The sequence below is a fragment of the Pyrgilauda ruficollis genome, unplaced genomic scaffold (genome assembly GCF_017590135.1).
Source record: "Pyrgilauda ruficollis isolate IOZ18807 unplaced genomic scaffold, ASM1759013v1 scaffold1, whole genome shotgun sequence".
In the NCBI taxonomy this organism is placed as follows: Eukaryota; Metazoa; Chordata; class Aves; order Passeriformes; family Passeridae; genus Pyrgilauda; species Pyrgilauda ruficollis.
The window spans coordinates 1,719,333-1,780,280 of record NW_024508100.1 but is presented as its reverse complement, the minus strand read 5'-3'; the positions used below and the strand labels follow the sequence as shown (position 1 = coordinate 1,780,280).

Below are 60,948 nucleotides of genomic sequence, written 5' to 3'. Positions count from 1 at the left end.
TCTGGAAAATAACTGGGTTTGTTTGGGTCTTTTCCCATATGCTACACCATCATGTTAGAGATCTGGGGAAGTACTTAAGTGACATTCCTCACAATTTCTAAAGAAAACTCTATTTTTCATGGTTCACTGTAAAATTTTCAGTTGCTGATTAGCCACAATAGCATTTGTTAACATTACAGGTTTGGCACAAAGCCCTCTGTTTTCCCTTAGTTGAAAGGTGGTTGGGAAAATAAAATAAAGATTAAACATTCTTTTTTAATTGGGTCGCTCTATAATGCTTATTTTTTCTTAAACAATTTAAAAGTTTTTAGTGATGTAGGTATATGTACTGTACTATAGAGGATGTATGATTTAACTGTAATAATGATATTTTCATTTGGGGTTTTTTACTCTGAAGACAGCTAAGAAAAATCTCCGAGCTTCCCAAAACCACTCTTTCCAAAGAAACCACAATGTTACAGAGCCCTTTCATCATCCAGCATACAGTACTGTACACACAAAAACATACACTGTACTACTTTAATTCATATTTGCAGGAGACACAGTCTGTGTGAGTATGTGCAATTATGAAATGTAACTTTTTTTTCCTCTTGACATTTTTAGCTGCCTCACCCCTTTTATTTGAACACATACATATGGTGTGTGAGAGTGAGCAAGCTCTCTGTAAATGTTTGGAAGGAGCATCTGTCAGACAATAAAACTTACAAGAAAACATGTTTCTCATTTAAAGAGTATTCACTAGAACTATTTCAGTGTTGGAATCAGTTCATTTGTATAGCTTGGAGGCATTAATAAGAGCAAAGAACTGCAAAGGCACCAGAAAACTCAAACTGTTACTAAGAATCCAAGGTATTTTTAAAAAGCATTTTGTCTTTTCGGCATCTCAGTCTTCTGATAAGGAATCCGAACCAGCTGACAGACAGGAAACCTCTGCTAGTCCATCCAGAGGGATTGCAAACAAGAAGATGGCACGATTTTTGCAAACCTGGAAAGTCTAAAGATTGCAATAATTGTTGGACCAAAGGGACCCTCTTCAGGCATAAATAGCAAGACTCCTACTGTCTTCTCTTGCAGACCAACTCAGCTGCCAGCAAAAGCAGGTGCTCTCCCCCTACCAGTGCTCCAGAGGAATATTTAGTGAGTATTCATAGCTATTTTTACAAACTAATGTATTATCAGTGATTTACTTAAGATTGTATAGTTTTCTCAAAGGACAAAGACATTTAAAAATCAGCTTTATGGCTGCTATTTGAAACAATTGGTGGAGTTCAACAGTCTGAGGCAATTACCGTGTTAATTTAAAAACAAAATTTGCACAACCTATGACAGTAACTGCAAAAAAAAAAAAAACCTGATTTTTTAAACTGTGTTTAAACTATCTAAAGGAATTACAATGTTTTGAATTCACATTATGACAGCAAAGTAATTTATATAAATATGAAATCTATTTGACTTTAAATGTTATGCTATAAAACAGCCTTTGTAGAACACAAATTTAAAATAAATCATTTCTTTTGGCAAAGTAACCTGCAATTTAATCTTTAGAAGAATAAATATACCACTAATGTTTTCCACAGAAACAGTTGCTACTCTAATTAAATCAAGATGTGACTCTAATCAGATTTCAAAAGAAAATCAGAAACAGATTTTTCTCTGAGGTAGTACTATGGACAAGGATAAGATATTTTTATTTTCATTTTTATTAGAAACACTTGTCCCAGGTAAAGTTACAGGTTTGTAGTATATACCATGGAAATAACAAATCTGAAAGCATTATAGTAATGTTTTCAGAAGCATAGCAATTTTTATTGTTTCAGATATCTGCTTTCTCTTTGGCTATAACTTATGCCACATTACATTTTATTAGGTAACTGCTATTAATTTTTGAGTTTAGAGGGACTAATATGGCCAACACTTTTTTTCTTTCTTTTCGTGTGGAAGGGAATGGAAAACCTGATGTTTGTCTACTGGTCCTGTAAAGTTATCTGGACAGTTCTTGTAACAATACTGGGTTATGCCAGCAGCCTGCCTGTGGGGGAGGATGCTCTTTGCACAGCAGAGGAACTTGCTAAGTACAGGATAATCTTCACAGGGAAATGGAGTCAGACTGCTTTCCCCAAGCAGTATCCACTCTACAGGCCCCCAGCACAGTGGTCATCCTTGCTAGGTAAGTGAAGTATGCACAGCACTAAGAGCAGATAAGCCTCTTGACCTCTGCGGTCTTTTTTTCCTTAATAGTTATGTAAGATAAGTAATGAAAAAGGAAAAAAAAAAAGCCAAAGTTATTAAGAATGAAATGCAGATATTGAAGTATCCACAATGTTCTCAAAAATCTCCAACTGTTTTCAATTGACTTCTGTTTTCAATTGGCTGCAGCTGAAAGAAGCAGTGATAAGCCAAATGTTTTAGTGTTCACTCAATTTTATACACATTTTTTAACCTCAGAAATAAAACAGACAAAATGAAGAAATAGGGACATTCTAAATCAGACTTTTATGTCATGCCATGTATTCACTCAAATAGGTGTTACTCATAGTTCTGACTACAGCATGTGGAAAAAAAATGAATATGCCAGCAATGGTGTACGTGATTTTGCTGAAAAGGGTGAAGCATGGGCATTAATGAAAGAAATAGAAGAAGCTGGAGAGAAAATTCAGAGTGTACATGGAATCTTCTCTGCTCCTGCAATTTCCAGTGGTACAGGACAAACCTCAACTGAATTAGAAGTGCATCCAAGACACCCCTTAGTAAGTAAATGTACATACTAATTTCAAAAGTTTATTTTATGTTACCAGCAACCAAAATTAAATATTTGAGTTCTCACTTGTAGAAACAACATAATGAAAAAGAATTACTGAAAAGCATATCACATTGCAGGGAGCACTGTACAGCTTCTATAAAGTAGAAGAGCAAAATGACATTATTTCAAGAACTTTGAGTGAAAATTACTAAAAGCAGGACTGAAGCATTGCAAAGCAAGTGATGCAATCCTGATGGATCATTTTGTTTCATTAGGTTTCGTTTGTTGTACGAATTGTTCCAAGCCCCGACTGGTTTGTGGGTATTGACAGCCTAAATCTCTGTGAAGGAGACCACTGGATGGATGAAGTATCAGTAGATCTATTTCCATATGATGCTGGAACTGACAGTGGATTCACATTTTCTTCCCCAAACTTTGCCACTATTCCACAGGACACAGTTACAGAGGTAGGTGCATGGACATAGTTTAGCATTTCATATCGATATGTTTTGAGTCTTCCCTTTAAAAGATAACTAGTCTAAAATAGTGAAACTGATTTCAGTATTCGAGAGTGTTGATGCTCTCAGTATATGCATTATTACACAGCTGATTAAACTACTGCTTTTGTTTAACTTCTGTATCTTTGAAATTTATTAGGTAAATGTAAATCATTCATGAGAATTTGTCTCTACATTTTCTGGAAAAGCTGACAGTTTTTGTAGATGATATTTAACAATCCTTAAAGTGCCAGGAAAACAAAAATACAAAAGTCCTGACATCACCAAATGTGAATCTAACCAGGAAAATTATTAGTAGTGAATACTGCTGTGAGGAGGAGTTTTCAGTTGAAAGCACTGCTGAAACCTGAAACTGTTACATTTGAGGGAAAGGACCTAAAGGAAAGCAGAGAACTTCATGTGATGACATTACTTTCAATCTTTTTTGCTCATTTCATCCTCTCTATGCCCCATATTTTGCTTTTGCCATTTAAGAGAGGTGGTAAATGAAGGATTTTGATTCAAATATTTTGAATACTATAAATATTCACTTAATCCTTTCTTAAAGGTGAGTTTTTCTGGCGACAAATCCTGTGCTAATGAGTAATGAGGAAAGGAAGAGAGAAGCCTCTCATATCCATATGACAGCTCCTATAGTATACCTAATATTGTTTAATACTCATGTATTCTTCTTGTAATAACATCCTGTTCCTTCTTTTCAAATCTTTTCATACATTACTGTGTTTGCAGGACCTTCTACCACAGTCCTGTATCCAGTCAAGTATCCTGCATTAAATATTCTGGGATGACCAGCATAGTTATGTGAACTATGTGTTCATAGAAACTGGTTGTATGCAAATTATTTGCCAAAAAGTATTAGCATGATTTACAAATATGATTTTATATTTCCTTTCCTAGTTTTTTAATATTCCCCTTTTTATTTCACAGATCACGTGTTCCTCTCCAAGTCACCCAGCAAACTCATTTTATTATCCCAAACTCAAAATTTTGCCACCAATTGCTCAAGTAACAATGGTGAAATTAAAGAAAAGCCAGCTAGGTCTTTCTGCACCTTTTATTAATCTTCCAGCTAAAAGCAATGAAATAATAGACACTGTCTCAGGTAAGTGATTAGTAGATGTTCTCAATTCTGTTATTTCCATTCACTCAGAAGTATGTGGAAATCTGGCAGGTGATGTGGATGAAACAGGTGATCAGGCAGAATATTCTCCTATCAGCATAAGGAATAGTTCCAGACTCACAAATAGGAAATAAAACAAGCCAGTTGACATAAAAGAGAATTCCTGAAAGAATAAGTCAGGGATTGCATATTTCAGCTCTGGTTCAAAGGACTGGGCTATATCCAGAGCAAGAGCTACCCAAGCCTTTGTATCAGTGTAGCTCAGTGAATTTTATAAGAAACAAATGACACTCAATCAGAATCAGCATTCCAAACTCTTTGCAACTTTGAAGTAAATATTCATCCTTAAGATTCATTAATCTTGAATAGATAGAAAGACATGCAAACCACTGACGCAAGTCAATCAGAAGGGTGATTTTCAAATCTCTGAATTAAAATACATATATTGTTAACAAAATATTTGCTCCAAGGGACCCATGTATTCCCAAAAGAATTGCCATGTTCCAGGAGCTTCTCCAGAATGTCTGGATGTGGCATGTCTCTAGCACTGTGCTGTCACCTTACAACTATTAAAATACAACTCATTCTCTGCTCAGTTAATGTTCTATTTATAATTTAATACATGTACTTATCAATTTATAGTGGTTTAATATATTTCTATTAGTAAACAATACATATACAAAGTCAATGTTACACACCTCATTTACAGTTATATGCTCTTAAGATTTGAAAAGAACATTTGGCACTGTTCATGATATAAATTTAAAACTGCATTTGAAGTATAGTATTTCGAAAATAATTTTTAATCACAAATCCCCACTTTCCTACACATGAACCAGTAAATCAGTCTGTTTAAAAACTCATTCCAGAATCAAAAGGGCAGATTTAATTACCAGAGGTCAAGCAGTGTCCCCCACTCCCTCTAGAAACATAGGAATGAGTGATGACAGCAGAAGTGGTGAGTTCACTGTAATACCAGAAATTTATACCAGGTGTCACACGTTTAGTGTGGCATTTAAAGCTGGACTTGTGCACACCTCTTTTACCCACAAATGCTGTAACAGGCAGTTTTGATGCCACTTCCTGTGACAAGCAGTATTTTAATTTAACCTGCTAAGGAATATTCACCTACTTTTTATGATTTTTACTTTAGATAGAAGTGTACATTATGGATAGTACTTCAGAGTTTCTAACTTCTTCTCTTGCACTGAATGAAAACTACATTGAAATCCTTTCAGCATTAGAAAGCTTCTAGTGACAGAATATCCCTACTGGCAAAGAGAAAAGTAGTGTACACACCAGAAAACAGCAAGATGATAAAAATTATAAAAAATGATAATTGATAAAAATGATAGCAAAATGATAAAAAATGAGACTTTATATCCAAAGCAAATTGGAACAAAAGTAAAATGGAGTTCAATATGAACAACTCTAGGAACAATAGCTGCCTGCAAAGAAATATAAATATACCTAAATAAACCAGAGAAAAGCTTCAATCTCAGTGTTTTAGTTAGTCATAAAAAGGAAAATGAGTTATAAAAATTGGCAGTAAACGTTTTTTAATTCAATCTTTTGAGTACAATAATTTTAAGCATAGTTTTCTTTTAAGGAACTCTGTATTTTCATTCAAGACATAATATGCTTGAGAACTGATATAATACCTCAGACAGGCTCTAGACTGCAATAACAATAATACCAATAAGTTTAGGAGCTGAAACCAGACTTTTTTTAAAATTTATGAGACAACACACTGATTTGATGGCTATTACATGTATTTTGTATAAGAAAGGATGCTGTTTTATGATCATTCCTTAATGCTTTTCCAGCTGTGTATTTGACTCAAGTACAACTTGAAGTAAAGTTACCTCTTTGGTGTGTGCATTGCAGAAACACCCCTGGACTGCGAGGTTTCACAATGGTCTTCCTGGGGGCTCTGCAGAGGGGTTTGCAGAGAAACAGGGACCAAGATCAGAACTCGTTTTGTACTTCTTCAGCCTGCCAATAATGGAATGCCTTGTCCAAACCTGGATGAAGAAACAGCATGTGAACCAGAAAATTGTGTCTGAAATAAAGAAAAGATAATAATTACGATAATTTAAAAGTAGGATAAGTTTAAATCTAAACTACATGTCAATCAATGTTCTTTATAATTTGGATACACTGCACTATTTTGCTGAAAAGTTGCATTAGAGTGGTTTTGAAAGTTTTTATTTAATATCAAGATTTTGGGGGGTTTAATTCCTAAGATTTAGTAGGACAACAGTACTGGATAATTTAAAGAACAAAAACCCCCAAACAAATCCTTCCTCCAAATACACTGTAAGTTCTTGGAGTACCCTCTAGTGGCAGAAAAGAAGACATTTGGAAAGACTGTACTTCACATTTTTACTTCACGTAAAAATATTTCAATCACAAAGTCTAAACTAATAACCTCCTTAAATATTGTAATTTGTTTATCTACACCTATTTATACCTAGAAAATAGTTTTTTTCCTCTAAATTATGTTTTTATAATTTATTGGCATTTTTGTCGTCTTTCTAACCTTGCTTAATGTGCATTTCTTCAGAAACTACTTACAAAAGTCAGAGTGATCAGATGTTTGCAGTGTGGTTAAGACAATAATGGAACTGAGTAAATTTGTCTTGAGACTTTTGAATATATGAAAATGTTTTTTTATTTTTCTCTCTCAAAAGTGAGAAGAATAACTGCCATGAGGACACTCAGCCAACAAAATTACTAGAAAAAAAATCTGAAGTGTGGATAGTAGTAGAAAACATCTGAGCTGAATTAAAAGTGTTAGCTGGGATTCAAAAACTGATTTTTGGTGTATGTCCCTCATGAGACAATTTTAATCTCAAAGTTAACACTGTTGACTATAACATAAATTATATCATTAACCTTATATATGCAGTAAATGTGTCCATGTTTCTTTATATGTGTTTGCTGCCGTTTGTGTATATATTACCTAAAATTAAGGTATGCACAATCCTAACAAAACACATGTCCAAAACTGTTCCTGACTGCAAGTTTTATGCTCAAATAACTTATAAAATGAATGTAACATCTGGCTTATGAAGAGCTGTGGCTACCAACTAGGAAAATAATTTTGGAATAATACTTAATCAATAGAATAAGTTTGAAGTCAGCTCAAAACTTTTACAGTACACTACAATTTTACAAATATACAGCACAAGTATTGAACAGGAAAGTTGATTTGTTAGGTTCTTTCTGGAATATGCCAAATACAAGATAATTTCTCTTGTTTTTAAAGGAGCACACTGTATTCTCCAGAGGGCTGAAACATTTAAACATTTCTATGTATTTCTTTTCCCAGGAAAGACATCTTGCAAAGACACAAATAAATTCAAAACTTTACCAGACTAGACTTCACTGGTCCTGCAAATGCTGATAAATACACAGCTGTTAGAACTAAGTGTAGGAATTTCTGTTCTTCTCTCATTCTTCAGATTCCCACTGTTGTTTCTTGTTCAAAATTGTTCCACTTATTCCTGTTATCATATCTATTTTTTTAAGTTCCCCCTATTTCCACTCTATAATGGGAATAGTGTTACTATACTCTTCTATGTTTAGTTAATTGTTAATATTTTTCATTCTTCTTTTTTATATTAGTTTTAACCATTCTGTGTTTTCTGTTACACTTATTTAATACCTGTTTAAACATTTATCATCATATCAGAAAACATAAGCATATATTGTAGCATATATTTAAATATTCTCAGAGGGTAGGAGCTAATTTCAAATTGATTGTCAAGAGACAAATTAAGCTCAATAAAGTCTTTGGGCAGATATCACATGCAATTCTAAATTATGCCTTAGGAAAAACAAACTCAAAATCCACAAGATATCCTTGGAGGTACATTCCTGGAAGTTCTCTATACACTACAGTTTTTCTTCACATGCCCAGAATAAATAAAGGCCCAGGCCCAGTAAAAGAATACCTATATTTGCAATAGCATACATGACCTGAAACTGAGATTTCAGTCCTACAAGATTTAATGAGTGGAGGAGTCCCAGTGTTTGCTCAAACTCCTGGAGACAAAAGTTTTCCAAAGGACACTGAAGGAGAAAGGATGAGATAAAGACAAGGAGTAGAAAGAAAATATGTAACCAACACACCTCAGAAAACTCCAGTCAGTGATACATAACTTTACTATTTAAGGGTGTTTACTTAATATTTTACTTAATATATTGTTTAATTAATATTTTGCCTTCAAAAACAGAAGTCTCATATCCAGCCAGTTCATGAATATTTTGCCTTCAAAAACAGAAGTCTCATATCCAGCCAGTTACCTGGATATGTTTTTTTTTTTTTTGTAAGCTGCAAATTCAGGAGACCTTGGTAAATATATTCTTTAAGGATGCCCGTGTGCCAGTGTATTACTTGGCCATAAATATAATTCCAGTTATTCCCTTTGAAAGCACAGGGATGGAGCCATTACTTGGCAAGACTGTGGATGCAGTGAATGAAATGCATTCTAGTGATGGAGCACATTTCTCATTGTATTTATCTATTAAACTGATTAGTGCGGTACATTATCTCTGCACAGACACTGCTAGGAATTTGTAGCTCCAGCAGCCTTGGAATTGCCTTAAAAATTTTGGGACCAAGAACAAACACAGAGAAGCTCTTCCTTCCTTTTCCCTTGTATCTTATGTCACATATGGTTGGCAGCCAAGATGCTGAGATCCTAAATACATGAAATTTAGCGAAGGAAATAGGCCAATTAATTCCTGGGTTAAGCTAATCTCAGAAAGCACTATGGAAAGAAGACTGAAATGGATTTGTAAAGACAATTCCTTTCAAGAATATCTTATAGAAAGAATCAGTTCTGATGCCTTGGCAGATGTACTTGCAGATTGAAAGATGTGGTTAATGGTAAAGTGTAGCAGCAAAAAAGTCACCACAGAATTAAACTGTGGTCCTACAAAAATAATCAACATGAAATCAAATTCCTATAATGGAATAAGTGTGAAAACAAAAGATCTGAGAGTATCTGATGTTATTCAAGGCAAAAAGCTTCATTTAATTATATTCCCAGTCCCAGGTAATTGAAGTACATTGGGAATAACTGATCTGTCATGAATGATCCAAAATAATAAAGTAACTCACACTATTTATTCCATGACAATATTTAACACTCCCAAGAAATAAATCTAACACTCGATACAGCAATTCTGATAGCAGCCAGATGTTGTTCAATGGGATTTTTGCAGTATGCAGAAGTTGGATTTTTTACAGAACTCTGAATTGAAAATTGACTGAGACAAAAGCTCTCAGTATGCTGCACAAAGACCTGATTACTTGGAGACTGAATTATTTTTGTTTGCTTGAAGTACAGCAGCCCTACTATACCAGTGTTTGACAGCCAAAAGTACAGAAGAAATGCGTCTCTTCCAATGGGTGTGGGCAGAGTGAAGGATAAAGTGGTGTCATCTTGTATATCTTGTGTTCTACCACTGAAACTAGGAACTTTGGAAGCCACAAGAACTCAACAAAAAGCTAAAAAGATGATGGGTTAAGTAGCTCACAACCTAAAGACAAACTTATATTTCCTGCAGGTATGAGTATGCCATGGGAATTTGTGCAGGTGCGTGACAGTCAACATCTCCTGTGGTAGAGAGGCAAAAGTCCAGTATTATCATGAGATCCTGTATAATCTAAAATTATTTCTGATGGATAAGTGCTGAAGTAGTAAAGGAGTCGTAACATCCCCTTTGACATTCCTAAGGATCCAACAGCCATGAGATGCATTTTTTTCCCTCTATCTTTTGCCATATGGAGTCAAAGAAGTAATGTGTAAGGAATCAGTTCTCTTCGTCTGACTGCCTTTCAATATGGGGATGCTGATGGGTGATTTTTGGAGGTGAACTAATACTTGTGCTACAACTTCCATGAAGATATTTCATGCTATGAAATGGAGTGAACTAAGTGAACTGTGTAGTGTTACACAGACATTCCTTTATTGAGACAACTCCATAGATGGCAGGTGCAGTGAAGGGCAACAAACACAAATCAGTCCTCCTTTTGCAGATGTGAAATAATCCAATAGGAGTTATCATCCCCAAAATTTAATTAAGGTTACAGATATTGAAGATGAAGGGCTGTGCACCCTTCTTCCTTGACACAAGAAAAATATGTGCTCTTGTGCAATTGGGGTAACATACATTTTTTTTGTGGAAAGATGGATCCTCCCAACTGGAAATGATCCCACAGGTGGGTCCTCCCTGCTGGAAAATGACCATTCAGGCCCACCTTTCAGGCAGAGTGATCTCCATTTATAGGACAAGGAGCATTTGAGTGACAAATGAGTTTGTCATCAAACATACCTATTGGTCTATATGAGTACAAAGAATGAAAATAAGAACCTCAATCATTGATTTGTACTATAACTTTCTTCACAGAATGTATTAGGAAATATCTAAGTCATTCCTATATAAAAAATCTTATTCTGAAAGTGTTCATGTTGTTATTTTTCCCTGCAATATCACATTCACTAATGTTGTTTGATTATTTAATGGATTATTTGATTATTCAAGTTCTTTTGACTTCTTTATAGGTTTTTTATGTAGAGCCTGTGGGTTTTAATCAGGTGCCTACATTTACAATGTACAATGATTTAGGATGGAAATGAAAAGTTTGCTTAATAAAGGAGAGGTGAAGCTCTGGAATAATCACCCAGAATTAAAGGGAAATAATAACTTCATTTAAGTTGAAAATTGAGCAGTTTATGGAAAGTGGTAGCCAATGTAACTGCCTACAGTAATCTAGGGAACTGATCTCAAGCACCTGAGAGTCCCTTTCAGTTTCATGCTCTTCTAAGTGTATAAAATAAATTTTAATCTAGATTCTGGGAAAGAAGAAAGTATTTAAAAGGTGTCTTTTCTGTGTTATCTCATTCTCCAGAACATGCTGTAGTTATTTATAAATGTGTAACCACCAGCTGCCTTTTCTCACAGGTTTTTTTTTTTTTTTTTCTCTCAAAAATACTCTGATAAGCAGCAAACAAGGAACAACCACAGGACTACAGGCATTTGTATGTAACTATCTTCAAAAGCACTACAGCAGGGATATATAAAAACCATGAAAAGCAAATTAATAGGATTCCTTATGAACTTTTGGATTTCTTTTTCATTCGCTTTGTATTTTCACGCGGGAGAAAGAGAAGAGAAATGCATAATTGAAGATATTCCCAGTGACACCTTGGTAGTTGGTAGGTACCTGTCAATGCTTTATGATGATCTAATCCATGCAATAACAAAAATAACTGGAATGTAATGGCAATTTCTGTGATTGATGTACATGGTAAAAAAACAGAAAAGGGCACTCTGAAAATAACTCCCTGCAGCAAGGATTAGGTTTAAAGTCCTCAGACATTGAGAAATGCAGGTTTTCAGAGTGCTTTACTGAGTAAGGAGAGAAAAAGAATGTTTTTTAATTCTACACTGTGGAACTGCTGCTTCCATGTGTGCTTCTGCACGTTCTGACTGATGTACTCATTCACATCAGAATTTCTGTAACACTGTTTTCCCCAGAGTTTATTTTGATAAGTGCTGGTCTGAAAAGAGACCATTCACGATGTACTAAAGTTTCATTTCTCCTCTGATAAGAGAAGCACATTAAATTAATCTACAAGACTGTAAATGTAAGATTTCAAGGGGATAGTAAAAAATAATACAAATTAATCTTTTTTTAAAAATAATATGATAAGTGTGAAAGACAATGACTAAAATGTAATTTGAGTACAGCACATTATGCTTTTGGAGGTCTCAGTGTGCCTTCTAGAGGCTAATCTTCCCAAAGCATTAGGAGTAATTAAAAAGTTTTTCTTGTTAATTAACCCTTTTTTGTAGTACTTTAGAACACCTTCTAATGTAGTAAAACTTTATTGCATTTTACTCTGTTATGAAGTACCCATGAAAAATATTCATCATAAACACATTAAATATATACATATTTCTATTTTTCCTGAAAAATCATCAAAGATGTTTAACATTAAGCTGTGCTTTAACAAATTTATCTCTGGTTTTATTCAGGGAATTACAAAGTACAACGCTGGGATATACATACACATGACTTTCTTGAATCTGCTCCTGGTTTGGGAATGTTTGTGACTGTCACAATACCTACTGGTGAGGTAAAAATGCTTTATGAATGTTTCTCTATGACTTATGACTTGACTTCTGACACTGGCAGGCAGCACTATCCAGAAATAAAAGATACTTCTGAGGAAGAAGTAAATCTACAGTCTACACACTAGTTCAGCATTTAGATGCTGAAAGATAAAAGTAAAAAGAAATTATTATATTTGATAATTATGTGTATGGACAATTTTTGCATTACTACCAGATTTGGGAAACAGTATCAATAAGAAGAATTAGTGACAACTGAGAAAATAAGTTAAATGAAAAATAAAACCCCAAAATTCACTAATGAAGTAAAATGGTACAGAATCTTCTTGGGCAGCAGTGCTGATGATAAACAAAACCCAAAGTCAAGGTCACCAGGAGGCTGCTCATAGCCCTCATGCAGAGCAGCTGCCTGAGGTCAGAGCTTTTCCAGCAATGGACAACTTATTTCCCTGCCCAGGCAAGGTGTCAGTTTTCAGACTTCGAATGCTTTAGAAAGCATTGGCTTTTGTACATTGCAAAATTCTGTAATGTTTTCATGTTCACTTTGAGCTAAGATTGCTTTGTTTTCTCTAAATGTGTTCTGAAATTTGGATAAATTTAATGATGTCAGCAGCTTAACTGATTCCTTTTTGCATCCAATTCACAGTATTGCTTTTTGATTTTTTTTTATTGGTAGTTATAAATTATAAACCCAATGCATATATCTAAATTGCAGATACTGTTGTCAAAACTGTATGGGCCACAAGGGACTTTTACTTTTACATCCTACATCTCTGGGGAGCATATCATCTGTTTCCAGTCTAACTCCACAAGATTTGCAGTGATTGCAGGAAGTAAACTGGTAGGTGTATTTCCTAAATAGTCTTTGTTGTAACAATATAAATCATTACCAACAGCAGAGATTTCAAACTGGATTAGAAGTTGGTCTAACTTTTAGCAGATAATTCAGTGTTTTTTAGCAATTAAAGAACACAAACATAGAATTACGTAGAAAAAAAAAGATAAAAATACTATTCTCATATTTAAAAAGTCAGCATTCAAGAGGCAGGACTAATGATAGAGAGATTTAATGTTTGTATTGTGCTTTGAATGTGAAAGATTCTGATCAATAAGAACAACTATTTTGGATCAAAAAGACAAATATGTAAGATTGACTAACGCAAGCATTTGACATAAAGATATTCCATGCATTCACTAACTTAGATTGGGTTGCCAATGAAAATGCAACAATTTAGTTTTTGAAAGATATTTAAATGAAGAATATGTCAGCATACTTGTTATTGTCTACTACCAGAAAAGTTAGTTTTAATGGAGCTTTAAAAAAAAAGCCATCAGAGGTGATATCATGGCTCTACTGATGATTGCAGCAAAAAATTTATAAATACTGTTTTGAAATTTTATCTATTTGCTGCTTCCAAAAAACAGGAGAGAATTACTTCCTAAAGTGGTTTGGGATTTTTTTCTTCTTAGCTGATGGCAAAACAGTTAAATAACCAGCAAAATATAAACATTTCTAAATGAGTTAAGGCAAGCTAAATCTCATCCTAACTGTGCACTTCAGAAACATGTAGATAACACAGAAATAACAATACTGGAGTAGGATTATTATACTGGAATAACAAAGTGTTCTTACATGCTAATTGACAGAAATTAATGGAAATTTAATCATATACATTGCAAAAGCAATTAGCTCTAATCATTTAAAAAAAATTGTGGAGCTTATAAACTAGGGAGAGAAAGGGGGATAAAGCTTTGGTTGGTCACAGTTAACTATGCACCATGAATGTGATTCTGAGGACGTGCAGGTGATTTTTATCTGGTATAGATGGGCATATATTAATATTATTTTACATGATACATGCACCATGTTGAGTTCTGACCATCCTATATAAAAGAAGCCAAGAGATGCAGGGAAGGAGTACATAAAAATCCCAAATACTAAATAATGTTGTTTGTTTGAGAACACAGAAATAAAAAAGGAAAATATTGTCCTTTTAAATTATATCTGGAGGAATAAAGACCAAAAAAGGAAAAACACTCTTTAGTGAAGGTAAATCTTTAACTGTTCTTTGTAAGAACCATATCGTTATCTGAACTCTTTCAAACAAAAACAAATAAATGAATGGACCACAAGGTTGTGAGATGGATTTCTACCCATACAGTTAGGTAACTTCAAGACAACTGCAAGAAAATACACTTCATTTGTGGCTGATCTCTGAGCAGACCTAGCTTCTATTATGGTAATATCAATTTCTAGGGTTTTGAAGTTTATTTGTTTGGCTAAAACCTTTTTGCTTTCTCTTAGGTACTAATTGGCTTCTAGGAGAAGTTTCTCCTACTAGTTTTAGTAGAATTTTTCATGCATGCCAAAATAAGTTGCATAACATTGCAAGTTCCAGTCTTCTCTCTTCTTTCTATGGTTGTATTGCTTGGCTGGCTTGAGGCATTTTTGCTATAGATCATACAATAGCCTGGAGGATATTGGGAGATATCCCAATATCCAACTTGGATAAATAATGTGAAGAAAACAGTTATGTGAGGGAATCTAGAAGAGTATTTGTAAAAAACCTCCAACAGTACTGTTAAAGATAGTTATTTCTGCAATATCAGGATGAAATGTGAATTATAATGAGCAGTCTTTTTTTTTTTTTTTTAAACTATTTTGGACAAAGGCAACATTTTAATGGCAGTTGAATCAATACCAGCATAAAATAATGCCCTAACATTAGTGAAGATCGTAAATTTGTATAACTAATTTAAAAATAAAATTAAGAAACCTTTCAAATTTTCCAGCTTATTTTAATTTTAGGAGGGATTTTTACAAGCAATTAAGACTATTTTCCTGCAATGCTCTTAAAGGGAAATTATCAATAGTTTCATTTTTATTCTAAGATATTTGAAAAAGCAGAAGACACAGTAATGAGAACATTTTTTTTCTTTTTGCAGCGTATCCACTTGGACATCAGAGTTGGAGAGCATTTTTTGGATGAATCTGCTATTCAAGCTAAGGACAAAGTAAATGAAGTTAGTATCAGGCTAGAGCATCTAGTGGAGCAAATTCACCACGTAACCAGAGAACAAGACTATGAAAGAGTATGTATGTCCCCTAATGTAAATGCTAAAAATATTGTACATAAGCTTATTGATTTATAAAGTATTATGAGGTTTATTATCCAATTTCAGGGGTGTTTTTAACTAACTCATAAAAATGTATAGATATTTAACCAAAATAGTCTCCATTACCTTGCAAAATATTTTTAAGTGGTTACATAAAACTAATTAATCACTGTGGGCTCGGGCTTGTAGCAACAGGTGTTATCTTAAAGCAGGATTTTCCAAGCAGAGTTTTCTTGGTCAGACTCAGCCACAGCAGCCCAGCAGGTAGCAGGTGCCATTGTAGGTGATGCTGTTGTTTCCATGCTGCCCTGTGTGCACAAACTCCATTGAGTGGGGAAGGAAATGACTGAATGTATATTTATATATCCCCATGAATGTATATTTATATATCCCTTCTTCAAACAAGTGTACACCCCGTCACTTTTCTATATGCACGCAGATAGACAGTGTTTGAAGTGTTAGTAACTCAAAACCAGAAATTTGGAAGCAAAAGGGCTCTTGACAGCAAATTATATAAACCTAAACAGGTTAAAATCTGTACTGATTGAATATGTTTGGCACAATATATCTGTCAGCAAGGGAAGCTCTGCCTTCCTGCTTCAGGATGCAGTGTGCCTGCTTCTCAGTTTTGATTTGTGAAGATATCTACCATACAGATAAGTACAAACCTTCATTTTTATCCACATGGAAAAATGCTTTTGTTCACCACTATGCAGAAGAGGGATGCCTTTCTAGTTACCACGAAACATACAGATGCCAAAAGGTAATAATGATGCTTTTCCTTTATTCTCTAGGAGCGTGAAGAAAAATTTCGGAAAACAAGCGAAGAAACCAACAGCAATATTTTGTGGTGGGCTATAGTACAAACACTAATCCTCATCTCTGTTGGAATCTGGCAAATCAAATCTCTCAGAGATTTCTTTATATCTAAGAAGCTTGTTTAAGTTCTATAAAGTCAATGCACAGATTCAAAAATTGCACACCATGTGACACTGAACATCCAAAGAAACCCTGCACCTATGAGAAAATTGCTTGTATGGAGCTCTCAGCTTTATCTCATCTTCTGTTCTAACTGGTGTCTCCAGCTAGGTCACAACCTCTGCCATCCCTCACGTTTTGCTCCTTGAATCCCATCTTTTTACTATTTCCCCCCATCTATAGATATAAAGCTAAATATAGAAGAAGTCAGTGACAAAGGCAGCATTTAATTTCAGTACTTAATGAAGAATGTTTATTTTAGGTTAAATCTAAAATAAAAATCTAAAATAAAGTTTCCTAAGATTTTAAATTACTCTGCTTGCTGAGTAATCTTTTTTGGCACTACCATGAACAGTTCAGCACTTCAGACTGACTAGAATTCAGATAGTAAACAGAGAAATAATTACATCCCCTGCAGTGTTTAATTGGGTGCGAGTGTCTTGAACTCAATCTATATACGTGTAACACCTAAATATAATTGTGAATGCTTTCTTGTAAAATATTCAGAGTTTGAACTGATCAGTGGTGGCAGCAATTATCATAGAAGACAAAGACCCAGACAAGCAATTTGGAATTAAACTTACTTTTTCTTCCAGAAAAGCCCTTAACATTAGGCTATAGAAGTGATGATGATCTGGTGCCTCCCACAGTTAAGTAAATGATAGTCTTTATGAAGTATAACAAAGTAACTGAAATTATTGGGTTTCTTGGTAAACAATGCCAATTTTATTTTAATTCATTCCTGCACTAAATGTTTCTGTGTTTTTTCATGATTTTAATTATTTAGCAACTTTAATATGACTGCCTACAGAAACTACCTGTTTTTTACTTAATTTTCCATTTTACTTATTGCAGCTTGGTTGCATATATCTTTATGCCCTAATTTACCTAATTTGTGTACAAATAGCAGTGTAACTACAGTATCCTACAAGACAAAGGCTGTGGTTAAAAATCCAGGTAATCAGCTTGACAAAGCAGCAGTAGTAGAAGGAAGGAGTTAGAGGTGATTACATACAAAGACATGGAAGTTGAAGTTTCTAGAGCACTGTGACAGCAGAATATTGTGGTTTGTTTTCCTACAGATCTTTTCAGACACTTTGCGGGTTTAAAAGGTAGTGAAAGGTGAAATATCTGTAGACCAATTATTGTTCTAAAGCCCCTGCTTTCTTTCTTTTTTCTATCTTCCCACCTGTTGTTTTCTTTAGCAAGGAAATGACATTTTCCTTTAAGTCTACTTATATTTCCAGCATGGGAATTAAAAGACAGCTGGTAGTACGTGAGAATCAATAAAATTGATAAAAAGTAGAGACAAAAAGCAATGTTCCAGGGACAAAATCAATCCAAATAAAATCTCATAAAGCTACTCACTGCACTGTGTCCTATATTTAAAAATTTGGATACTTCAGAGTGCCACTTGGAATGACCAGTAAGTGTTATTAAATTAACTTCTGTAGAGCACTCACAACATGCCTTGTAATAACATCGCTGGTGGTGGGTAAGAAGGAAATATGTGTTAAAACCATATGGTATATGAAGTCCAAGAAGAAAGTAATAAAGTGCTGTGACAAGGTTGTGGTTCAGACTTTAGCTGATATTTAGTGTAAGGCTCCTAATCACATCCCAATAACATAACTCATTTCACTTACAATACACTCCAGCTGGTAATCCAGGACAAGCAACATTTCAGAATTCATCAAAGAGCTGATCATGTTTCACCATATTAATTAGGTCTATACTCAAAGAGTACAGACTCAGCACTGAGACTTGGGCGTCTTGAATGTAACTTGTGATTGCTTAATTCTTTACTACTACTAATGGTACTATTATTATTAATCATCATCATCATCATATCAACATAATCATCTTTGCTTTTAGGAAATGTTTTCAGTCTTCTTAAAGATTTTTAATTAATTCCATAAAGCAGAAGCTGACTCACAGCTCTTTTGGGAAGCACTTTGGGGGCAGAAGTCTTTGTGAAGTTAAAAGCTTCCTCTGCAGTGTGTGGCTCTGTCATACCCAGAGCTACAGCCTGCACTGCAACTAAGTCTGTAAGGGACTTTCTGCCTAAAATTTTCATCACGGGGTACTAGCAAGTGATGGGGTCTTTTTTTTGTGTTTTTTTGTTTTTTTTTTTTTTTTGTCTAAGCAATGAACATCAAATCTCCTTGCTTTGCTTTTTTTTCCACAACAGAAAATGCCATAGCAAACCTGTGATAGCGAATTAACAAACTTCCTGGATTCTTGCATTTAAAAGAGTGAAATTCACAATTATTTTCTCTGGGATTTTTTTTTTTTTTTTAATCTGCCGACCCGGGAGGAGCGAGCAGGGCGGGGCTGCTGCTGAAGGCCCTGCCTGAAGGCCTGTGCGTGTCGTAGCGTTTCCCACGTTCGAGGCCGGGAGGGCCAATCTCTCAGAGCACCGTCTGCGTCGGCACCGCTCCACTTGGGTAGTGAGAGGCCACAAAAAAACAAATTTTATTGGGGCGTGTGTGAAGACCAAGCTCTGCCGCCTTGAGGCCCCGCGGCGGGAGGGCCGCGGGCCTCGCTACCCTCAGGGCCGCCGCAGCGGGCGGGACATGGCGGGGACGTACCCGCGGGGCTCGGCCTGAGGACGAGCGGCTGTGCCCCAGCCCCGGGCCGCCGCCGGGCCGTCCTGCCCCGCTGCGCCATGGCCGTGCTCGTCTTCTGCAACTCCTGCCTGAGCGAGCCCCGCACCCCCGCGCCGCGGTTCTACCTCACCAGCTGCGGCCACGTTTTCTGCGATGTTTGCCTGAAGAAAGGTAATGGCTGTGCTGCGTGCACGCATTCACCTCAGACGTTGGTGTTTCTCACCCGCTGTGGAAAAAAATCAAAGCCTTGAGCACTTCTTCGAATGTTACTGATCAGGCTTTCCAGTCCTTGCTGTTGATACGCTTTGAACAGTACTTGCGTGTGTCCACCTCCGGGTGGATGTGGGTTTGAGAGCAAGCCTTGGGCACACGCAGTGGAGGCTTTCATAAAACTGGATTCTGGATGCTTATGATCCATAATTTTGTAAAAACCAACAACAACAAAAAAAAAACCCAAAAAAAACCCGAACAACAACCAAAAAACCAAAACAAAAAAAAACCACAACCAAACAAACAAAAAATCCCCACCAAAAAAACACGAAAAAAACCCCCCACCACAAATAGATGGCATTCTGTTCTGACAAATTTGGGGAAGATAATGATTTTTCCTTAGTGAAAGAGCAATTGAAAAAATGGAGGATTTAGGGTAGGTTTTGGAAGTAGTTTTAATAGGTTTTGAGGCTCAGTATTGCTCCTGAAGACTTTCAGCAGCATGAGTTAAGATTGGAGGTGATGTTTGAAGTTCTTGTGTTATGTACAGTTCCAGAGTCATATTCTGGCTCTCATGTGATGCTCTTGGACAAAGATATGTGGGAAAGGCAGAGGAATAATGGAGTTGTTTTACAAAAGGAAAAAAAAATGCAGTGAACAAATATTCAAATATCAATATTTCACATCATGCTAAATGTCCTGGTTTCTGTAAGGGCACACAGAAGAAATGATCAATCTGGATTTCAGATCTAAAAACTTTTGACTAGATGTTTTCACAGGGCTGCTATTGAGGGTAGAGGATCACAAAATGCAGCCTCTGCAGCTTGCAGGCCCCTAGAACATGAACAACATCTTTCCTTTTGGCTCTTAATATTGTTTGGCAGAAAAACATGTGAGATTATCTATCTTTTTGTGGTGAATTCAGTAGTAATGAGGTTTAAAATGTGTTTAAAAATGTTTATAGACACTGATCCTTAGAATCTTCAGAATGGCAGTAGCTAGTAGAATTGTCAGTTATAAATATTGAAATAATGTGCAGTTGCTATAGATATTTTTAATATGTTTGTAGATAAAGAGTTTTAAAGTCATAAAGTTTTTAAAAACGGTTTTATTGTTTTCTCCTGGAGGAATTCAAAAGGTAAAATTATTAATTCCTTGACATTTGAGTTTCATATATTTTGTTGGGACAACGCGATTGTGCCCCAGTCTAAAAAGCCATATATCAGATTGGCTGCAAGTCATTAGTGCATTTAAGCATACATCTAATTAAACCAGGCAAGTAGTCCCATTTAAATCAAGGGAACTAAAAGTCACCTGCACTCTGTGACACTAATGATATTCATAAAATCATTTACATGAATGCTTATTTACAGCAGTAAGACCTGATGACATTCACATACATTTTACCTGCACAACTCAGGGTAATGGTTATGGCATCAAATTCTTTATTCATGTTTATTCATATTTCTTGTGTAACCTGCAGATTTCTTCCACAAGCTCCAGAGGTTTAGGCATCACATTATATTTACAATGTATTCAATATATATTCAGTTTGATTTATATTTTAAATGTGTCTTTACCTTACAGGCAAAAAAGATGAATGTTTGGTCTGCAGGAGGGCTTGTCGTACTGTAGTCCTTTCAAAAGAGGTAAATCAAGCTTTAGTTTGGTTGCATTACATTAATCTGTGGTTTGCTTAACAGCTAAACTATTTGCATTAGAAAATGCTTCCTTTTTTGTTTTTGCCAACTGTGACATGAATATTTACTGATAATAGGTTGCTAAACTACGGTACTTAGGCACAGACAGCTCTGCTTTTTCTTGTAAATATTTATTTAAATTAAAGCCTATGGAAATCTTTTAGGTTTTCAAGTACTGCTAGACTGTAAATCATTCTAAACTTTTCAAGAAATACGGTTGGTTACTGTGTAACATCAGTGACTAATTTCAAAATGTGGAAAAATGTTTATTGATTTTGGCATTTGTACATCACAGAAAATGAACTGTAATGAGTTATTTCATGTGATGGACTGAATTGAAAACCTGCATGATAGCTCAGCAGTGTTTTCAAGTGGATTAGGTTTTTTTTCCTCTGTTTTCTCTTAAGCTTTACTATTTTCCTTGTGGCTGTGTGATTAAGAAAGGGTTTGAAATATTTTTGGGAATTTTTCTTATTCACTGGAGAATTAAGAGCTTTTAATTCCCTTTCTTGATTAATCATTAGGAATCTTTAATTTTGCATTTCTCCCAGGAGCAATCTTCTCTTTAGCTGATTCCATAAATAGGTTCCATAAACATTCATATTTTTGTAGGCTGATGCCTACCTAAGAGACAGTGCCTTATAAGGATAAACGAGAAACACTAAAAACATTTAATAAAATTCAATACAGCTGAACATGAAGGCCTCCTAGGAATCTTGCACATTGAAGAAGATAATGTTACTAAAAAAAGTTGCAACAAAACAACAAAATGCAATTATAATATAAAGGAACAATGCACACAGTAATCAAATATGAAAAAAAAATCAGAAAGCCCTTCATAAAAATTCTAAAGGGCATATTTTAATATGCTTTCAATATCATTGTATTGTTGCTGCTGTTATTAATTTCAGTCAAAGAATAATTTAAGTTGTCGAGGACCTCTGGAGGTCATCTTGTTCAACACCTTGCTCCAAACAATGTTAATTTCTAAGTTACATCAGTCTTAAACTGCACCATTTCAGCAGAACTTGATAATTTACTTCGAAAGCACGGAAGGAATTTAAAAATGCAATGATTGGGATCCTAACAAAAATATTAGGTGTTTCATTAGAACCTGCCACTGCTCTGGAGGTCTGCAAGGAAGCAAATTATCATATTCTTTAAAAAAGACATTAATGATGATTGCTTATCCTTGATTAAGAACAGATAAAATGATTGGAATGATAATTAAAGATGCATATAAAAAAGTCATCGCTCTATAATTCAGGAACCTGAGTGGAAATATACCTGATAAGCTTTATGAGCTTGATGCTATGGAAGAATTCCCAATGAGAGGAGGTCCTATAAATGTGTTAGAAGTCCTAATTAAATTGTATGTTGGGGTAATCAACATGTACACATTAAATATTCTCATCTTTACAGTAATGCATTCTTGTCACCTTTATGTCTTCCTTCTCTGTCTCATGATCCCCACTTGCTTTTCCCCAGAGGATGGTTAAGTGTTATGATAAATCAGAATCTGGCTGTTCAGTATTTCAGAATAGCAAAGGAACATCTGCTACTCCTCCATGCAGCAGAGAAAATATAAATGGTGTTACACAAATCTTTATTTGAAAGAGTTTTTATATCACCATGAAGCTGGTTGGGTTTTATTTTTTTTCAGATCTGATAGGTACATTGCTTTGATAGAACCCTAAACAGATTGCAAACAGCTTGGTTCCTATCAATGCCTCTCATTTAAAGAAGCTGAATATATTTTTATAAATATCTTAAGTTTTCAAGATGGAATATTATTGTATTGTTTTTATTTTCTTTACTGAAATGCCATAGGTAGGTTGACTGTGCTGTCTGTCTGCGTTTCTCCATCTGTCAGCTGGAAATTTTTGAATTTTTGGCTGATGTCAACCAAATTCAAAATTGCAGAGGAAGTCTCAAATACAATTGCTTACCTTCTGTGAGTTCTGTAAGAATTAGTAGCTGGGGAAAGCAAGGAAAAACAGTTTTCCTAAAGCATGCACAGCTTTGATTAAAAGACACAAGTCATAAAATACTTTAAAAATTCAACAATTACTTTAAGGCTCTTTCCTTATTCTAGGATAATATTCTGCTGCCCAATGGGCAGGGAAAGACAAAGGGATCCCAGTCAGCATTGGAACTATGCTGAAAAAGGACTTTGAAACAAAACTGATTGTAGGATGCATTCCATTTGACTGGGAATGGTGAGAACCAAAAAGCCTGGACAGGGGCTGCCAGAAACCTGGCTGTTGGTGTGAGTGCAATGCCTCTCCAGGCATCCTCCTTGAAAGTCCTCTGGACACTGGTACTGTCTTAATCATAAAAGTGTATATGTGGGTAATATATTTAAATAAAAGCCCAGTGCTTTCCAGATGGTTGATAAGGCTATTAAAGAAAACTAGGCTTATTTTCACTTTCAGCATTATCCTTTCCTAATCTGTCTTTTTTTTTTCTTAATTTATATTCATCAGTCAAGTTAAAAAAACATTTTGCAAAAGACTTTATTTTATATGACTTGCTAATAAAAATGCTAACCTTGGTATATTTTCCTTTCTTCATAGACAAGTCCTGATATTCAATCACTGTTCATGCCAATAGAAGTGTTGGGCAAGAAATATTCAAAAGAAATATCACAGGTGAATCTGCCTTAAAACTGTTTAACACTATAAATAATCAGCAACTCCTGCTGATTTTTATGTGAATGGGAAAAGTGTATGAGCGAATGCTTGAAAATGAATGTATGCCCATTACCATCTTTACTTCCTTAATTCTACAGTTTCTGAGTTCTTAAGGAGACATAAATTATTCATTATGGTCACTGCTTACATTTTCAAACTCTCTCTAAGGACCACTAGTCTGGTTATTTTAATAGTGTAAAATCACTTTCAATGCCATGCAGTGAAAAATTAGATCTTCCAGAAGCTTAAACGTGCCCAGATAGTGTGCCTTAATTACAGCAATAAAAAGTTGCACAGTGAAAACCTGAGCTGGACACAGTCCTGAGCTGACTGTGCTCTCTCTCCCTTCTAATTGTTTTTTTTTTTTTTTTTTTTTTTTTTTAAAATAAACCCCCCCTTTTTTTTTTTTTTTTTTTTTCCCCCAGATAGATGCAGTAAATGATTCCAAGGTCATTTTCCTCCTGCTTTCTGTGAATTCCAGATAGGATTCATTTTGTCAGGCTTAGTTTCCAGTCAAGAACTTCAGTAGCTCTCTGGGTTAAATGAGTGCATACAAACTCCCTTTTCCTCCTCATTTTCTGCATCTCTTCAGCTTGGCTTTGGGACTCTGTGTCCTTGTCCCTCTTCCTGTGCATTTGAGCAGCAGTTTCCACCACTCCAGCAGTACATTGTCCCTGGGCCTGGCTGCAGCCTTCGTTGATTGTTCTCATCTCCTTGGGCTGGGACTTGCTGATCTTTGGGTGAGCTTCCTGATCCCGCAGAGCAGTAACCCAGGGGGTATCACCTGTGTTCTCCAGCAATGGTCATGGATTCACATTTGCTCTGCCCCAGGCCTCAAGACTTTTCCAAAGCTGACCTTGGCCCCTTTCCTGAGCAGTGCTCCTCTTCAGATGCAGAAGGGACACAAGGTAAATGTGAGCCCTTCCTCTGTCCTTCCATACCCACTTTTTAACAACAGGATCAGCAGTTACTCCATAAACTGAATAAATGCAGGGAACCTGCACACCTCCAATCACGTGGGGATACAGACTTCCATAATGTGCCAAAGGCAGGAAAAAAGAGGGCTTAATCTCTCCAAGCTGAGATAGGTTTACTGTAGCCTGAGATAACCTGTTGGGAACATATTGAAGTGTAGTGAAGGCATTGAGGTTTGTTCAGGACTTTTCCATCATCAAAAGTTGTAAGAGCAATTTATCTAATCTCTTATCTAATCTAATATCTTGTCACTTCTGTGGGTGTTTAGGAAAGAGTGAGAGCAGAGCTGGATGTAGTGATACATCTTCAAAGAGCCTCCCATCTTTCCCCAACTTGTGGCACAGGGATTTCTCAAAGTGGGTTGGTCTGCATTCAGAAACGTGTGGTGGATATTTTTCCCCACATAATTGTCAGGTTGTTTCCTGAATTTTGGCATCTGTCTCATATTATGGAAGGGAGGTGCACAGGTTGTTCACTGCATGATGATTATTTCATTTTTCAGGTTTTAACCTTAGTTTCATTTCTTACTCTTGAATTTGATTCTGGAGGAAAAAGTATCCATTCTCATGCACTACATCTGTGCTAATCATTAGGTTTAGACTGCTGATGCATGCCTTCTTCAACTGTCTTTTTTTCAGCCATGAAGATTCATATTCTATGTGGTCATTCTTTTACTGAAGTTCTTGCATACCTCTGATAAATCTGAACTGTTTTCAGACCTACTCGGTCTTTTCTGAGATGTTGAGCAGACTCAGGATATAGGAACATGCATTTTTTAAAGGGGAATGATGATGTCCCTTATTCCATTTTGAACTACTGGTAAGATCTGATTTACTTTTTGACTGGTACTGAGCACTAAACTGATGAATTCAGGTTTCTCCTAGACCCAGGAACTCATTTCTGAGTGGAGACAGTTCAAAGCCATCACTTTCTAAGTGAACATTTCTTCCATCAGTTCTTCCAAAGACACACTGATCCTTTGATGAGTATTCAGTGGGAGCCTCCCAGCTCCTTCCATGGGGAATAAAATAAACATTTAAGTTGGATACTCCTCTATGGGTTTGTATTCTCTTCTTGGTTGTCTCAATTCTTACAAATTTTCTGGCAGTTTTCTTACGTGTGAGAAGAAAGATTTATTGCAAGTTACTGCCTGTGGTAATTTGTTCCTCAAGCTCTTGTCTTGCCTACCTTGTCATTTTTACTTTTAACTTGTCATGGTTTATGATCCTCATGTGGACACAAGAAGTGCTTACACATCACCAGACAGTGTGTCTAACAATTATTTTTTAATTAACAGGGTATTTTTACAAGGCATCTTATAGTTGCCAGTAAGACAGATTACTTTTTATGTTGCCATTAATTTTATGTGTTTGCTTAGCGCTGATGAATAAGAAACACTGCAGCTAAACTGGCTTTCTAATATCTTTACCTTTTTATTGAACATAGTGTTAAAATATAACTTCAGTGAAATAAATCTACCAGCCCTACTTTAGGTCATATTGGATTAAATTAACTTTATAAGGTTTTGTCTGTCAATGATAATAATTCAGAATAGTTTGGGATTTTTTTAGGATGATTTTAGAAAGATATGTTAACTGCCTATAAAAGACAAAACTTTGCATACTGTGAAGGAGTTCTTTTCCATCACTTCTTTGCTGAGGTGCATAAATGTAATTATGTGAAGCTTGATCTAACTGTATTTATTTTTAGGTATCAGAATTTCAAGAAAGATATCGTAAGCGTTTATTAAAACACCACAAAGAAAAGGTAACTCTAATTGTGATTTGCTAGGTTTTTGTTTATGTTTTGCGTGTTACTTTGGTTTATTTTTAGAAACTATATTAATCTGTTATGGGAATACTTAGAATAATTTATCAGGATTGACTCATTACTGGCATTATAAATTCCAGATTTTAATTGTTTAAAGTCTGTGAGGACTCCATTAATTCTGGTTACTGTTTCTAATAAAGTATTCTAGTTGTGAGTTGGTTAAGATTAAATGGAGAATCAAAGGACAGGGAGGGAAGAAACCAGTTCACTCTGTGGAGGGGAAAGTGGAAGAGGTGGGGAGAGAGGGGTGCTAGAAGATAAGCCCAGAGGAAAAGAAAACTAGAGCTGACAAAATAAATGAGAAGCTTGAGCAATGGGGAACAAGACTAAGGGCTAGTACCCTGAATTTGGAATAGCTCAGGGTGAAGGACAGAATTAATTATTCTGTGGAGAACAGGTACTACATTTGTGACTATGCTTCTTCATTTGTAGGTTGGAAGGAAGATTTCTTTTACATGTTTCAGCTACTTCTAAATATTTATTAAATTGTTGGATTTTTATTTTACTTCTAAGGACATGGGTTGTTGATTAAAGCTACTTTGCAGTATTGGTGACTTGACCCATGAGTGGCTGCCCCATGTTCGGAATTACAGAGAAAAAGCTCATGCACCTGCCCAGTTGGCCATTTCATGTGTGAGGAGAGTTTCTGGTATGATTGTCATGGATAGAAAGCTTGGAAAATTAGGTGCTCTGTGGCCCATTCTTCCCTCTTCTGCATGAATGCATTTGGGATCACTCATACTGTGCTGTGTTGTGTGTAGGTCTTTAGGGTCCTGTCCTTCTGCTTTCAAAGCCAGGCCAGGGAGGAATCCTGATTTCATCCCCCTTCTAATCTATTGTACCAACTCCATATGGTAAAACTGAAACCTATAGACAAAGTAAATCAAATATCATAATAGAATTCAGCGTAAATAGTGATGTTGTCTCCAAAGAAGCTGTGGAGAGTTTTGATACTTTGTAATGGTAACTTTTTAGTTGTTTACTCTTGAGCCATTCATTCAGCAGTGTCTGTGAAGTATTCAGGGATGGTTCCTGACCTAAGGAAGGTGTCCAGGTGACAGTACCAGAACAGTTGAAAATACAGTTGGTTGCTGCTTCAATGGCACGCTTATTTGGGTGGGTTTGTTGTTGTTTTGCCCGTTCTGTGTACTGTTAGTATGTTAAAACTGCTTGCATTGCATCGTGGTCAGTCGAGGTTGGTTGTATTAAACACCAATCCAGTTTCTCATGCTTGGCTGTCTTGTTTCAGGTCCTCTTCCTTATTTCTAGTTTGTCATCCTTGTCACTGTCAACCAACAAGGTCTCATGGTCTTCAGTAAACTGATTTTTGCTGTTTCTGTGAGTTGTGCAGGCATTAGGGTGCAGGTGATGGTGGCCGCTTGCTGTCCATGTTCATGGCAGGTCTAGATGTCCTGTTATGCTGTGATCCCAAAATACTGAAAATCAAATAGTTACTCACCTTCTTTAAGGCACTTTGGTCTTAAAATTACCCAGTCCTACACAGCAACCAGGTAAAGTACATTCTTCCTGACTGGTTCCTTTCTTAATCAAACCTAGCTCTCGTTAGGAAGAAAAAAACCAGAATACCAAAAAACAGATATTACATAAATTACATTTTTTCTTTAACCTGTTTTGCAGTTTTGCATCTGCAAAAAGATTGTAGTATCTCCCACAAACAATATAATCAGATAATTTTATTAAAGGACTCCAATAATAGTTTGAGAAGCATGAAAGCTAACAAGCAAATTCATAATTTGTCTTCAAATCAAAATATTAACAGTGTGAAGGATTAAGGTCACATAATGGAAATTAAGGATAAAACATAGATGCTGGATTGAGGCTGTTGAGTAAGTTTTTATATCCTTCATAAAATATATGTTCACATAATGAAAGACTGTAAAAAATACCCATACTAGGGAGCTGACCTAGTGCTCTTGACCTTGATATTCTTCAATTTTGCCAGCTCATAACATTTTTAAATGAAGATATTCCTGATTGTGTTTCTTAAGAGAGTAGAAAAAACTTTTCACTTAGGCTTACCACAAATAGATACTGAAGTGAGCTGAATACATTCAGAATCTGAAATGAGAAATATGGGAGCAATATATTTTGTACATTTATTGGTAGCTTTTTCAGATAACTTTATATTAATCATAACAAAGCTTTTATATCAGATATGAAAAATAGGAAGCAAAAGAAAAGAAAACTGTTTTTCAGCAGTTTTTCTAGTATTCATTTTTCCAGTATTACCAGCATACTTAAGAAAAGGTAATCAAACAAAGTCTTTAACTGCCAAAAAGAAGCATATCTCTTCCAGACTGACTGTTTAATGGGTCCATAACACAGCCATAACAGCTCCAGTAAATCTGGAATTGCAATGATGTCTTAAGATTAAAACAATAGAAAGCAGCCTTTCAACACTTTAGAATACCAGCTGGATGAAAATGAAGCTGTATATCACACAAACAGACTTTGTTTAAATCTATTATTATCTCACAGATAGCAAAGCTGGAAGAGTCTCTCAAGAAAGTAACGCAACAAATTCAACAGATACAATGGTAAGAGGTTTAATGCAGCAAAAGTAAATGCAATGAGACAACAGTAATTTTAATTGATAAAGGAATAAAATTTTCATGTTTCGTTTGCCTTCCTCGTGTGTTTTTACAGAAATAAATGTTTAGTGATTTCTGACATCAGATCCTTTTTATTCACAATAATCAATCCTGTCAGGAAGAAATCCTTTTCTTTTAAAATACAACTCCGTAATTAACTCTAAAAATGAACTTTTAATAAAGTCTATCACATAGATACTGAGTTTTAATTTTTTTTTTTTTGCAGTTACATAACCATGTTTGTGTATTTTGAAATGGACTTTATAGCATCAGCCTGGAAAATACTATGAATCCTTTTTTGGTATCTTAGCCCATTTAAAAAGCTATCAGAGTTTTGCAACATGGTGCTCATTGTTTCTATTTCTAGTAAAAATGAAATTCTGTCTTTCCTCAAATGTTTCAAAGTTGTAGCCAAGAGGTCACTCATCCCCCTGCTCAATGACCTTCATCTTTTCATCTTATTTCCAACATAAAGCCAAAACTTATTTAAATCTCCTTAATAACCAGTTCATGAAACCAGTATTTTAATTACACAAATTTGATCTTTAATTGATCTTTATTCCTTTCCTGTGTTTTTTTTTGGTACAGACTTTCCCTTGACTCTTAAAGGCACATAATACTGTATTTTGCTCTCTCAGCTTGATTGGTGTAATGTAACTGAAAGAAAAAAACAGTATAAAGGAAACTTTGTATGTGGTGGATTATTGCAATTTATATATTCTTATTCATTTTATGCCTTCATTTTCTTGTCTGCATCTCAAATGAATAACATCTTGATTATATAAATTACAGAGTTCTTACTGAATTTTAGATTTTTTTTGAGTTCTACCTAGAGAGAAGTGTCCTAGGGCCTCTTCTTGCTTGCCTAGTAACATATTCCTCCTATTTATGATTCTTGTCAAAGGTACCAGTTTTGCAAAGTTATTGTTGAATAGCATGAAAATGCCAACATTTAATTTGATAACTAGATTTCTTAAAGTTTAGCAAATGTATAATTTAATGAAATGAAATTAATTTTGTTCTTAGCTGTAGTTAATAGTTGTATTTTAACATCTGTTGTTCTCTAACATACTTTGCCATAATGTTGTGCTGAATTCGATATTGTTGGGTGTATCATGAACACTGCAAATATTATGATGTAAAGAGCAAGTTCATAGCTTTACCAAGTAAATTCTTACTTTGCTTCATGGCAAATAGTGTCATGTTAAAACCTGCTACTGATGGATAAATGCTTTGATTTTATACTCATTGATCAGTTAGGCATGTTAACTAATCAAACCAGCTTTCAATTTATATCTGTTGTTTCTTGTTTCCCCTTTAGTATGAAACCTCCTGAAAAAACTACACCGCTGCCATTTTCCAGTACGAGCAGAAATCCATCCAGTAAGAGGTGTTGGTTTAAAATATTAACTATGGAATACCTGTCATTGGACATAGCTGTGTTCTAATATTAAATTTCTTAATGATTTCAGTTCCTTCAAGAAAACAGAGTGTTTATTCTTCATATTCTCTTCATTTGAGTCGTCCTTCCACTTCTGAAACGTGGGTACAAACTTGTTAATAGTCAATGAAAATCCTAACTAATATTTTATACAGAAAGTAACCTTTTTGTAGGGAATTTAAAATATTTTCTGATTTTGTGTTTGGTTTTTGCAAACTGTTCAAATATGAAAGAACTGAGGAAAGTCTTACCTATCCAAGTGTACTTCAGAGTTGTATGGATGGTGGTTACTGGAAAGAAATCTAAGGCATGATGCACCTTATTCCAAAGAACTTTTGGATGAATAGCTAGATAGATGAATGCATAGGTAGAGAGATTAGTGAGACACTCTCCATTTGCCATAGAGAAAAACTAAATTTATTCTACAGACATTATATGTGCACTGTAGTTGTCTCAGGATAGATGGGATGAGCCACTCCAGTAAGGCACATTTAATTGTAAGTAAAATGAATATACTTACTCTAGCTAAATTATTTCTATAACTTTGATTGTAACTTTCTTTTCTATAAAAAAACTACAGATTCAGAGTGCCCTTGTTGTGGATACAAATGAAAAATACATAAATATGCATATTTATTCAGAAAAATAGAAGAATAATGATGGTAATCATTAAATAACTTACTCTGTAAATATCTAAACCAAAGCTCAGAATCAGTGAATAGATTTTTCTTACTGCTAGTGAGTTTTGGAGTAAGTCCTAAATACTTATGTGTCTTATGCATTATGTATTATGCTTTTCCATTACTAGTGAAATTTAACATTAGACTCTAATTTTAGTAATTTAGTGAAATTTAACATTAGACTCTAACGTAGTTTTAGTCTTCATAATGAAAATGTTATTTTTATTACAATGTCATACTTTGACCTTTCTTGCAAGGATGGAGGCAATGGAGATTGATCCTGTACCTTCACCAATGAGGAAGGTAAGTGGGTTTTTTTTTTAATACTTGTTTATGTCTAGTTGCACACATATATCCTTTTGATTTCTCTTACTCTGTTAATGCAGCCAAAAATAGGATTCTCCCCCATCCCATTCAAAACCATTCTGATGTGCATGATGATTTCAGATATGCTTGATTCAGGGTTGAAGTCAGATGCTCCCCAAAAGAAAACAAAAGCAAATAAATCACAACTGTAATTTCTGGAATTACGTTCTCCACATGCCATATACAGACTTTTAAACTTGTGATGCCAGAGTAAATGGTAAATTCTTAAAATCCCAATATTACAAAAATGTCAGTGGTCTGAAAGCACCATTTAGACCCTCCACCTGAGTAGGGGATTGCAGGTTTTGAGTGATATTGCTAACATGAGAATGAAGGCAGGAGCTTTTCATGGTGTTGGTATCCTGGTTAGGAGAGGTAACATCCAGGAACAGCTGCTAGCTTGCAAATGGAATCTCAGCACAGAAAACAGTGAGATTGTCTGATAACACTTCTTATCTGAATGTGACAGGTTATATAATAAAGGTAAAATACATGTATTTCCCACCTGCCCATAGACCTTTAAAAATAGTAACTTAATTCTTAGGTTTTGCATTTTAGTGCTATGAACAAAACTGACAGCAGAAACTTCTGGAAATCTGCAGGCTCCGTAGACCTCAAAAATATAACACTATTGCTTACAATGTCTTAATAATTAATATGCTTATTACACTGTGGTAAATGATTTGCTGTTCATTTAGTTGGAGACACCAACTGGTCCAACAAGATTATCAGTAATAACTCCACCACAGGATGGACATATGGGTGAGTAAAAGTAAACTTTGTAACTGAATAATATTTCTGTTATATTATGAGGATGAATAAATTAAATTCCATACATTAGCAATTTACTAAAAAAAATTGAATTGTGTTAAGGTGAGAGGAAGTTACCATGTGGACTTCAATCCAGCAGCTGGGAAATGGTTAAAATTAAGTATGAAATGTTTTCCTAGTACTTACCTCTTCTGTTCAGTAAATGATTACTTGTAACCAAATCAATTTTTGCTGAATCAGCAGTGGCAAAGAAAATACTGTAACTGTATGTGTGATTGAACAGAGTAGGAATATTTGCAATATACATTGTTGACCCTCTGTTAAGCTTCATAATTTTATCTATTTGTGGTTAACAGAGAGTAACGTTGTCCACAATGTCATATTAAATATCACATGAAGAAAAGGGGGGAAACTAATTGGAAGTTAAAAAAATATTTAATAACAAAAGTAAGGTAGTTGAGATCAAGAATTTCTTCAAAAAGGTGGTTTTATTTTGCCTTATCACTGTTATAGGGTATCAGACATTTTACCTGCCACTATTTTTTTCATTCCTTCATACCCTGAGCTTGGGTAACATCAGATGTAAATAAGACATGAGTAACAGCTTACTGGAGTTGGTGCAGTCTCTTGAGAACTGTTTATTTGTGAGGACTTCCCCAGAATTCCTAATGCTTTGCAGGCCTGCTATCTGTGTGTCTCTCCCATTCTTGGTTTTTCATTCAGCATGTTTCTGCAGCAGTCTGTGCTCAGGCAGGCTTTCACCTGGCTTCAGTAGTCCAGAGAATCCCATCTGCAGGCACATAAAGAACTTTTAGTACTCTTGTGTTTTTACATGGTGTAAGTGTCCTGAAACAAAGACAAATGCAATTGCAATGCAATTTCAGTGGAGGAGGAAAAATTGCTTCTTCTGTGTTACATCTGATTTATGTGCTCAGATCCTTCCAAAATGCATGGTTGCCTATAAATTTAAGCATAACAAGAGAGCTTAGGTTAACTGTTTTTTTTTTTTTAATTGGGTCTAAATATAAATAGATATTTATTAGACAGTAAAATTTTATGTAGAACAGTTATGTGTTCAGCAGATTTCAGAACCTTCACATAAAGTTTTGCAGTGGACAATGCTGAGGGAATCAAAGTTTATGTGCAAAAGTAAGGGTAAGTGGAAACAATGATTTAATGGTGCACTAAGGAAAGTTTCCTTCTCAGAGGTGGATGAGGCAAAAAAAGATGAGCTGAAGAACTGGAGCACTTCAGCACAGCTGTCTTGATAGTCTAATAATAGTCTAATAAATGAAAGAAGGTAAAAGAAGCCACTATGTGTTTAACTGGAATAAGATTTGCAGGGATGGTGCAATATGATGTTTTTGTGACAGCTGAGCCCCGTCATTGACTATTGTAATTGTGCACCATTTTTAGTTCTTGAATGGATTAATCATGAATTTGTCCCAAATCATGCAATAAATGTACTAATCTTTGTTTTCAAAGTTATCTCTTACTAAAATGGGTGAGTCATGTTGGTCCTGTTTTATAGAAAGAAAACTGCTTCCAACAGGTAGCATATCCTACAGGAGTTCTCAGATAGCTCTGATAAAGCCAAGTCAGAGTATTGGAACAGGATCTACAAGGTAATTCAGTACTTTTTCAAGATGTTACGATCTCCTGCAAGAGACTGAAATTTCCCCTCTGGCCTTTATTACTCTGTATGTTCAGATTCTAGATCTGAAGAAGTGGTACTGTGCAGTCTGGCTATCATCTACATGAATGTTTGGTTTTGGGGGAAAGTTTTATTTTGAAATCACATTTTTCAAAAATATGCAGTTATAATCTGTGCTTCTGTAGCTGTTGCCATCTGCCGTCATGGTACTCCTATAAAAAGTGGTAATTTTATAATGAGGAAGTTTAACAATGTCTCTGCTGTATCATTCTTAAAAAAATCAGAGATGAAAGCCTAATATCTGCACAAAGGCTGTTCTCTGAATAACCCAAACTTTTCATGCAGCCTGCAACAGGTGTTTCTGTTTTTTTCATTTAAACATTTGAAATGTCTTAAACTATGGGAATTATTAACATTAATAAATAGCTTTAAATCGTTCTAGAAAAATTAAACTGTTGTTCTTTATAATCATTACGCCAAATATATCTTCCTAGCAGAAATTTAAAATATGTGTAACGAAATACTTCTTTTTTTTCCACCTCTGATTCCATAATTGTTTGGTCAGCCTGCTTTTTGAAATATGTAAAAATATTCAGTAAGAAAAATATATAGACAACAAATTGAAGTAATTTTGAAATCTTTTGTATTGTTACAGAAGTAGCCTCAAATCACATGCATGAATTAATTTCATTAACAGATCCACCCCTGTGGTGAGATTGCCACATAGTTCTTGTCCATCATCATCTGGATCCCAAAGCAGCCTAAGGGGATCATGGGCTAATTCTGATTTCAGAACCCCTCAGCTGTATCCATTTACATCACCTTCCCCACAGCTGCCTCTCTCAAGGCAGCCAATCACCCTCTCTGGACTTCTGCAAAGACAACAAGGCAAGTGTATTTATAAACTAGCATTTAACACTTCCTGAAAAATTTTCAACATAGAAGCTTAAATAAATTAACCAAAATAAAAATGGTATTTCAGAATTGGAAGTAGGCTTTCAGCAAAATATGAAAGATGTTGGTGTTTATGATTATATTTTGTCTTGGTCTTGTGTGTGGGATGGTATCTGCTTTGAAAATGTGTTCTTGCTTCACTTCAGAATTAGATTTTAACAGAGATTTAAATCTGATAATGTCCAAGTTTTCTGTCTCAATTGCACATTTCTTAAAGATCTGCCTATCAAGACATCCATGTAAATGTCCACAGATCACAGTAAAAAGGGAGCTAGCCCAGGCTGTTACTTGTTGAGTGTAACATAAAACTAGCAAAAGCAGCTGCATAAACATCAGCCCAAGGGGGGGTGGGTTTGGGTAGGAATTGCACTGGAGGGGATTAATTAATAAAATCACAGAATCAGAGTCACACAATCGTAGAACAGCCCTGGTCAGAAGGCACCTTGAATGGTCCAGCCCTTTTTGGGAAAGAACCTGGATGAGACCATGTAGCACCCTGACCAGTCACATCTTGCAAAGCTAGTTCTCCTTATTGTTGAGTTTGCATCACCATTGAAATATTTTTTTTAACTTATGTTAAAAAGATAATTCATCTCTAAAGCACTTTTAGTCCATACTAATAAATGTGACCTTCCTACATATCCCACGTAGTTTTGAGTTCATGAAATCAAAATAAAAATATTTTAAGAAATGAAGGCTTATAGTTGTAAAAGCTTACATCACAATTGTTTTAATTGTGGGATTTCTGGAGAGTGATGCAGTCTGTGAAATAATGCATGAACCTGATAGGATGTCTAAATAATGTAGGAGAAGTTTATGTTATAAAAAAGTAGCTGTATTGAACTTCAGTAATAGATGTAATTTGGCTGTATGATTGCAATTAACTTCAGTGCATATACAGAATAATGCTTTGGAGATTCACTTTTCTAGCTAAAATTGGAATATGGCAAAAATGCTTTTATGGAAATACAGAAGAGCACATTTACATTCATGAAAATGGCAATAGAAAAGTTTTCATCAGTTGTGTAGGTTGTTTTTTTAATGTTTTATAGTTTTGCTTTTCCTTTTATAAATTCCCCAAATAATTTAAAATAATAAAGCTTTACTTTAGTTTTACCAAGGTTTTTTTTTTTTTTTTCATTTTTACCTGTATTTTTATTCTAGGATCAACTAATTTAGGAGGACGTTCAGCAGAGAGATGAGCAAACGTCTGTGAATTGTTTTGGTTAAGAAGCATCTGGAGAAGCTCTGCATAGTCTCTGGATATCAAAGTATTTGTAACTTCCATAATATGTCAAATTAGCATAAACCAGCAAATTGTTCAGCATGAATACTGTATTTAAAACATCACTGATTATTCTGATAAACATCCATGGAAGTTTTAGATGAGAGTACAAAATATTCCTGTTTTTCGAAATTCTGGCTTCAAATATATTGCAAAATAAAAGTCCTTCATTACCTAAGTGTTAAGGCAAGATGTGAGTATATGTTGAATGAGCATTTTTTGCTGTGAGTGCATTGAGCTGCAGGATAAATCATTGTGCCTTTACAGTATATAGGCTTCAATCCTAAAAAAAAGAAATTTCTTTATGGATTTTTGATTACAGAATTCCAAAGTTTGGTTCTTATTCAATGAATCTCCTTTTGTTTGCACTCTTGAGAAGGTGTGAGTGTTGAGGGATATTACATTCTAGCAGGCTCTGCTGAGCTCAAACACAGAATCTGTTCCGTGCTTGTGAAAGTTCACCATTGATTTAGGTAGCAAGGATTTCTTCCCAAAATGGAATGGAATGGGGGTACTAGAATGAAGAGACAAAGCAGTGAAGACTACTTTTACTTTTGCACAGGAATAGCAACAGGAGACTCTGAATGAAGGGTGCCAGAATTTTGTTTTTGTTCTGAGAACAACTCTGATTCATATGCCCTCCATCACTGTGTATGTGGCACAATTTTGGTATGACTGAGTCATCAAATGCCTTTGTTTTGTTTTCACCCTAACTTTACCTGGACTGTCTTAAGTATAATAGAACTAAAAGCTGGTGTGGTTTTTTTGAGAGAAAGTTCCCTGAATATATGATAAATTTATTTTGAGTTGAAATATTTTGCTTCTCATATCATAAGTGGGTGGAGAGAGAAAACTTAATGAAAGGTTCAGGAGTTGAGATGAGAACTGGAAGAGGTAATTCACCAAATACCATCATGGGCAAACCACACTCAACTTGATGATATTAATTGAATTTATTACTAAGAAAATCACAGCAGGATAATGAGAAGTAAAATAAATCTTAAGAAAACTTTCCCCCCCAGCCCTCCCTCCTTCCCAACTCTACCTCCACCCGCAGAATGCATGGAGACAGAGCAAGGGAGTTGCAATCAGTTAATCACGTTTCTTCCACTCTTCTCATGAAGAGTCCTTGCCCTACTCTAGCATGGGAATTTTCAACTTCACATTTGCCTTATTTCAATGTATAGCTGCCTTTACTTTTTTTTTTGTACCGTGGGAAAGTTGGTAGATTTTCTCCTCCTTAGTGTTCTTCAGAGTTTAGCTGGGATCTCAAAGTCAAATTCCTTCCAAGCAAACTCCCAGTCAAAAGATGTAATTTTAAAGTGCCATAGACATGTTCAAATAAAGGTCTGTAGTGAAACTTTTAAAAAAATTCAACTCTCCCTTAGTTCCAGATGAGCTTCAATAGCTTGAAAAGTGAGGCTGGTAAAAAATTATTGTAAGATTCAACATTATTTGTGCCCCAGTGGTTTTCTGTTTGTTTGCATCCCAAGAAGGGATTCTCTCTAATCTCTGTTTTGTCACACTGCAGAGTTGTCATCCAAGTGAAGTTGTACTATGGCTTTTATAATTGCTGGAAGTTGCATTCTGCAGCCAGGTGGAATACTTTGGTTTTATTGGTTTTGTTTCTCTTCCATCCCACTCCATAAGTCCTCACCAGCTGCAGAATTGAACTTCATGAAGCTGAAAATTTGTGTATATAAAAGGGCCCTGTCTAAAGGAATTTGTGTAGGAAAGAGTCATATATGCTAGATCTACAACAATCACAATAACGAAGAATCACCCTGTTATTCAGAGATGTGAATAAATATTCACAGAGAACAGAATGATTTCTGTTTCCTGTTCACCACAGTGGTTTCCACTTGAATTCAGTAACAATCAGGTAACAGTTCAGGCAATCATCAGTTTACTTTTTCTGTAGTGAAAGCTGGACATAGGCAGACTGTGTTTTTTAGCTGTAGGCTGAGAAGAGAACTTGGAACATCACATCAAAAAATGTAGTAGTAGTATGGAAATGGATATTTATATTATTTTATTGCTGCTTTGAACTACTTAGTAGTGTCTGGTAGTATCTTGTACTTAACATGTATTGCCTAATCTATTTGAGCCCACAGTCTAGTCCTGAAGAAAAAAAAATCCAACAACTTCATCTTCAGAAATATTACAGCTTTGAAATGCACTTTGAGGAGAAACAACGTAATTTGAGAAAGAAAGCAAAGGCATTGGAGCTATCCATGCTGAGGAGAAACACTTTTGAATGACATCCTCTTGCTTCCCAGTTCAGAAAAAACCTGAAAAAAATTTAATGAACTGAATATAATGTGATTTTTTTTCAAAACTTATATCTAAGTGGCTCTTATATAAAATAAAGTATTAGGTAGGAAAAAATAATTAAAAAGGTAAAAACAGTTTGAGGAATGTCATTTGCCAAGTTCAATGCATCTATCATTTGTTCAAAAAAGTTGAAAATACTATATTCGGTATTTCACTCTTTAAGAAGAGGAGAAGGGGAAAGAAGCAAAGTTTGTTCTATCTTCCAATAGGCATGGAAATTCCTATATCACTCTCTTAGGCATCTGTCCACAGAATTTTTCTTGCTTTTGCGAGGAATTGGTCCTTGATGTGCAAGGAAATTTGCAGTTCGTTGAGGATGCAGCAGAGGGTGCTGAGCTACCTCTAAAGAAATTCGCTCCTCACCTCTTTGGCTAAGGGGACTGAAATCCGGCCCGTGGCCTTTTCGGTATGGAACTTATCTGGAAAGCTACAGATGGTGACGGGAAGAGCAAGGATGTGATGTAGAGTCTGAATGTGAAACATCAGAAAAGCACCCGAAGGTGAACAGCAAATGTGAGGGACTACATAAGGTCACTGGAAGTTAAAACTAACTCAGATACAGGAGTCTTTAGGGATGTGAAAGGTGAAAATGGAAACAAGGGTCAGTCATGCTGGGGAGGGTAAACAGTAATGGTCTGAAGGGATAAATTATTTATTAATTTTGAAAATTTCTGAACAGAGGGCTTTGGTAATGCACAGTGGATATTCAAGACTTCAGCATTAAGAAGCAGCAGCTGAATCTGTGCTGTGTAACTTTGAGAAACAGACTGAACTGACCTCCAGTTCTTCTCAGTTTCTGTCTGCAGCTTTCTGGCCTTAAGACATAAGAGGGCACTAATTTATCTTTTCCAGTTTTCTGGGAGAGAACACGAGTATATATTTCACTACAAGGGTGTTTTATGCACACACAAACAATAGCAGAGGATTTTATTACGAACAGAATTGTGCTATTCATGCAATGGGGTCAGCACTCATGCTGAAGGTATCCTCTTGTTTGCATTATCGTTGCCAACTTCAGCTTCATTTCACAGTCATCACATCTCCCTCACAAGGTGATGCTTATGCCATATAAGGCAGCATCATGTCTATTTATTCCTGTGTGACACAAAGGAAGTCTGTTGCAGACAAATGCTTGGTCTGTTAGACATAATACCTGATACTTGCCAAGGAGCATTTTCTACAATTGTGCCAATTAAAATGTGAAATTGCTACCACTTATTTTTGAACTCTCTTGTTCTGGCAGTCAGGAAAGAATGCCATAACTCATCAAGATGCAGTGCTGTTGGTTTATCTATGATAGGCCTATTTTCCCTCTAGAATTTAACCTGCTCCTGACCTGAGGAAATGCAATTTGATAATTCTCTCCTTCTGTGGTCTCTGTGTCAAAAATGCTGACATACTTCAGTCTGTAGATCAGCTTTGTGTGCCTTTGGAACACATGCTGTGTCTCATGGTCCGTTGTGCCAGAGTCCTTCTGCAAATCTCTTTTGTGCAGATAAAAACTGCTATGCAAATAGGAGGACACTGCTCATGTCCACGCTGTAGTGTTTGGGATTCCTCCACATTGTGCTTTAGGATTGCTGGGTATCCAACTCCAGAAAGATTTAGCACTGCTGTGAGTAAATCATCTGCATCACTGGAACCCCTGACTGCTACAACATTTTGCAAGGAAACCTGCCTTTTCTAAGAACAGGATTGACTTGCTGAGTGTCTCCATGGAGAAGGTTCAGCCCTGAGGATCCTTTGTCTCGTGTGTCACATGAGCTTTGGGCAACTCTTCCCTTGGTTATGTCTAAAGCTCTGATAATCTGTCCCTTGAAATGGTATTAAATATTTGTCCTGAACTTTAATATTAAAGTAGTACCAGGGACTAGGGTGCCTAGTATCTGGAGGGATGGGGAAAGAACTTTTTTGGAACAAAATGGAAAATTTGTGTGATGACAAGGTGGGCAAGGATGTGACTCTTGACAGTGAAGTGTAAAAAGCTTTTCAGTGTTAGGAGTCGGTGAACAAGCTCTTTTAGCAAGTCACAGTTTGCCACCAGCAAAACAGGAAAAATCTTTCTGTTCTGCAAGTGAAGAGGGTTGCTTTCCTTTTTGACACTCGGGACATGGGGAAGGTCCCTCACAGCCCCTGCCCCCAGCAAGCAGCAGCCCTCTGACCTTGCTGCCATAGAACTATTCAGAAGCCACCAAATCTAGAAAAGATTGACTGTTCTACATCATGGTCCACCTTGCAAAACTCTAAAACCAGGCACTGGTGCTGCCAAGGCCCACATGTGAAAAAGCTCTGCAGAAAATGAGCAATGCTGAGAGGTCCAGGTTACTCCTTGCACTCTGGAGAATCACCCCACACTGGCCATATTTTGTCCTAACCAACCCAGGGCCTCCCAGATAAAGGCACACAACACATTTCCGATCAGGACAGTCTCCACAACAAGATCAAGGGCTGTCTATCCCCATGTTAAGGCATCTGGAGGAAAAAAACACAAAAGAGAGGAGGAAATCAGTCCCACTAGACATTCCTAAAAGCTTTTTCTGGCCCCTGCCTTAACCAAGCACACATTTTAGCCATGTTTCACATCCTTGCCTAGCTCAGTGTTGAGCCAAACAGAAGCTGACTTTGGAGATGTCGAAGTACATCTGTGTCTTTATGCATTTGGCTGTGCAGAATACGGTAAAAAAAAATAATATTTCAGCCATCTCCAGCTCCTCTGAGCTCAACCACTTTGAAACAGGCAGGACAGAGCTCCAAGAGTCATTGTGGGTGACGACAGGCAAGGCTTGGTGTGATGGGAGTGAGGAATAGATGGGCCATTTGGGATTAGCCAGACCAGTTTGAACTATGTTCTTGACCTAAGTCTGCACACAGAACCCAGCCTGGGAGGAGTCAGCTCTCAGGAGGTCACCTGTTGTGCTGTCACCTGTAACATGGGAACATTATAAATCAGGATGGTGCAGGGGAGAGGAAGAAAAACCAGGCTGGGAGATAGAGGACAGGATAAATGAAGAACAAAAGCAGCCAGGAGTACCAAGGAATGTTTTCAATGTAAATTACATCCTTCTAGTCTTGCTCCTTGTGTGTACTCAGATGTTCATGTGTGTTCTCCTTTTTGCTGTTGCCCATACAATGTTAGCAGTAGAAGGTGTTTAAAGCAGAAAGAGACTGGAATACCTAAAATAATGGAATAGCTAAATGAGAGTTGTTAAATGCCCCTGGTCAAAACTGCTGTTCTGTGTTCTGGTATCATTCTTGGCATAGATATGCAGACCTGGTATGCCTTACTCATTTCTTTCATTGTAAGCTCTGAAATGGGCATTTTCAACTTTCTGTCTATTTATTTTTCTGTTACAATCTCTGCAGTTCCTAGTAATGGCAGGTCATTTAGAAATGATGCAGTTTTTCTGACTAAGAAATAAATACATAAGTGAATAAGAGACAAGGCAAATGACCTTTATAATGTAGAGGACTTGCATTTTCCACAAATGCATTTTAGAAATGATTTAGAAATTATGCAGTTTTTCTGATTAAGAAATAAATAGATAAGTGAATAAGAGACAAGGCAAATGACCTTTATAATGTAGAGGACTTGCATTTTCCACAAGTGTAGTGCAGTTACTGTTTCTCCTGACAGCATTTCACAGCTTACCAGTAGAGTCTGTGGGGTGTGTGGGTAAAAATAACACAGCCTAGCCATGTTACAGCCCCATACATTAAATCTTTGCTTAAAAAAATAAAAATAGGCCTCTAGTTTGCCTATATGAAATTACCAAGTTGCATTATTAGCATGAATGTAAAAAGCTTCTAGCCCAGCATATGGTAAATACATTAGTGCTATATTCCAGAAATCATCATTTTCCCAAGCTATAGTTCTTGTTGACATATGTGGTAGAAAGACTAGTTCTGCCAACTGTCTGCTTCCTTCATATCCTCTGATTTTGGTGCAAGTTTAAAGCAATATGCTTAATAGCCTCAGTCTAGTACTTTGAAAAATTGCAATGCCATCTATCTGTGTGGAAAGTCACATATCAATGACATTTGGTTGGCACAGCAGGTTTGGAGAAAAATGGCAAAGAAAACAGTTGGCACTGAGTTTTGAGGGGAAAAAAAATCAGAAAATGTGAGTCTGTATGCTGTAAACTCAGCTTTTATTTGCTCATATATCACTTTGTCAGGGTTTTCAATGGTTCTTGTGGAAAATGTGTAACTGAAATATAAAGAAGCTTTTACATATAATAAGGATTTTCCCTTTAACCTAATTGGTGTTCTCCCAACCTATGCCGTACCCAATATGCTGGGTAGTACAACATCACCCTCCTAAAAGAACTACATGAGCCCTCAAAGTATTTTTTTCTGTTGAAGAGCCCATCCATGCACATTTTGCAGGACTCTGTGAGGCAGGAGGAAGTGTGTTTGCACAGGCTGGGTGATTGCTACTCTGCCATGGATGCACAGGGAGCTGTATCTTCACATGCTCATGTCAACATTGATACCATGGTTGTAGATTTAGAGGAAAGCTGCTGTATATTTCCAGTTCAACTCCAACTGGAAAGCGGCAAACCACAGTCCCTCCCATTCACACCATAAATCAGAGACAGCTAATAATAATTAATGCTAAGACATCAGTCTGCTGAAGCCTTTTTGCACACTGGATGAGACAGCAGCCTCTTGGGGTTCAGAAATGAGTTCAGAGTTTCTGCTGGGCTGAAATTGGCAGCTTCTGGCAGCCTTTGTAGGAGGGTGTGGAGGGGACAGAAAGTCGCCTCTGTGCTGGCACAGGGAAGCCTCCTTGGAGTCCTTGCATGGTGGTGGCCCTGCAGTTCCCCTTCAGAACACTCAGAATGGCTTTCCTACAGGCTGTGATTAATCATTGTAACACTTCAGCAGTGAAATCTGTTCCCTGCATCCTGGCTCTGTAGCTCAGACCAAGGAGTGACTTCATAGGTATTTTTCATGTGTGCAAACATTTTATTGCCTCATTCAAGCCCTCTTTCTTGGAGGCAATCTTTGTTTCAAACTACTGTTCCCTTAAAACTCTTACCTTGCTTGTTGAAGATGGGGCTGCAAATATTACCACTAAAGGGAGAAGCTGTAAAATAAATGTCACAAATATACTGTGTGTAAAGCATACACACATTGAAAACCTTCCTGTTGTTTGCAATGGTTAATGCCTGCAGTGTTCCTTGAGAATCAGTTGAGAAAGATATAAATCAGAAAGTAGCTCCTGACAATGTGATGCTGTTGGGGTAAGCTCAAATTTTCGATGTGGATTGTTAATATGGCAACAGAGTGTTTGAAGGGACAAAAAAATGTTTGAGGGAAGGGAATAGCTCTTGTAAGACTCAGCTGTGCCTGTCAGAACTGTTAAAAGAGTCAAAGTTTTTGTTAGGCAGTAAACTGGAATCCCTGCTGTGCTTCACTTAGTTTCCAAAATTCATAAATGCAGCCTGTTTCCAAAAAATTAATTAGCTTATGAGTAAGAAAAAAAACCCCACAGAAGTTTACATGGAGTCCTTTAGAGCTTTCTTGGGATATGCTAATATATGTTTTATTTTACTTAATTGCTATTCAACAGTTTTGAACTTTCTGAATAAGCCATATGTAATGGAACATACTGCATAGTCACATTTAATGAAATATTGCTGTGCTAGCTATATATTTTCCCCAAATTTATGAAGTGTTTAATCCACATTCTTTATACCCCAAGACAATGAAAACTGTGACTCTTCAGAGAATACAAACATCTTCCATATTTTAAGCAGTGATAAGCAGATCCTGAAGGAACACATCAACACAGCACACGTAAAGCCAGGTCAGTGGGCACAGGGCAGATTTTGCCATCACAGAGCCTGGCATCCAGCAGGGAATTCACTCCAGCAGAGACTGTCGGCAAACAGCTTGTGAGCTCCTGATCTTCCAGTACAGCCCAAAACCACAGCCAAGCAGGGCAGAAGCAACTCATGAGCCCAACCATCTGAGCAAGTGGGAATTTTATTCTTTGGGAAGCCTTTTGGGCAGGGGAGCCTTGGATACAACTATTTGCTGCCAACAGTCACTTTTAAAATGGAGAAACAAGTCTCTTGTATACTGAAGGCGAGGAAACATTTCTGTGGCAGTCAGGCAGGGGTGAGATGCTGCCAGCCACACTCAGAGTTCCTGCCCATGTCCAGGTTTCGGTGATGTAAAAAAGGATGCATGCATGTGTTTTTGCAACACATTTCCTAAGTAGCCAAACTTCTCACAATCAGATCATTATAACTGGGAAGGCAAGAAATACTAAGGTTTTCAAGCAATTAGTATGGGTTATGTGTGAATTTTTTCTGTAAACCTGATAGTATTTCTTGGGCAATACCAAATGTATCTTTGATATCTGATTATTTAGCCTAACAATAATTTTTTTTTAAGAGAACAAAAAAAAAACCAAAAAAAAAAAAAACAAAAAACAAAAAAAACATAAAAAAAACAAAACAAAAAAAAAAAAAAAAGCAAAAAAAAAAAAAACAAAAAAAAAAAAAAACCAAAAAAAAAAAAAAAAAATAAACCATGCTAAATATGTACTATTTGCTGGACTATGTAAATACATAGTAGCTGCATATATCCATTCTTGGGGTCCCAGTTATGCCTTGTTATGCTGCTCTGACATAAATATTTTTTACCTGAAATAATGGATTCTTACTCAGAGGACAGGTAAATAAGTATCCTGGCTGAGTCCTCTCCTATCCCTTTCTTCCTGGGAGAGCAAGTGGAACTAAAAGAGCCAGGATGTCACATAGCAAAACTTGGGCAAAGAGCTATTCAGCCTGCTGCAGGATCCTAAGCAGGATCAATACAGGCACACCTGCTCTCCCAGGTTCCAGGGAGCTGAGGTGGCATCTTTTCATCTGGTGGAGTTCTCTTCTCCTTCCAAGGGTGTTCATATAACATAAATAAGGAAATGGATCCAACCATTTGTTTTCAGAGGCAAATTGAAACTCGTTGCTTCTATATCCATGAAAGCGTGGTAGGATCAAATTAAACCAACATAAACAAAAAATAAAAATAGGGTTTTTATTAATATAAATCGGTTTTGTGGACTATTATTTATATATAATCAGGTGTTAAACTTACCCAATCCATGGGCCTTTTTCTGTGCAGCACAATGTGAGTTCTTAGGATCTGAAGTGGAATAACCAAGGAATTTACTTCGTTTTCATTGCTGATGAATGAATAAATGAATGAATAAATGAATGAATGAATGAATGAATGAAATCTTGTGAAATTTCCCATATTCAGTACAGCAGAACAGAACCAGTGTGAAACCAGGTCCCAAAATCCTCCCCAAAATCCTTTACACAGCACAAAAGATGAACGTGCAGCCTGGTGCAAATCTGAACACAGCTTGGAAATCCTGCAATGAATGGGAACAGCATTTCCTTGTGGCAGTGGGAGAGATAACAGGATTGAGTGGATGTGAAAGCAAAAGGCACTCTGAATAATGAACTGCTGAATGTGAGTGGAGTCCAGATTGCAGTCCATACCTTATGGCTATCAGCAAGCAATACAGTGAGTGGAAATGGGCTCTGAAAAACATATTCAATCAGGGAAATTGCCCCGCCTGCAGCTCATTAACAGGATTAAGTCCTGATACAAAGTGACAGTCAGTATTATTTGTGTAGGCAAAAAGCTTGCTCCCCTTTGTAGTTTTTGGCATATCCAGCTGGTTTTAACAATATGGATCTGAGACAGCTAGTGTAGCTTTAATGTTAAATTAGCCAGGGTTAAAAGCTTGCCAAGGCCAGGCAGGAACAAAGTGTTCTTTTTTGCAAAGCTGGCACATGGGGCCAGTTTCATTTCAGTAGCACCCATGTGGTAGCTACTCCATTTCCCACATCCACAGCAGCATTTCTCCAGGTATTGGATGTCATTTTGCCACCAGAGCTCCACACTGCTGCAGCACGAGGAGGATCAGGCTCCCTGGGATGAGCAAACCCTGAACCCAAAAAGATCAACTCTTTGTTTAGAGCAGACTCATGCTGCCGAAACCTGATGTCTGTTCTGGAGTCTAAACAAGAGATAAAGGCTCAAGTCCTCAGCTGGTGAAAATTAGTGCAGCTACTGTGACCTTCTGGAGCTGCTGCAGTTGCATTTCTGGTGAGGCAGCTGGAGCGTCGTTGTTCCAGCTCCCAAGGAACCAGCTCTGGAGAGGCAGCTCCTGCCCCAGAGCTTCCCAAATATGGATGGTGGTCTGGATTTAACTCTAAAAAAAGACTATTACTTTTACAGTTATTAAATTGCTGTTTTAAAATCAAACAGATCGTGGTTTATCTCTCTTTTATATTTGGAGGATAAGTCTGTGTTTATGGATGCTAGACAGCAGAGGCTTTGTCAATGTATTTAGGGGAATTATTTGGGTATTCCCATACAGCAGCACAGCATCCAGAGCAGGGGAATGTGCTGTTCTTAGAAATCAGTAGTTTCCTTTCTAAATGCAACTACTGCATGATGTTCCTTTGCCCCTATTGCTGGCACCCCACTACCACACTGCCCAAGCCATCCCAAACCTCTTCTTGCACTAAGAAAATAGTATGACTCTAAAAAAAATTAGTAAAATTACATTTCTTATTCTCCATAACTATTTGCTATGTTTCTTTTCCAGAACTTAATCAAATGCCTAGGCCTGGGGGCTTAGGAATAAATTTTCTCTGGAGTTTACCCTAAATCTGCTCATTTGCACCATTTTTTTTTCCTGGCAGCTCATGTAGGAGCCAGGAGTGCTTCTCTCACGGTGCTGTAGTGCTGATGCCCTTGGGACCACCCATCCCAGTGATGCTTTAGGTGATCTGGGTTCAAGAACTGCAGTTTATTGTGTTTAAGAGAAACCAACACTAAATCCTATAACATTCAGCAGTGTCAGAACATGACATGCTAATATCTTAAATAAAATGTGAAATACTGTTGGTGATTTAAAATAATTGAAGTACTGTGGCATTAAGGGGGCAGAAGATGATGGAAAAGTTTGCTCATGTCACAGCTTAGTGAAATCTTAATAATTAAGGATCAGGCATGCAAGATAAAAGAAATAGTGTTGAAAAAAGAAGTCTGACATCTTAAAAAAGTTTGATTGAAAAGCAGAATATGTGGCTCAAGCTGTACCAAAGCTTTACAAAAGAGACTTGTTTGTGCCTATTGTTCTAGCACTGAAAATAAATAGCCAATATAACTGTGTAAGGCACTAGAATCTGTCATCACTTACAGCCAGAACAAGGCCATGGATAATGGACTGTAATGCAATATAAGTAGCACTGCCATGAAACCAGAGCAATTTAATTTAGATCAGAGGATTCAGTTTGTGTGGTATAGACTTATGAATATAATAATTCCTAGCCATGACAGATTATCCTGCCAATGTACTACAGCACTCTGGGCTTTTACAGAAATGCCAGCCTCAACTGCGATTTTCTTTTTTAGTCTTTGCCCAGTGATATGTATTAAATTTGTGGTATATATGAGCCACTAAAGACCAAATTGAAATCCCTAAATCCAGTATAGTCTCAGAGATCATAACCTAAGCTGAAAACAACAAGAAAAAAATGGTACCATTAACTCAGAGGATGTAGGTGATCATAAGTGGTTTTTTGAACAAGTAAGATATAAAATTATGAGAGGCCCAAGGAACTGGGAAGAATTATCACTATTGCAGGACAATGTCTGTATTCAGCCAAGGAAACTAACATCTTGCTTATAGTAAATTATGTCTTAAAATGTTGGAGAATAGTGACTCCACACATATTTTTTCTTATGTGTGGGAAACAAGCAGGAAACCAGGAAAATTAGTTTCTCCATCCACTGGAAATGTCTTATTCCAGATCTTACAGATATTTAACAGCCTACAGCTTTTCTTCTTTTGCTTTGCTTAGCTCTATTTTTTGTTAACATTTGTTTAAGCAACAGGTAGACATTGTCTGCCCATCTCCTTTTTTGTGAAGATTATCTCATGTAATCAAAAATTAGATATATTATTTGTCTTATTAGGAGGAGGGTTATTTAAACCTAATAAATGTGTTGCCATCCTTGTCAGATAGTGCTTGCTGTTCCTCATGAGCTCACATCATCCCTACCTGAACACCTCCACCTTTGCCTTCCATGATCTTCAGGGAGTTTTGAAGCACAAGATGTGAAGAGCTGTCTTTAATTAACAGTTGGACTCAGTGATCTAAAGGGTCTTTTCCAACCTGAACAATTGATTCTAAGATTTTTAGATTACTTTAGACTGCAGGTTAGCTGTACTTCAACGCACCTCCACAGTCCTGGCTCTGACCAGGGCAGGGATTTTGGTAGATCTTGCTCTGATCTCCTTTCAATCCATGTCACAGCATCCCAGAGGTTAGAAAATGAGGGCCAGCTGAGGGAGGTGGAATAAGGAAGTGGGAAGTGGGAATTGATACCAGCAGAACTGCCTGTATGGGAGCTGAGATGTAACTGGAGCTCAGCCTCAGGATCAGAGCACAGGAATTGCTCCAGGTTCCTGCAGTTCACTCTCAGCCCTGGTTATTCCAACTGTTCAGTGTGTAGACAGAGACATCACGAAATGCAAGCTGACATTTCTCTGCAGTGGCTTTCTCTGGAGTGTCAAATCAATTAATGATTTTAAGTTTTGCCTTGAAGTAACAGACGCTAATGCCCATATCCATGTTTTACTGTTACAATTGTCCAAAGGTTTTATAACTGCATAAAATAAGTGGAAAAAAGGATCCTGAGAGGGTATGCATAGAAAAGAAGCCAGTTGGATTTATTTAGCTACTTCATGTTGGATCATTGAATAGAAACTTGATAGTAGCAGAGGAACATAGTAACATCTTTTAACTTGTTTCTACTCCACCTATTTTAAGTTCACAGCGATTCGGAGAACAGACACTGTGACCCACAAGTGTAGTTAGTTTTCAACTTGTAATGCATATGTGAAAAAAGCATTTGTCTGCCCAGCCAAGGTTCACTTGCATTCATGGCATATGGAGCTGAACCATTCCTGGTTTCTCTTCTGGCCAAAAAAGCATTGGATCAAACTTATATCTGGTGCAAGAATGCTGATTTCAGTTACTTCAGCAGTGAATAAGACCCATAGCTTATTTTTAGGCCAGATAATGATCCCAGTAAAACAATACTGATGACTGTAAGTTTGGCTCACATTAATAGATTAAATGTGGGTAGATGCAAACAGATGGCATTGGTTGCTTTGTCGCTTCCTGGCAGAACTGGCCTCATTAAAACAGCAATTTTGCTGAAGCTTTTGTGGCTGTGATTAAAGTTGCCAAAACTTTTAAATAGGCAGAGTTTCAAAGTGATAGCTGGGATGGTTTCCAAATGTATCTGGCATAGTACAGCACTCCACATTAGACTTGTAAAGCTGGATGTTTTTGAGGATAAAGGAGATCTTTAATTTACCCAATAGGCTGTTTTATAATTCCATATGTCATCTGCTGTATTTGTAAGAATGTTTGTTTCCCTCCAAAGAAAGCAGTCAGTGGGATGCAGTGAAGGATTATTTAGTAAACAGTTGTTGGATGGCTGCAGTAGCACTGACGCCTCTTCTCTGAGCTTTGTCAGAAAGGGAACAGAGTGAAAACGTTTGCACAAATGATAATTCACAAATGATTGTGGGTGAGAGGGAGAGGAGAGTTTGGAAGCTCAGGTGCCACGTTCTCCATGCACAGCAAGGGCAGAGGTGGCAAACACCAGCTCTTCTTACTCAAGCTGCAGTTTGCTTTTTTGCAGTGGGAGGTGGTGCTGCTGGCAGGAAGAGCAGCACTGCTCTTGGGTTGGATTCATGGAAAAAGTTTTGATATCTATTGTCCAAGGGAAGGGTGGCTTTCAGTACTGCTCTGGTGCTACAGGAACTGCCTTATCCACAGAGCTCCAGTGCAACCATGAGCAAACCAATTAACCTTTCTAGCCCCTATTTTTTTTCACTGTCAAGGTGGGTTTATTTCTTTTATGGGGAAGGCTAAGAATAAAAAAGTGTCTGAAGATTAATTGCTGCAGAATGCTAAGAAACCTACCTGCTAGTGTCTGTCAAAGGGATAGATGTAAGGGAAGGGGACAGCAGAAGTGGTCTGACATTTCTGAGTTGAGGCCAGAGCTGGAAGATATTATATTAGCAGAAAATATTTTGTCTACCTGTAGTTTTCATAGAATTATACAGTTGTTAAAGTTGCATAAGACCTTTAAGATCATCAAGTCCACTTGTCAGCCTAGTACCACCATTAAGCCCTGTACTCCAGCACCATACCCACCTGCCTTTTTTCACACTTCCAGGGATGGTGACTCCACCACTTCCCTGGGGAGACTGTTCCAATGGTCAACATTTCTGTGATTTTTTTTTCCTAATATCCAAGGTAAACCTCACCTGCTGCAACTTGAGGCCATTTCCTCTCATTCTGTCACTTCTTACAGAGAAGAGAACAAACCCCATCTGACTACAAACTCCTGACAGGGAGACCATAAAATCTCCCCTGAACTGCCTTTTCTCCAGGCAAGTTAAAAAAAAAGGAACTGCTTTTTCCTGGTAATTAGCAGGTTCAGACTTGGATCTAATGGTGGGAGATACTGAGTGAAAACTCAGATGAATCTGATGAGTGGAAAACATATATGACATTTGGAAAAATTAACCCAGTATTTTATAGGTCTCTAATATATAGCAATCATTTTTCACTCCCCAGGTTCCAAGAATATTACAAACAGGCCACATAGAAAACCCTGGAGTTTGAGATAGAGTATCTGGCTTTGGGAAGGAGATTATGTTTGCACATGTGCTGGTCTATTGTAGTTAATGATATGTGAGAAATGTAGTTTTAATGGGTTCGCATATTATTTATTATGGGAGCAGAACATCATAAATTTGATAACCAGATCCTACTAATTTGCCAAAATATGTAAGAAACACAGTGGCATAATTGTGTTTGTACTGTATTCACTTGTGTGGAGTAGTTTAATTTATATTCATGGGAAATTTCCATTCAAAGACAAATAATGCAACAGTATTTTCTTCTGTGCATACTTGTATGAGATCTCACACAAACATACAAAATTCTACTGCAAAATACTGGTATCCCCAGTAAAACAAAAGGACAATTTTACAATTACAAATTAGAAACTGCTTTGGCAAATCTGTGAAAGAAGTGTTTTGAACATTTTGAACATCAGCAAGTTAACAGAAAAATATTGTCCCAGTAATAAAAGTAGACATTAACTAAACATCTAATGAAAATCTTTTCCACTGATTTATTAACTCAGGTCCTGGAGACATGAAGATCAGTCTGTGAGATATAATTCTGTACCATTACACTGTTTGACCCATCTTCTAAGCCAGAAGTCAAGAGCAGCTCAGCATGAGGGAGCTTCTAAGCACTCTGTGAAACTTTCCTGTCTTTTAAAATCAGAGACTGATTCTAACTATGAGATGAAAGGGACCAGTAGTGTTGGTCAAAGGTAGGTTGCTACTGAAATGACACATTCCTACCACGCTGTGTTTTTATAACAAATATAAAATCCTTCATGAGTGGCAAAACCATCTCCAGTTTTAAAGTGAAAGCAAGAGTCCCATTCAGGGTAGTGCAATCAACTGTCAGTAACAAATACTCACAAGAGATTATTATTTTAGGGATTATTAATTATTAATTTTTAGAGATTATTATTTTAGCTCTTTTCAGGAGGATCTGGAAGGAGAAGGGGATGGAGGAAGCAACTCAATCAACCTGTGCAAATCCTGTTATTTCCATGCAATAAGTAATTCTTCCATCTGACTCTTTCCTGCTTTTGCAGAGGAAGTTGAAAATTATTTGACTTGGACATACAGTTCAAGACAGAACTCTGGTGTCTACAGGAAAGACCTGCTCTCCCCTCAGGAGGGATATTATTTCCTTTCACTCCCTCAAAGCAGTTTAACTGGCTTACTGGATGTGAGCCACACAAAGCAGTGGCATGCAGGGTGTTTTCCCCAGGAGAGGAACACATTTTAATGGGACAGTGCATAATCCCTCTCACTACTCATGAATTCCCAGCTCTTTTTCCATGACTGATTCTCATGAGCGGCCACAGTGGCTTCCCCTTTGGTTCACACAAGGAATTTTCTCTCTGAGGAGGAACTCAGCTAGATTCAGATGGTTCAGGGAACTCTGGTGTAGGTGCAATCAGCCACTTCCAGGTTTTAAGGAGGTGGAAGAGTTGGTTTTGTTCCTTAAAAGCCTCCAGCAGCTCTGAGTGATGTGGCTCCAGCTAACCCCCCCTAACAGGGGCTGTGTCAAGCCCTGGTCTCTGTCCCAGGCTTGCTCTTGCAATGAGAATGTGTCAGGTTGCAGGGTGGAGATGCTCTTCTCATCTTTTCATTGAGCTTTCTTGAAGGTTATGCGCTGCATAAAAGCCACACAGAACAATCTGAAGGGTTGTAAGAGATTGTAGATGAGATATGACTTCCTTACTTCTTGGCTCCAAAATCTATGGAAGTTTTGGGGAGCTGACCTGTCATCTCTGAGGGCTGCATGGAAAAAAGGACCAGAAACATGGTAAACATTTCTCAAAAGTCACTGGAAAAAGTAAGCCCTGCCACAAAATTTGAACACCTGAAGGACTCTGTAGCTGTTTCTGGGGTCTTTAGGATAGAGGAGGAATGATTGAATCTCACTCCATGTTCTTAGAAGGTTAATTTATTATGTTATGATATTATCTTAAAGAATGCTATCCTAAACTATACTAAACTATAGAGAAAGGGTACAGACAGAAGGTTTAACAATAATGATAATGAAAACTTGTGACTTTGCTCAGACAGTCCAACACAGCTGGCTGTGATTGGTTATTAAGTAAAAACAATTCACATGTTGGATAAACAATCCGTTCAAAAGCATTCCAAAAGCAGCAAAACACAGGAGAAACTGAGGCTTCTCAGCTTCCCAGGAGAAAATAATGGGCAAGGAGATTTTTCAGAAAATATCACAGTGACAGTACTCCTTTATTAAGGCTGAAATCCTTGCTACCCTCTTTGTACTTATATGTGCACAAAATTATGGATGTCTATTTCCCAGTTTGTCATGGGTCTTAAACAACTGTTAAACCTATTCCATGTGAAAGTATGAATTGAGAATTAGTAGAAAGAAGGATTTAGTTCTGCCAATAACTGCTAATAAAAAATAGATCAGAAAGGAGACAAAGAGAAGCTGAAAGACCATTTTCAGTGCTCCTTCAGGCCTTAAGAATCCCTCAGTTAAGGAAGCCTGTGATTCCTTTAGGCTTTAACAGCAAATGTCCCTTGATCTTAGTGGTGTTTTGTTAAGCTGCTGTTTTAAATGTATAGTATTCCAGGAAAAAGAGTGGTCCCATAACCAAACTTTCTTACATCCTCATTCCTAGAAAACACAATGGTTCATTTGACACATGGTTGTACTTACCAGCTGCTCTTTTACACTGCTTTTATTGACTGCATTTTGAAATGATTGACTTCAGAGTAAGCCTCTGTGTTCTTCCTCCTTGCAAACAGAGAAGTTAAAGCCTGTGCAAGTAGATTCAATATTTAAACTCTCCATGTTCTTAGAAGGTTAATTTATTATGTTATGATATTATCTTAAAGAATGCTATCCTAAACTATACTAAACTATAGAGAAAGGGTACAGACAGAAGGTTTAACAATAATGATAATGAAAACTCGTGACTCTGCTCAGACAGTCCAACACTGTTGGCTGGCTGTGATTGGTTATTAAGTAAAAACAATTCACATGTTGGATAAACAATCCGTTCAAAAGCATTCCAAAAGCAGCAAAACACAGGAGAAACTGAGGCTTCTCAGCTTCCCAGGAGAAAATAATGGGCAAGGAGATTTTTCAGAAAATATCACAGTGACAGTACTCCTTTATTAAGGCTGAAATCCTTGCTACCCTCTTTGTACTTATATGTGCACAAAATTATGGATGTCTATTTCCCAGTTTGTCATGGGTCTTAAACAACTGTTAAACCTATTCCATGTGAAAGTATGAATTGAGAATTAGTAGAAAGAAGGATTTAGTTCTGCCAATAACTGCTAATAAAAAATAGATCAGAAAGGAGACAAAGAGAAGCTGAAAGACCATTTTCAGTGCTCCTTCAGGCCTTAAGAATCCCTCAGTTAAGGAAGCCTGTGATTCCTTTAGGCTTTAACAGCAAATGTCCCTTGATCTTAGTGGTGTTTTGTTAAGCTGCTGTTTTAAATGTATAGTATTCCAGGAAAAAGAGTGGTCCCATAACCAAACTTTCTTACATCCTCATTCCTAGAAAACACAATGGTTCATTTGACACATGGTTGTACTTACCAGCTGCTCTTTTACACTGCTTTTATTGACTGCATTTTGAAATGATTGACTTCAGAGTAAGCCTCTGTGTTCTTCCTCCTTGCAAACAGAGAAGTTAAAGCCTGTGCAAGTAGATTCAATATTTAAACTCTTTCTTATCTGATTTTGTCCCTCAAAAGCCATATGTCAGCTAATGCTCAATAGGTGATATTGGTTTATCTCGGTGATGGGCTGCCTGGAGGGCAGGGTGGGAGCAGCAGGGAGCTGCTGCCTGTCAGTGGCCTTTCAGAGCTGTTAAAAGACAGCCACATAAGGGATGGGCTGTGTCTCCTCCTTCCTCTGACCAGGCTAACCCACGGCTTGCCAAACAAACACAAACAAAGCATTGTAGTCTGCCCGAAATAAAAACATTTGCTAATGGGGAAATAGAGCCCTCAGTGGAAAAATGAGACTCAGAAGCAGCAGTCAACTGTATAAGAGCTTTAATCCATCACTCTTGTGGTGTGACAGGGTGCCAGGTCAAAGAGACAGGTGGGATATGTGTTGTTTGGAAATGCCATCCTTCCAGTGACTTGCTGTTTTCTGCTGAACAAAAACCAACTTTACTTCAACCCCCAAACCTGCCTGTTTTTTAAGTAGATCAGTCAGAAACTTGCACGATTTTTTAACACTGTTTTGCCTTTGATGAAGAGTGGGGAGTAAAGACAATCCCATCTTGTAGAGTTACAGCAGTGCAATTTCTCCTCACTTCATCTTAAAATGGAGAGGCAAGCAGTGACCAACTCAAGGAAGCCACAGCTGGTCTAAATCAGCTGGTACTGCGAGGGACAGACACAGTGGGCTTGTCCAGCTGCTCTGCACTGCTGTTCCAGTGATCCTAAACCTTGTATTTTTAAGCTAGCAGAAGTGTTGTGCGTCACTGCTGCATTATAAAGCCACCAGTGTGCACCACTGAATAGCAAATCCACCTATTCAAAACACCTAGACACTTAGTTTATTCAGAGAAATCCCTGCCTTGAGCAGTATTTCTCTTTATGAGGATTCCTGACTAGGTGGATTGACTTTCACAGGAAGTGAAACATTTTTTCCAGATCCACTTCCATTTACGTCTATGTAGGGGAGAGGGAATCCAAAGCAACCTTGCAATAATGTTCATACTAAGCCCTTGTTCTTACAAAGGGCCTTATACATGCTGGGAGTAGTATAAAGAGCTAGAAATGGATGTAATTCCTCTCCAAATTGCCAGAATTGTGCAAAGGGCCTCCTGAGTGGGAATAAAATTCAGGGCATAGCTGACAAAGTTGTGTTTCAGGATGATCCTTCCCAGAAGCTCTTGTTCCTCCAAAAACTTCTACCCCCAAACCTCCCTGTTTTTTAAGTAGATCAGTCAGAAACTTGCACGATGTTTTAACACTGTTTTGCCTTTGATGAAGAGTGGGGAGTAAAGACAATCCCATCTTGTAGAGTTACAGCAGTGCAATTTCTCCTCACTTCATCTTAAAATGGAGAGGCAAGCAGTGACCAACTCAAGGAAGCCACAGCTGGTCTAAATCAGCTCCCACCACTGGTACAGCGAGGGACAGACACAGTGGGCTTGTCCAGCTGCTCTGCACTGCTGTTCCAGTGATCCTAAACCTTGTGTTTTTAAGCTAGCAGAAGTGTTGTGCGTCACTGCTGCATTATAAAGCCACCAGTGTGCACCACTGAATAGCAAATCCACCTATTCAAAACACCTAGACACTTAGTTTATTCAGAGAAATCCCTGCCTTGAGCAGTATTTCTCTTTATGAGGATTCCTGACTAGGTGGATTGACTTTCACAGGAAGTGAAACATTTTTTCCAGATCCACTTCCATTTACGTCTATGTAGGGGAGAGGGAATCCAAAGCAACCTTGCAATAATGTTCATACTAAGCCCTTGTTCTTACAAAGGGCCTTATACATGCTGGGAGTAGTATAAAGAGCTAGAAATGGATGTAATTCCTCTCCAAATTGCCAGAATTGTGCAAAGGGCCTCCTGAGTGGGAATAAAATTCAGGGCATAGCTGACAAAGTTGTGTTTCAGGATGATCCTTCCCAGAAGCTCTTGTTCCTCCAAAAGCACCAGAACAGGGGAGCTTGGAAGAGAGTCAAGAGGGCAAAGAAGGGAGAAGAAAAGAAACATTTTATAGATCAATATCCCTGTCAAAGGCAAATATTTTCTCCTGTTTTGCCTGGCACAGACGGTTTTGGAGGGGATATTTTTAGAATATGCTACGTGAATTTTTGATTACCTTAAGAGATTTATTTTCTGCCAAAACAAAGGGATCATATTTCTCTAACCAGAATGTGGCACTTACTCTGAGGACAGCCAAATCTTGCACATAATCATTGAGGTCATATGCAAATAAAAGGCACCATACTTCGTGCAAATTCCCATTTTAGCTATTCTTACAATATTTCTCATTTATAATAGTGTAACTATTTTATGAAAAACTCTCTGGGACCAGTCTATTAAACCGTAACCAGCCTGTTTTCCTTCAGCTCCTGCTGAGGAACTGCCTTCAAGGAATATTTTGAAATGTAAAAATTAAGAAAAATGAATTAAAATGCTTTTTAGCAGCATAATTTGAACTCCTGATTTAACTGCAGTAATATCTGTAATATCTTGTTCATCTGCTGCTGCCATGGTCCAGCAGCGATGGTGCCAGTGGGGTGGGAAACATGGGAGGAGGTCCCTGTGCTGGTTCTTCTTGTCCTTCAAGTGACCAAACACTACCATGTGCTATAAAAAATGGGGTGCACAGCCCTGCTAACCCTCAGTACAGCCCCTGCATTTCTGTACTCACCGTCTGATCACTCCCCATTGCCTCCTTCCTCTCCTCTATCCTGCCCCAGCCTTCATCAAATTTCCCTTTTTTGTCTTTCCTCCGCAGAAAACATTTGCTTGGCACAGTGAAAGGCTCGTGGGCAGTGCACTGTCCCATGTGCTCCTGTCTGAGGAGGCCAAGGCAGGGGCTGCTGCACTATAATATACATATATTATGTATATTTCTATATTACTGTAATATTTCTCACATGTAACTGCTGTAATCAGGGTATGGCATGTACCAGCTACAGAATATTCCAAATCCACTGCTGGTCTAGAAGGAATTAATATCAGGTCTGAGGACATTCAGGTTATTGTCCCTGCTGACTTCTTTCTGCAACCATACATTACAAAGCTGCCTACTGTTCTTCTGGGCTGTCTTGTTCTGGCCACTTACTGACAACATGCAAAAGAAAGTGCTGCCATGGGGAAAATAAACCCCTCTTTCTTGTGTCATTTGAAGCAAATGATTGCCTGTTTTAAACCTGTACCCAAGATATTTCTCTTTTTTTCTTTTTATTTTCTTTCTGTGCAGAATAGGTGAGAGCAGTGGGAAGATTTTGAACACTTGGCCTTGTAGTATGGATTTTCTGAGCCTTCCTCTCTGTGGAAAATCTTGTAAATGTTTTTTAGCCACCTGTCATCTCTGTTTCATCTTGTAGATGCTATTTCCACAATCCCCACTTTGGAATAATTTTCCCACCTGTACTGCTCTGCTGCCTTGGGTCTTGCAAAATTGCAGACTCTTGTTTATGACACACTTTCCCCCCAGAGTTGAACCTGCTCCTTTTTCCTTATCTGAACGACAGAGCTCAGCAAATTATTTTTCTTGTCAGCCTGCGCAGGCTGCCAGCTCTTCCAGTCATCACTGGCCTCCTGTTTCAACAGAGCTGACAATAAAGAAGTTCTGGCTATTCCACTCCAATCGATAAAAATCTTTATTTCGTGGGTAACAGTAAGAAAACTGCCAGGTGAAGTCGAACACTTCCAGCAGAGTGATAAGAAGCCCTTTCTGAATGGCTGGAATGACAGACCCACATTCTTCACGAGACAGATAAAACATACTGTGCCAGTGCCATCTGGAAACCGCTCAAAATCACCAGCCCTGGTGCAAGACCTTCCTCCCTTGTTCCCATCCCTCCTCACACACACAGGGGTCGTGGAGGGTGGCAGGAATTGTTTTGTATAGATGTTGTGGTAAACACTTCTGTCATGCTCTGTGAGCATTCTGTGGCTTGTTTTCCTGACATGATCTGAAAGCAAAGACAGCTGACCCCTCTCCTTGGAACACTCCCTCTGTCTCTGATCACAGAACAGAACAGAATGGAATGGAATGGACTATTTCTCTTGGTAAGGACCTACAATGACCATCTAGCACAATTTCCTGACCTATTCAGGGCTGACCAAAAGTTTAAGCATATCATTAAGAGCAGTGTCCAAAAACCTCCTAAACACTGACAATTTCAGGGCATGCACTGTCATTTTCTGTCTCACCCTCTTTCTGATTTTCTTCCTTCCCAGACAGAGACATTGTGGCATCTGGGAGGATCTTTATTACCTTCCCCCAAGTGCAGCCGTTTTGCCCAAGGGACCAGGGATGAAGGGACAAAGGTTTTCCTTGTGTGCAGCAGCAGACAGCCACATCCTGCTGATGGCAGATTACAGACCCCTTCCACAATGGTAATAAATTCCCAGTGTCAGCTGGGTGGAGAGAGCACCTGAACATGATAGTGGCACATGGTGCTAGCACAGGGCCCTGGAGCCTCGAGACACACATGTCCAGTGTGTTTCCAGTCACCAGATCCCACACTTGTGTCACTCACTGACTTTGTAAATGATAATGAAGGAAAAGGACCCTCTCCCTGTGCAAGGTTCCCTTTCACTCCCTCTCCATATTTGCATTCAGGCACTGCCTGATTTCAGCTTGTAATAGATACCAAGTTGTCTAAATGAATCTTCACCACAAAGCCACTCTCTAACTTCTGTTTCTCAAGCATCTCTTTCCTTTACTGACTGCCGTCAGAACTGCTCTTTGCCCAAAAGGAAAGAAACAAGAATTGATTTCACAGAAGTCAGGCACAAGCACTGGCATAGAAGCAGAAGATTATTTACTAACCCAAGGAGTGCAAACTGTTTATGTTTGAACCAGTGGTTAAATTCTTCAGGGAAGTTCAGTACAAAATTACACCCTCAAAGCAAAATGTTGAGGTTTTCCACAGAAAGGCTTTGACTCCCTATGACATTGTGTTGTTTTGCAGAGTAATTTCTATGGAATATTTTCCTTTTTTAACCCTATTTAGTTCTAAAACTCTTTGGTGTAACTATTAGGACTCCTAAGTCATTCCATGACTGCTGCTGAGCCTCTTTGAGGACATGTCAAAGAGTCTCTGAAGATGCAGATTGTCACTGCTCTACCTCAAATAAGATGGGAATATCACAGTGTGGATTCACCTGTGGCTGCTCCTGGGCTGTTTCTAAATACCTGAACATCCCCTTTATTTTCTATAGGCCTGCACAGTGTTACTGCCACAGAAAAGCAGCTCTAAACATCAGATATGTCCTCCAAGAAAGAAAACTGTGTTTTTCTCTTAATTTTCTGTGATGCCTCAGTGTTGTTTCTTCCTTGAACAGAATGGCTCAAGAGGCTTTAGAAGGATACAAAATACAGCTTTCTGTCCAGCAGATTAGCTATATCTCCTCTTCTTTACATTTCCAGATGCTGTAGACAGAGGTGGGGATTCCTTGGCTTCAGAATAAGTTGATAAAATTCCAGCTTTCAGAATTACAAACCACTGCAGTATTTCTCTGGAGTATCAAACTCTAATGATCTGAAATAATTAAGCCTCCACATTTTACCAACCTTTCCTTCTGGAAGGAAGAGCTTCACAGAAGGGTACTAATTCCTCTGTCTCCTTTACAGGATCAGAATCCATCTCCATTTTCCATTGTCCCTGATGACTTCTCCAGCCTCATACAGCTGGCCCAGGCATTTCCAATAAATGTGACTAATAACTAAATTAATTGTCTGAATTTTCTTCCTTGTGGAAGGTTGGAAGGTTTTCTTCTAGGTCTAT

The 60,948-nt window shown here is 37.3% G+C and overlaps 3 protein-coding genes across 3 annotated transcripts; all 3 read left to right on the top strand.

The window, feature by feature from the left end:
• Positions 1–992: 992 nt before the first annotated feature.
• SPON2 (spondin 2) lies at positions 993–7,763 on the top strand. Its single transcript, XM_041458489.1, has 6 exons — positions 993–1,137; positions 1,942–2,167; positions 2,524–2,747; positions 3,016–3,207; positions 4,186–4,360; positions 6,266–7,763. Exons 2-6 carry the CDS (start codon positions 1,945–1,947, stop codon positions 6,442–6,444), a joined length of 993 nt encoding a protein of 330 aa, XP_041314423.1. The 5' UTR covers positions 993–1,137; positions 1,942–1,944; the 3' UTR covers positions 6,445–7,763.
• Positions 7,764–11,407: 3,644 nt separating this feature from the next.
• On the top strand, positions 11,408–16,839 carry LOC121348475 (transmembrane emp24 domain-containing protein 11-like). The gene is made up of 5 exons (XM_041458077.1): positions 11,408–11,610; positions 12,434–12,534; positions 13,245–13,370; positions 15,476–15,622; positions 16,441–16,839. The coding sequence occupies exons 1-5, from the start codon at positions 11,481–11,483 to the stop codon at positions 16,588–16,590; spliced, it is 654 nt and encodes a 217-aa protein (XP_041314011.1). The 5' UTR covers positions 11,408–11,480; the 3' UTR covers positions 16,591–16,839.
• A 2,185-nt stretch (positions 16,840–19,024) lies between these two features.
• On the top strand, positions 19,025–36,536 carry RNF212 (ring finger protein 212). The gene is made up of 12 exons (XM_041458101.1): positions 19,025–19,404; positions 21,031–21,092; positions 23,720–23,794; positions 26,522–26,578; positions 29,141–29,199; positions 30,575–30,636; positions 30,726–30,795; positions 31,632–31,677; positions 32,439–32,502; positions 34,064–34,136; positions 34,863–35,053; positions 36,284–36,536. Exons 1-12 carry the CDS (start codon positions 19,293–19,295, stop codon positions 36,319–36,321), a joined length of 909 nt encoding a protein of 302 aa, XP_041314035.1. The 5' UTR covers positions 19,025–19,292; the 3' UTR covers positions 36,322–36,536.
• Positions 36,537–60,948: the final 24,412 nt, after the last annotated feature.

Coding starts and splice junctions, on each gene's coding strand:
- LOC121348475 (XM_041458077.1), top strand. CDS start 11,481: ATGAAAAGCAAATTAATAGGATTCCTTATGAACTTTTGGATTTCTTTT. Junction 11,611..12,433: donor CAGTGACACCTTGGTAGTTG/GTAGGTACCTGT, acceptor GGTTTTATTCAG/GGAATTACAAAGTACAACGC. Junction 13,371..15,475: donor TGATTGCAGGAAGTAAACTG/GTAGGTGTATTT, acceptor TTCTTTTTGCAG/CGTATCCACTTGGACATCAG.
- RNF212 (XM_041458101.1), top strand. CDS start 19,293: ATGGCCGTGCTCGTCTTCTGCAACTCCTGCCTGAGCGAGCCCCGCACC. Junction 30,637..30,725: donor TACGAGCAGAAATCCATCCA/GTAAGAGGTGTT, acceptor TAATGATTTCAG/TTCCTTCAAGAAAACAGAGT. Junction 32,503..34,063: donor ACCACAGGATGGACATATGG/GTGAGTAAAAGT, acceptor TGCTTCCAACAG/GTAGCATATCCTACAGGAGT.
- SPON2 (XM_041458489.1), top strand. CDS start 1,945: ATGGAAAACCTGATGTTTGTCTACTGGTCCTGTAAAGTTATCTGGACA. Junction 3,208..4,185: donor CACAGGACACAGTTACAGAG/GTAGGTGCATGG, acceptor TTTATTTCACAG/ATCACGTGTTCCTCTCCAAG. Junction 4,361..6,265: donor AATAATAGACACTGTCTCAG/GTAAGTGATTAG, acceptor TGTGCATTGCAG/AAACACCCCTGGACTGCGAG.